Genomic DNA, 69,745 nt, shown 5'->3' on the forward strand with positions numbered 1-69,745 from the left:
AAAGTTTAATGCATATAAAGAGGATATATAATGTATTAGTACAGATGGATTCTGAAACAGAATTAGTTAAAGATTGTATGATAAAGTGGGCTCAAAATATTGAAGAACCAATAATGTTGGATACATGGGAAAGAATTTGGGTAAGAAATGTGAAATTTACACAAGCCCAAAACCTGAGAGAAATTTTTTACAAGATGTTCTATAGATGGCGTTTAGATCCTAAAAAGTTGGCTTCTATGTATTCGAATTTACAACCCAAATGTTGGAGATGTGGCTCTCTCGATGCTACATATTTCCATATATGGTGGACTTGCCAAAAGGTTAAGGCATTCTGGATAAAAATATGGTGGATTATGCAAAATATTTTTTTAAAACGGATAAAGTTTACTCCTCAGTTATTTTTGTTAGGTATAATTACTGACTGTACAGCGGTAGAGATTAACTTGATTTTGCACTTAATAACGGCAGCAAGACTCTCGGTGGCGCAATACTGGAAGAAGGAAGACTTGCCTACTATTCAAGAATGGACATTGAAAGTCACAAATTTAGCCGAGATGGCTAAAATATCGGCATATCTTAAAGACCACTCAAATGAGAGCTATAAACGAGACTGGAAAAAATGGATTGATTATATACAAAATAAATACGGGACTAAGAAATTCCAGATAGCCTATGCTTAAGATCAGAAATGATTTAAATTGTTTAAAGTTAGTTTAGCAAGGAGGAGCTAAGTTCAATGTAAAGATGTTATTAATTTCTCATTCCTTTCCCCCCCCCTCAATATATCTTAGACTGTGTTTGTTAAAAATCTATACCGTGTACGGGTTCTGGGAAGCCGGGGGGGTGGGGTAGGTTGTGGGGGGGAGGGGGTCAGGTGGGGGGGAGGGATATATATCAGGTTAGATGAGATGTGTTAGATTTCAATGTAATTTGACACCACATGTATACTGTTCCTTTTTTTTCTCTTTCTTTATTTTATATTCTTACTACTATTACTATTATTACTTTTTCTTTAAAAATAGGATTGGGTAAGCATATTGACATGTAACGGAAATACACCAAGGAGAGGAGGAGTGGGGAAGAAGAAAGATGGGCAGAGAGGGATGGGAGAGAGGGTGGGGGGGGGAGATGAGAAGGAGGGGGGGAGTGGATTGTGGAGAGAGGAGTGGTAGAGGGGGAGGGGAAGTAGAGTAGAGGGGGATGATGGAAGGAAGATAGAAAGTTGGAGGGTGGTAAAAGAAAGAGGTGTATGGAGAGCAGAAGAGCTATAATGGGTTTCTATTTTGGGGGGGGCATTGTTGACAAGAGGAACTGATGTAATTATTATTTAATACTATATGATATGGGCTATGTATAGTATACATGTGAGTGTGTGTTATGAAAAGAAAACATTTCAAAGCCAAAATTTGGACACTTGCTAACCGGCTCATATTTATGACGGTTGCAGTGTCCCGGGGGTCATGTGATCCCCTTTCAAATTTCTATCTCTAAACGAGACAGTCGCTAAGTGAGTTCTGCTCCATTTGACGTCCACCGTTTCATCAAACCTTTCTTGCCACGGTTGTTAAGTGGATCACTGCAGTTGTTAAGTTAGTAACCTGGTTGTGGAGCGAATCTGGCATCCTGCTTGGCAGAAGGTCGCAAAAGTGGATCTCATTTTTATCATGTGACCACGGGGGGGGGTGTTGTAAGGGCCGTAAGTGTAAAAAATGGTCATATGTCTTTTTTTTCCAGTGCTGTTGTAACTTTGAATGGTCACTAAATGAACTTTTGTAAGTCGATGACCTGTATATGAAAATGGGAGTAGGAATGAAGCGTTCAAAGTGAACAAAACTTTGATGGAATAAGGAGGGGGGTCAGACTAGAAGACCTCTGAGGTCCCTTCCGACCCTAGCATTCATGCAAGGAACTGCCTAGAAAGAATGGGAAACTTCTCCAGGCTCCTGTCTGCCCCCCCCTCAGGCTCAGCAACTGGGGGTGGGGCGGGGGCGGAGGGGAGAGGTCTTCTGGAGCCGGGGGGGGGCGGGGGGGCGGGGGGGCGTATAGTCGGACCCTGGCTGGGGGACCCGGGAGTTGAGCTGCAAGCTGCTGAAGCTACTAGGAACCAAGCCCATCATCCCCAGCGCTGCCTTTCGGCTGGACATCCAGAGGACTCACCAGGGCCCGCTGGACGTGGGGCTCCTGCCCCAGGCGGCCGTAGTGCACGCCGTTGCTCCAGGCCGGGTCGGCGCCGAGGTGGGGCAGCTGTGGGGGGAAGCCCGGCAGCCCCGCCGCCTCCTCGAAGCCCTCCTGGGCAGCGGCGGGGAAGGGCTCCTCCGGCACCTGCCGCTGGTACGGGTGGAAGGGGGTCCGCAGGGCGCCCTTGGGGAAGCGGCCGCGGGGGTCGCCCTCCTCGTAGGCCGAGCGCCGGAATTGCTCGGCCGTCTCCCGGGAAAGGGGCTGCCCCGCTGGAAAGCGGGCGAAGAGCTGCTCGGGGCACGGGGGAGAAGCGCCGGAGCTGGGCGAGGATCCAGGGGGGTTTCGGTCCCGCCGGCCGTGTCCGTCGGGAGGCTGACGGTGGAAGGCTGGATGCTCCTGTGGGGAGGAAGAGCCACGGTGGGGTGTGAGGGACCCCCGGAGAAGGAGGAGAAGGGAGAATGGAGTAGGACAGAAGAAAGAATAGAATAAAATAGAATAGAATAGAATAGAATGGAATGGAATAGAATAGAATAGGGAATAGGGAACAGAAAAGAATAGAACAGAATTAGAGTAGAGTAGAATAAAATAATAAAATTTAGAATGGAATGGAATAGAATAGAATCTCGAAGGGATCTTTGAGGTCTTCTAGTCCAGCCCCCTGCTCAAGCAGGAGACCTTATGCCCTTTCAGCCTCTTCAGACTCTGCCAATCTCTTCTTAAAAACATATTCTTTAAAAGAATGGAGCCCAAAGGACACGCCCTCTATCCTTTGGTGGGACCCAGGTCAGTATTTGGGACATGCAGGCAGGCAGGGGGCCCTCGGAGACCCACCCCGGCTCAGCAGGAGCCCACTTCAGTCGCTCCCCAGATGGCCAGTCCTCTTGAGAAGAGGGGAGGGGGCTTTTACCTGTTGACCAAGACCCAATCCATCCGTCCCCACCCCTGCTGGCTCCCCTGCCTGCCAGCCCCCCTTCTGCCATGGGACTGCAGCAGAGGTGGCATTCAGCAGGTTCTGGACAGTTCTGGAGAACCAGCAGAGGGAATTTTGAGTAGTTTGGAGAACCGGCAAATACCACCTCTGGCTCTGCCCCCCTCTATTCTCTGCCTCCGAGTCCCAGCTGATCGGGAGGGAATGGGGATTTTACGGTGTCCTTCCCCTGCCACGCCCACAATGCCATGCCCACCATGCCACGCCCACCATGCCACGCCCACCATGCCACGCCCACAGAACTGGTACTAAAATAATTGAATCCCACCCCTGGTGCAGAACAGGAGGGCAGAAGATCCCCCCCCCCACCTCCTTGGAGGAAGCTGCCTAATTTCCCAGTTGGTGGGTGGGAAGCTGGGGCCAACTTTGCAGGGTCCCATCTGGGACCACCAACACCCCTGGTTCCCAGAGGAGGGGGAAACCTCTCCCGCCCCCTCCCCAACTTCAGCAGCCCTCCCCTCTCCAGCTCAGGTGAAGAAGGGGAGAGCTCAGCTTGGGATTGGGGGGGGGGGCTGCAAGGTTCCCCCGCCGTCCCTCCACCCCTGGGCTGTCTGGAAAGGTGGCCAAGCAGTGATGCTCACCTGCCGGGCGGGGGCCCCTGACTCTTCACAGGCCTGCATTCGGTCACCACATGGGCTGGTCTCCAGGGGATCCAGAGAAGGAAACTTGATCCTAGCTTGATCCTGGAGCAAGGAAACCATGGCGAAACTCAGCTGGGGATCTGTGGCAGGACAAAATAAACAGGTTGGGATGGAGGGAGGAAATCAGATTTTTGGGGGGGGCAGGGTTCCAGAGCAAGGCCCTTCCAGGCAAAAGGCCTCTGGCTTTGACCACTAGGCTCAGCTCAGCTGGCTGGAGGACCCCAACTATGAGCCACGGTGGCACACAGGTTAGAGTGCAGTACTGCAGGCTGCCTGCAATTTGGCAGTTCAAATCCCACCAGGCCCAGTGTCGACTCAGCCTTCCATTTATTTACTTAATTGTATTTATTTCATCAAGCATGTATTAGATAACATATATAAGTATAAACATGATTATGAATACATAGATCAGTGTTTCTCAACCTTGGCAACTTGAAGATGTCCGGACTTCAACTCCCAGAATTCCCCAGCCAGCATTCGCTGGCTGGGGAATTCTGGGAGTTGAAGTCCGGACATCTTCAAGTTGACAAGGTTGAGAAACACTGTCCTAACCACTGCTGGGGAATTCTGGGAGTTGAAGTCCGGACGTCTTCAAGTTGACAAGGTTGAGAAACACTGTCCTAACCACTGCTGGGGAATTCTGGGAGTTGAAGTCCGGACATCTTCAAGTTGCCAAGGTTGAGAAACACTGACATAGATGGATACAAATAAAAAGGGACATTAGGGACGCTTATGCACGCCCCCTTACAGACCTCTTAAGAATGGGGTGAGATCAAAAGTAGGCAGACTTCTAAGGTTAAAGGTTTGGGGGTTTGGGGAAGAAAGCACTGAGTCAGGGAGAGCATTCCAGGCGTTGACCACTCTCTGATGCTGAAGTCCTATTTTCTGCAACCGAGTTTGGAGCGGTTTCCCTTGAGTTTGTATCTATTGTGTAGCTTTTGTGTTGTTGTGGTCAAAGCTGAAGTAGTCATTGACAGGTAGGACGTTGCAGCAGATAATTTTGTGTGCTACGACTGAAGACGGGCATAGTTCCAGGATGTCCAAGGCCAAAATCTCAAGGGGCCTCAGGGATTCTGTCATGAGACGCTTCTGGTGAAATACCTCTGGATTCGCTCCATTAATGACTGATATGCAGTGAGGCTCCCAGAGGATGATGAGCTGTGTTCCAGAACTGCTCTGGCAAATCTTTTCTATGCTCTGGTTAGCAGCAGAATATTTTCATTTTTCATTTTTCATTTTCCTTTATTTGTATGCCGCCCTTTTCCCTGGGGGGACTCAGGGCGGCTCACAATTCAAAAAGGGAGGGGGGGAAAGACAAACAGTATTCCAATATGGAAACAATACAACATATTAAAAGAGAGCACAACAGTCACACAATTCGGGTGAATATCACCAGAGAAGAAGCTACTCAAGATTAGGTTGACAACTCTTTGTGCCTTTTGGGAAACGCTGTTTCAGGGAGCTCCGGGGGGGGGGGGGGGCTTAGATCGTTAGAGAGGAAGAGGACTCCGGGGTCCTGGACAGAGGGGGGGGGTCTTCTATGAGGCCGTGTCCACCCAGCTTGTATTTTGTGTTCTGATTATTATTATTATTATTTGCCAATGTGTAGGACAGAGTAATTTGTTGGTTGAGCCTTCCGAGGTGGGTCAAATGAGGACTCAGATTGTTCGGGGGGGGGGGGGCAGAGGCTGACTCTGTAAACCACTTAGAAGAGGAAGAGCCGAGGTGGCGCAGTGGGTAGAGTGCAGTACTGCAGGCCACTTCAGCTGACTGCTATCTGCAGTTCGGCAGTTCAAATCTCACCAGCTCAAGGTTGACCCAGCCTTCCATCCTTCCGAGGTGGGTAAAATGAGGACCTGGATTGTTGTTGGGGGCAATATGCTGACTCTGTAAACCGCTTAGAGAGGGCTGAAAGCCCTATGAAGCGGTATATAAGTCTAACTGCTATTGCTATCTATCTATCTATCTATCTATCTATCTATCTATCTATCTATCTATCTATCTATCTATCTATCGATCATCTATCTATCTATCTGTCTGTCTGGGTGAAATGAGGACCCGGATTGTTGTTGGGGGCGATATGCTGACTCTGTAAACCGCTTAGAGAGGGCTGAAAGCCCTATGAAGCGGTATATAAGTCTAACTGCTATTGCTATTAGAGGGGGCTGGAAAGCAGGGGGTATAAGTCTCAGGGCTATTGCTCTCCCTCCATCCTCTCTCTCTGGCAAAGCCGCAGCCCAGCAGGGCCCCTCCTTGAGGGGAGATGAGGGAGGACTACGAACGCGAACTATACATAAATAAAATAAAAGAGAAGCCCCCTCCCCCAATTCGCCAACCCTCGTGGGGAGGGCTGAGTGCCACGGAGGGCAGGGGGCAGGAAAGGGGTCCGGAAATGATAGGCAGCGATGGGGGTGTCGCAGGGAGGCGGTCAGAAGGCAACCACTGAGAGACTCTGGGTTCTAATCCTGCCCTAGACACGGCGTGCTGGCTGGGGAATTCTGGGAGTTGAAGTTCATGTTTGAGAAACTTATACGAGGCAGGGAAAAAAAACATAAAAGGAATCCCCAATGGAAGCCCCCCACCCCAAGGGGGCATTCCAGCCTTCCGGACTCCCCCGCCTTCCCCCTTAACACCTGCAGAAATGGGGGGCCCGGGAAGAGAAGCGCGGGGACGGGTGCTTGGTTGTGGGGGGGGCGTGTTCCGAGGGGACAGCGTGACCCCCCCCCCCCTGCAAGTGTCCGAGGAGAAACAGTCCTGGGGCTCGCTGTTGCTTCCTTGTTACCCCGAGGGAAATTGGGGCAAATGCCCCCCCCCACCGCTTTTGTAATTCAAAAGGGGGGAGGACCGAACCCCGCGCGAAGCCCCCGAAAGTGAGTCGGGGGGGGGCGCATTCCATGCAGGCGGGGGCTGTGCGCAGCTGCTTGGCGGGGCTGGCGGCGGTGCGCACACGCTTCCACTTGTCAGGGGGCGGCGGCGGCGAGAGTCTCGCCCCTGGATCCAGCTCCTGCCGACAAGGCTGGCGGGGATGACAGGCGGCTCCGCACCCCCCACCCCCGTTTTCTCAAGGCAGGCAGGTGCAAGGGAGCCGAGCTCACCTGGTGGACCAGCTGGGTGGAATAAAAAAAGGGGAGGGGGTTAATCCAGCCCCAGGAACATAAACCGGGCAAAGGTGTTCGGCGAGGGCTGATCGGGCGACACCTGTCTGCGAAACGGGGGGGGGATCAAAGGGACCGGGCGCTCAGTTGCTTTCTAAGCGAAGTCGGATTTCCCCTCTACCTGCCGGGGAAGGAGAGAACACGCGAGCGCATCACCCCTTTGCTCTCCCGGAGGAGACCCCCGCCGCCAACGGTCTCCCCCTCTGGCCATCGGAGGAACGGGAAGGGGCCGGGGGGTGCGGGGGAGCCGGAGTGGGCGAGCCCCAAGCCCTAGAGAGGCGGGGGGGGGAGGCTCCGTGACCTCGGCTAAAAGTCGCCGGGAGTCGCTCGACAATCAGATGCGGCGGCGTAATTATTTCCTCAATAACTGTACATTAAAACAACTGAGCGGGTCTCGTGCCGAAGTCACCCCCTTCCACCCCAGGAAGGGATCCTGGCCCCCGGGGACTGAGGGCAGCCGGGATCGGATCTGGGATGGGGGAGGGCAGGAGGACCGAGACCCCCGGCGCTGCTGGGGAAGGGGGGCTGGAGCAGAGTCGCCCCTCGGCTTCCCGGAGCTTCGATGCGGCTCCCTGCGCTGAGCCGGGCCTGGCCCCTTGCCAGCCTGGAAGTCTTTCCCCGCTCCCCGGGGAGCTAGACGCTCCGTTTCCCCCGCAGCCCCTGGGAGACGGCGCCCGGCTGGGTTAGGTGAGCCTCGGCTGAACCCGACGGTTTAGAGGGGACCCCCCCTTTTCCTTCCCAGCCCCGAAGAGAGCTGGGTTCCCGGGCGTTGTGCTCCCCAGGGGCCCCTTAAGTGCCGGGCCGATCTGCCGCCTCCCTTCCCCGCAAACGATGCGCGACCATCTCGGCCCCGGCAGGCGAGGCCCGCCGCCCTTCTCCCGGGCTCAGCGTGGCTTGACGGGCGGGGACCGGCCTTGCTGGCGCCGGGCCTCGACCGCAAGAACCCGCCGCCCGTGTTGCTCGCTCGCCCGGCCTTCGGGGCTGCAGGAGCGCTCCGTTCTCGCTGCCGAGCGCCCTGGGCTGCTATCCCTGGCAAGGGCGGCCGGTGCCATGCAGCCTCCGGAGCCGTCCGGCCTCCCTACACCGCCGCCCGGAGAACGGCGGGACCCCGCTTGGCGCACGCTGGGTCAAGCTATTCCCCAAAGCCCCCCCCCCCCCCGAAGGCCAGAGAAGGGTGGAAAGTGGCCAAGGAGAGATTCAACCTGGAAACAAGGAGGAATTTCCTGACAGTGAGAACAATCCACCCATGGAGCAGAAGTTGCCTTCGGAGGTTGTGGGAGCTTCGTGGACAGAAATGGTGGAGGGTCCCCTGCTTGGTGGGGTGGGGGGTTGGACTAGATGACCTGCAAGGTCCCTTCCCACTCTGTTATTCCGTAGTTGCTTCCTGTAGGGCAGTGTTTCTCAACCTTGGCAACTTGATGTCCGGACTTCAACTCCCAGAATTCCCCAGCCAGCAAATGCTGGCTGGGGAACTCTGGGAGTTGAAGTCCGGACATCTTCAAGTTGACAAGGTTGAGAAACACTGTCCTAACCACTGCTGGGGAATTCTGGGAGTTGAAGTCCGGACATCTTCAAGTTGCCAAGGTTGAGAAACACTGCTGTAGGGGAATCCTGAACCCTGGTAGCGAATAGTAACTTTCACACAAACAAAAGTGGAAGCCCAAGGAATAAGACGGATGCTGGTCAAGCATAGCCAGTTGTGTGAATGTGGCCGATGGGCCTTTTGCTGACCTGACAGAGCTCGCTTCGGGGAGCCCTGGAGCAAGTGAGGGGGGCATTAAAATGGGACCCCCCATGTGCATATTAGTGGCACTCCCATGCTCCCACACCCTACAAATGTGGAGCAAGCCATTTGCACACAGGTAGTCCTTGACTTACAATAGTTCATTTAGTGACCATTCAAAGTTACAACGGCACGGGAAAAAAAGGAACTTTACCACCATTTTTCGCACTTGTGACCGTTGCATCATCCCCAGGGTCAGGTGATCCAAATCCAGGCGCTTGGCAACTGACTTGTATTTATGACGGCGATCCCCTTTTGAGACCTTCTGGCAAGCCCAACCAAGGGGGAAGCGGGATTCAGGTTAGTAAGTTAAGAACTGCAGTGGTTCCCTTGACAGGCGTGGCAAGAAAAGGCGTAAAATGGGGAAAAATTCACGCAACAAATTTCTCACTTAAGCAACATAAATGTTGCATTCAATTGTGGTCGTACCTTGAGGACTACCTATGTATGCAAAAGTGCAATAACAGTTATCCGTGGGGGGGGGAATGCCTGGTCTAATTTCTCCTGCCTTGGGGTGTGGCCATTCTTTATCCACCCCCAAGTCCAACCCCCTGCTCAGACATATACCATTCCAGACAAATGGGTTTCCACCCTCTTCTTAAAAACTTCCAGTGTGGGAGCATTCACAACTTCTGGAGGGAAACTGGCCATTATTTATCCTTAAGCCCAGCCCCCCCCCTCCAAGACTTGGAAGGGACCCTAGAGGTCTTCTAGTCCAACTCCCTGCTCGAGCAGCAGATCTTATTCCTGGGTGTCCAATCACCTCCACCGGTTGGGGTGAGGAGGATTTCTGTCCAGGTGGCTTTGGCTAAAATGAGCAGGCAGGCAGGGGGTGCCCCCACCCCACCCACAAGGGCCTGGTCTTCTGACTCACCCCTGTGACACCCCTGCGTTGCTTCCCTGGAACAGAATCTGGCCTCCCAACTCTTCCTGGGGAGATGCCCCAAGCCAAGGAGGGACTTGAAAGCGAGGTTCAGTCCCGCAGGGGTGGGGTGGGGGCCCTGGAGGTGGCCTGGCCCACAACGTCTTCTGCAGAAGAGGAGATGGGTTGATAAGGAAGCCGCCAGCTGTTGGGGCTGCTGCCCAGAATGGCAGAGCCAGGAGAGGGCCACGCCTGGGCCCTATCTGGGCCCCAGATCTGCACACCTCAGGGAAAACCTCTGCCCAGCTGTTACACTGCAGCATCCTTTCTGGCTCCCCCGAGGTCTCCACTAGACGGCTGCTCTGAGCCCCACTTCCTCCCAGGCTCTGGGAGCCCCACAGAGGGGCCTGGACCACCAGGCCAGGCTTGGAGGAAAACCAGCAAAACTCACTCCATCTTCCCCACTAAGGCCGAACATCTGGTGGGTCCAGCTGCAGACGGCCAGGCCAGTTCTGAACAGGAGTTTTTTTGTGGGATATGGGCAGGGGGGAGGCAGGCAGGGAGCATCATACAGAATAACAGAGTGGGAAGGGACCTTGGAGGTCTTCTAGTCCAACCCTCTGCTCAAGCAGGAGACTCTCTATCAGGGATGTCCCTCCTTGGACCTTGAAGACGAGAGGATTTCAACTCCTAGAAGCTGTGCTGGCTGAGGGATTCTGGGATTTGAAGTCCACAAGTCTTAAAGCTCCCACGGTCACCCTTACCCTGCCCCATTCTGGAGAAATGGCTGTCCCGTTTCTTCTTGAAAACCTCCAGTGATGGAGCCCCCACAACCTCTGGTTGACAAGCCCCCCCACTGATTAATTATGGTTAATTCCGCATTTAAATAGCCCCCAAATACCAGAGAATCAGGACAAAATAAACCCAGCTTTTTAGTCGCAACCGCTCAGAAGACCCCTGGCTCCCCCTCCATTCCAGCTGCATCTTCTGCCTCTCTGGTGTCCCCCCCCCCCATGAACCAGAAGCCCCCTGAGATCAGTGGGGCTGAAGGAGGGTCTTTGCAAAGCCACCATGACGGGGGATCTCCCCAACCCTGTAACCCCTGGGGGTAACCTTAAGAAATTTCTAATTGTGGGGAGGGGGGAGCAAGGGGAGACCCTGCCATGCTGGCCTAGGCAGCCTCCACACCCTCTGTCGCAGTGGGCCTCTCTGCCCCAGAAGCGGAAGAGAACTGAAGGTTTATGCAACTTCTCCCCCATCCAGGCCCCGGTTGTCCCACTGGGGCTTCTCCAAAAGGCAACTGGACTTCTGTTTCTCACCCCAGGACTGAAGGAGCTTCTTGGATGAGAGGTTTCCCAGTATTGGAGGGGCTGCCCCAGGGAAGAGGAGGGGTCAGCCTGTTCCCCAGAGCCCCCCGAGGGACGGATGGGAACTGACCAAGGAGAGAAGCAATCTGGAATTGAGGAGGAATTTTCTGGCATTGTGAGAACAATTAACCAGGGGAACAGCCGGCCACCAGAAGTTGTGGAAGATGCTCCATCGCTGGAGGCTTTCAAGAAGAGTCATTTTTGTGAAATGGTAGAAGGTCTCCTGCTGGAGCAGAGGGTTGGGCTAGAAGACCTCCAAGGTCCCTCCCACCTCTGTCCTGATCGATTGATTGAGAAATGTTTTCAAAGGGGGGGAAAACCCAGAAGCTCCAGCTGCCTTTTGGGACAAGAGAAGAGAAGACCTAGTGGGGGGGGTCTCTCCTTGCCCTATTGGGTTGGGGGTGGTTGGGTCTTACTTGTGTCCGGGGGGGGGCTCCTGAGTGTGGCCGAGGGGGGAGGTGAGTGGGCAGCCCTGGTCTGCAGGGGGCCACTTTCCATGCAAAGCGAGAGAGACCCGGGAGGGAAGAACGGGGGTTCGGTTCCTACTCACCACTTCATTTCTAGGGTTGCTGTGAAGCTGAGCCCCCCGTACACCCAGCGCCTTCAGCGTCCCATTAAACAGGGCAAGGGGAGACCCCCGCCAGGCCTGATCCAGGGGTCTCCAGCCCGGACGCCCCCTGCCCTGCAGCCACTGTGGGTGTCATGCCGGCCCCTGTTTCCCTGCTCTGCCATATAGCTGCTGGGCTGATGCCATGTTCCTCCTTTTACGAGGAAGGCGTGCAGGTGACCCGCCCAGGTGGTTTCTGTTGCTGGCTTCTCCCAGGCTGGGCGTGGGGCCCTTGCAGCCTCCTCTGGGGAGCCCCACCCGTGGCCACTCCCTCCCGCCCACTGGGATTCGCCCACGAGGAGCTTTCTAATTACCTTCATTTGATCTGTGGGGCGGATTTGGGAACTTTATGGGCCAGGAGCTGAGTAGGTAGAAAACCTGGACGGCTGATTCAGGGAGCAGCAGGCAGGGGGGGGGGACGTGGGGGGGGGCTGCTAGGAAGGCTGAGCTTTGCAGCCCCAGGTCCAGTTAGGGAGGGCTCGAGCGTAGGAAGGACGGGGGAGCCCCTGAGCATGTGCAGAATGTTCCTCTACCTCTCCCTGCTGCAACTGGGTACCCCAAGCCCCCACCGAGCAGGAAACTTTGAGTTGGGCCCCCAGCTGGGTTGGAGTGAAAACAGGGCTACCTCTGAAGGAGAATCTTCGCAGCTCAGGGTTGACACGAGGGGCCCTTGGTGCTCTCTGAGTTTGGTGGGTTTCTGGCAAACCTTTCAATGCCAAACTTGGTAACTTCACCAATGCTAGAAGGGAGGGGCATTTGTGAAAAGGAGGAGGAGGAGGAGGAGGAGGAGGAGGAGGAGGATGGTTGGGTAATCTCTGATTTTGGTGATTTTCTTGCAGATGTTTCATTACCCCACTAGGTAATATCATCAGTGTTAGAAGGAAGGGGGATTTGCAAAGAGGAGGAGGAATTGGGGAACTTGGTTGCTTTCTTGCAGGCGTTTCATGACCCAACTAGGGAACATTATCAGTGGTAGTCCAAGGAGAAAGGACCCCACACTTAAGGGTGTCCCAATCGCCCCATAGGCCCCCCTGTCCTCTTTGGGGGGAGGCTAAGCGGAAAGCCTCTGTTGATTCATTGTCTCACAGGGAAAGACGAGCCCCCCTCTTTTGTCTACTGCTGAATTAAACCCCTCGGAGATCTGCAGTGGGGAGGGGAAGGCTAACCTCCCCCCTCCCCGCATGTCACCAGGCACGGCCATGGGCAGAAAGGCTGCTGAGCCTGGCAGGAGTATCAGGGGTGGGGGGCTGCTTCAGAGGAAGCCCCTCACTCTTCTCTTGAGGCCACAAAGCCTTTGGTCCTCCATCTGTCTCTCTGACTGGCACCCACCATGGGCAGCCGTTCCCTGGGGCTCCAATTCTACTTCCCCTCTCTGTCTCACAGAACCAACCCCCCACCCAGGCGCCCCCTGATTCCTGGCCATGCTAGGGGGGAGCCCAGAGTCCGGGGGTCGGGAGGGCCACAGCAGCATCCTGCTCCAAAGCCCTCCAAGACTCACCTGCTCTCAGGTCCCCCTCATATGGGGAGCCCCCCCCCTTCCAGCCCTTGCAGCCCGTGACACGGAGGACTTGCACCCTCCCCCTGGAACTGGGGCACGTGTCCACACCCGCATCTGGGGAAACGAGAGAGGGGGGCAGAGCAGCAGACCATGAGGGGGAGAGGGGAGAAGGAGAGATCTCAGCCAGCCAGGAACAAAGAGTGACCCGGTGGGTCCCTGGGTGGAGCTGGGGCAGGGGGGTGAAGACCAGAGGGGGCTACTACTTGGTGCCAGCCCTGAGGTGCCAGCCAAGCATTTAGGAAGAGACTTCCAAAGCTAATTCTTGCCCTTCTAATCCAAATTACCTTGGTGTCCTCAGTACACTAGGATGGGTGACAAGAGAGACCCCAAGAGAGACCCCCCTCCTTGGAGGCCATTGGGCCCCCCCTCCTACAGGCTGGGGGGAGGGGGCGCTTAGGAAGAAGCCGCTGCATCTCTTGTGATTGTCTGGACTTTGCCACATTGTGAGTTTTTGCCCCCCTATTGACACTTTTCTGCACACTGTTTTCTTAGCAGCCCCCCCCCCCCCCGCATGCAAACTGGCTCCTTCCACCGGAATTCGCGCACCGATGCCCAATTCTAGCCCCAACCTTCCATCTCTCTGGCTGGGATAAAACTGGCCTCTTTCTAACTTTGCGTAGTCAAAGGGATGGTTTTTTTTTTCCAGGAAGGGAAGGATGGCTGAGAGAATTGGCACCGAAGAACGGATGCTTTTGAACCGGGGCGCTGGAGGGTCCCTGGGACCGCAAGGAGATCCAGCCAGTTGATCCTAAAGGGGAGGAACCCTGACCGTCCTTTGGAAGGGCAGATCCTGAAGTGGAATTGCTTTGGCCACCAACTGAGCGGGGGGGGGGGGAGGGGGCTCCTTGGAGAAGACTCCGAGGTTGGGAAAGAGGGAAGGCAAAATAAGAAGGGGGTGGCAGAGGATGAGAATAGGAATGGAATGGGAATGGGAATGGAAGAGAGGAGGAAGAAGAAGAGGAGAGGATAGAATATGAATAGAACAGAAAAGAATGGACGAGGAAAGGACCTTTGAGGTCTTCTAGCCCAACCCCTGCTCAAGCAGGAAACCCTATACCCTTTCAGACAAATGGTTCTCCAGTCTCTTCTTCAAACCCTCCAGTGTTGGAGCACCCACAATGTCTGGTGTCAAGCTGTTCCGCTGGTTAATTGTTCCCACTGTCAGGGAGGGTCTCCTTAGTTCTAGGTCGCAGTTCTCCCCTTGATCAGCTCCCGTCCATGCTTGGATGGTGTCGGGGCATCGGGGCTTTGGGCAACCTCCAAGAGGCCGAGGAGCACCAGGGAGCCTGGCATGCGGGGCTCCGCGGGGTCACAAGGGGATGGACACGGTCCCCCGGCTGCCCCTGTCTCTGCCTGCCTGCCTCAAGGCGTCCAGGGCAGCCAGAGAGGAGAGCCGGCCTGGGAGGACGTGTCCTTGCATCCCCCAAAGCGTCTGAAACCCTGTCCGGGAGGGGCCCCTCCCGTCTCCCCTTGCGTACCTGGTTCCGCAGGTGAAAGGAGACAACGCTCGCAAAGTCTCGCTCCGGCACGCACCATTAGCAAGGAACAAGACCCGAGCGCAGGGAGGGCTGGCAGCGGCTGAGGGGGCGAAGAAAGCCCCGGGAGGGGGGTCCCTCCCAGCAGGGTCACTGCCAGCGTGTGCTTGTCGTGCGAACGGTTCAGTTGCATAAAACAGGCACCGGTGATGCTGTTTAGTGGTGCGTGGCGCCCCCTCCCCGCCCCAGCTCCAGCTCCAGCCTTCCGTCTCCCTCTGGGGCATCCGACACGGAAGCCCCTTTGCAGCAGGGAAGGGAGCTCGGCCCACGGGAGCTGAAGCCAGCGCAGGTCTGGTCCCCAGAGGCCGGGGGTCCCTTCTGGTGCAAGGGGCCTTGTGGGGAGGGGGGGGGTCTCTTGCCCAGCGCTCAGTTGCCTCTGGACTGAATGGAGCCTCTCGGGGGGTTTGGAGCAGGGTAGAAAGAGGCGCTGCAGAATCCGAGCCACCGAGTGGGAGGGGACCTTGGGGGGGGGTCTTCTTGCCCAATCTTCTGCTTGAGCAGGAGACCCTCCGCCAGGGGTGTCCAACCTTGGAACTTGAAGACTTGTGGACGTTAATTCCCAGAATTCCCCAGCCAACGGGGGATTCTGGAAGGTTAAAAACCCACAAGACTTAAAAGTTCTCAAATTTGGGCATCCTCCCCTTCCCCATTCCAGACAGGCGGCTGTCCAGCCTCTTCTTAAAAACCTCCAGTGATGGAGGAGAACCCAGAACATCTGGTGGCCAGTTGTGGTTGGTGGTCCTCACTGTCTGGAAGTTTCTCCTTAATTCTGCTTCTCTCTTCAACCAGTTTCCATCCGTTGGGTCTTGTCCTGCCTTCGGGGGGCCTTGGAGAATAGGTTGGCCCCCTCTTCTGTGGGGCAGCCCCCCAGATATTGGGAATCTGTCTGTCATGATCCTCCTCACTGACCTTCTCAGAGCCGGTTCTGGTCTCCCTGGGTCCTGCTTGAACTGGACACCCTTGTCCAGGAGATGCTGGAGTGGGATTGCCCCAGAGACGATGCTGGGGAGGGACCCTCCTGTTACGCCTGCAAGGAAGCCCCTGCTCCTCCCCCCTCCTTTCTGGCCCCAGTTTCTCCAGGGGAGGAATGGGAGGAGAGAAGGACCCCAAATTCCAGGGATGGCCGGAGCCCGGAAGCCTGGCTGGACAGGTGAGGAAGGTGAGGCAGGCTGGAGGAAAAGTCGGGCTTCAAAGCCCGCACAGTTTTATTTCCTTCTCTTTTTAAGGGTGGAAACACTTCCGCTGCTGCCACCGTCATAACCCTGTGCCATCAACCGGGGACTGGCAGAGGAACATACACACCCCATGGGCACTCCAGGGCTGCAGGTGAGTTGACCCGCAGAGTCATGCCAAGGTTTGGCAGGGATGAAGCCCCTTTTGGAAGGCTGCTTGGAAGCACCAGAAACGGTGAAGGGCCTCTTCCATTCTTGCCAATCAGCCTTTGGGGCAGAATCTCGTGCGGATGGGACCTTCCTTGTAGGGGGGGGGGGGAACGGGGGGGGGGCTGTTCTCTGTGTGCAGCATCCTGAGCTCTGGTCCTGGCATCTCCTGGGGCAGCCGAGCTCTGCCAGCCTAAGTGAACTTCCTTGATTCTCCCAGGCGGAGAACGGAGCCCTTGTGCCCTGGAAGGAAAGGCTGGCAGTTTTCCTGGGAGAACAGGTTCCTCCTTTCAACTCCTGCCTGCCCCTCACGCAGGGCATGAGAGTGTTGCCAGGGCTTGCCTCAGCAGGCCTGAGGAACTGGCACTGATTGGCACCAGGAGGGCAGGAAGCCGAACCTCCACAGAGCAAAGTCAACAGGGGATGGTGGTGATGGGATTCACAAAGCCCCCTTGTTGGGTTCCCTGAGCCTTTCCTCTACGAGGGGCATTCGTGGGTCTTTTCTCTTGGCACACCCTCCCAGGCCTTGGCACTGCTGGCTCTGCAGATCCTACAATTAAGCAGGCTGGGTGCCCCTGCTGAGAAAAGACCCCCGCAAGAGAACCGGGCAGGGCAAGGCAGAGGGCACGGCCGCCCTCCAGCCCCCTCTTGGCACTGGCAGAGCAAGGCCTGCCCCAGAGCCCAGTGGGGAGGGGGGAGTCCAAGGGGGGGGGCAGATGGTTGGGGGCCAGAGGCTGACTCTGTAAAAGGGCTTGGGGAGGGGCTGGGAAGCCCCCGTGAAGCGGTAGATGAGCCTGAGGGCCACTATGGTTATAGCTGTTCTGCAGGAGGGGAAAATTCCCACCCCTTCAGCCCTTTCCCTTCATCCCCAACCAAGATCCCTTTGGGGAAGTTGAGGCACGGGGGCAAAAGGGCTGCCATCCTCAGAAAGGCCAAGGAAGGCTGGGGGGGGGAGCTGGGGAAATTGGGCTCTCTTTTGGGGCATCGTAAGGTGAGATTTCCCAAAGGGAGGCTGGGCAAGACAAGGATAGCAAGGGAAGCAAGCTGGTTTCTGTCTGCGCCACGGATTGTGTGGGCACAGGAGTCCTACGGCATCTCTTTCCCCAAGGAAGGAATCGCCGGCCTCAGCAGGGCCCCCTCCTTGCCACAGACTCCCCTCCTTCCTAACACTGATGACGTTACCTAGTTGGGTCATGGAATGTCTGCAATAAAATAAGCAAGCTGAGAGCACCAAGGATGCCACAGTCCTTCTTGTCATCTTCCTCCTCCTCCTCCTCCTCTTCCTCCTCCATCCTCTTCCTTTTCCCCTTCCCCCTCCTCCTCCTCTTCTTCCTCCTCCATCTCCTTCCTTCTCCCCCTCCCCCCTCCTGCTGTGAGAAAGCAGCAGGAACTGTGGAGCTCCGGAGGGAAGCCTATCGCATCTCCTGCCCATTGACTTATGCCTGTCTGGAGGAGGAGCTGAATTTGCACCAGGGCCCCCAAGTGCTGCATGGACCGAGCCCCGGGGCCCCTCCCCCTGGCAGGCCCTGCGCCCAGGCAAGGCAAGCTCTCCCCCAATGCCCAGCAGGTACCACCAGACACACCTGTGCTCTGCCTCCCCCACCTGTGAAGGGCCAAAGCAAAGCTCTCCCGTGGGGGGCCCTGACCTGGGCCTCCACCTCCACTCCACAAAGCCTTCCGGAGAACAGGACCGGACCCCTTCCTCTCTCTGCCTGGACGGGTCACCAGAGCCAGGAAGCATCTCCCTTGAGAAGCCTGGACCTGGGGGGGGGGGAGGTGCCTATTCCCCCCCCTTCCAGGAAATCCCAGTTTGCCTAAAGATGGGGCTTGCCACCCCATTCAATTCCACGGCTTTTCGTGCCCTGCCGCCCTCCAGATGTAGGGGGGACCTCCGCACCCATCTTCCCCAGCCCACCAAGCCCTTTGAGAGCTCAGCGGCTGGAGGATGGGTCAGAGGAAGTCCTCAGCTTACAACCACACATTTAGTGACCATTCAAAATCCCAACAATACTGAAAAAGTGACCGAGGACCACTTTTCACACTTAACGACCATTAAAACAACCCCAAATGTTTCAACAAATGTTGGAAATGATCAACGTTTGCACACACTTGGCAACTGACTCATATTTATGACAGTCGCAGCGTCCCGTGGGTCCCCAAAGGTCGTAAAACGGGGCGAAACTCACTGGACAACTGCCCTGCTCAGTAACATGAATTTGGGGTGCAATTCGAGGACTTCCTGGAAGAAGCCAGGGGGGAGATCCGAGGCCGTTAAGGAAGGTCTGGAGCTGCGGTTCCTCCCCCGTCGGCTTCTCCCCTTTGAGAGTCTTTGGCAATTATTTTTGGCGCTTTGCCAGCGACCCTCGACGGGGGGATTCTTTTACACCTCCGGCTGTCTTAATTTCACAAATTGTGACCCGCTTTCAACTTTTCCCCTCGAGGCAGCCTCTTGTCTGACGTTGACTCTGCCCAATTCCAAAGAATAGAATAACAGATCTGGAAGGGACCTCGGAAGGTCCTCTAGTCCAACCCGCAGCTGGAGCAGGAGAACCTAGACCACCAGTGTCCGAGCTTGGGAACTTCAAGCCTTGTGGACTTCAACTCCCAGAATTCCCCAGCCACAAGTCTTGAACTTCCAAAGGTTGGGCACTCTTGCCCCATTTCAGGGGTCCCCGAACCCTAGCAAGCGACCTGGCCAGGCAAACAAGGGAAGCCCCCTCTGTGGGATGCAGGCAGCATGCAAAACCACCCCACCCTCGTCCGTGGAAAAAAACCTTCTCCCTGGAACCATCCCTGGAGCCCAAAAAGCTGGGGGGGGGGCGGGTGGCACTGCCCTCTACCATTCCAGACAAAAGGCCCTCCACTCTCTTCTTAGAACAGTTACAGTGTTGGAGCAGCCACAACATCTGGAAGCAGAAGAAGAGAATAAAGCCACTTCCCCCCCCCCTTCATTGGCTGATCAGAGTGGACCTGGGAGAGGAAGCGGGGGTGGGGGTGGGGGACGAGGGGGGGGGGCTTTTTCTCCAGGAAGACCAGATCCAAGCACACATGCAGCCCTCCCTTCCAGCTGCCCCCCCACCCGGGAATCCTGCACGGGTGGGCTTCCCCACTTGGGGCTTTTCTCTGGTGCCTGGCCCCACGGCTGCTTCCCCTCCCCCCTCCGGTGGAGGATTAAAGAGGTGTGGCCTTGCTCGGGGGATGGGGGGGGGGCTTGCAGGTTTGACCAGATTGAACAGATTAACAGAGTTGCAAGGGTCCCTGTAGGTCATCTAGTCCGACCCTCCGCCCAAGCAGGAGACTCTACACCATTTCTGACAGCTTCACAAATCCTTCAGCTTCTGCTTCCTTCTCTATCAACGTTTCAGCCCAAGTTTCAGCCCAGTTCCTCTGCTTGGCATTCGGTTCCGACAAGAGCAGGGCAGGGCCCAGAGTGGGGAGGTCTGCCCCCTCCCCACTCTAAGCAAAGCAGCCCAGCAAAGGGGGATGCTGCACACACACACACAAACACAAACACACACACACCCCTTTGGGGGCTCCCCCAGCTCAGCCCGTGGGTAGATCCTGGCGCACGCGGCGCAGCGCAGCGGGGAAACAGAGAAATCGCGGCGCTCAGTCAAATGCGGGCGCGCTCCTTGCGCTGCTGGGGTCATTGCAGCCACGAGCGCGACAAGCCGGCTCAAAGGAGGGGTCTCCGGCCGCGCCCTGTCCGGAAGGACCGGGCTGGGGACGAAGCCGACTCCCGGGGCTGGAGGGGGCACCTGGCGCGCTGCAACAGAAGAGATGCCCCCCGCATCTTGGCGCTCGCTTGTGCCAGCCGGGCGGAGCTGAGACGGCCTTCTCGGGGGGGGGGGCAAAGGCGAGGGAGGGGGGAATGAAGGGTGGGGGGGCTGCAGCGGCACTCGGGCACAGATCTTGGCGCCCCCGCCAGAGCCCCCGCCTTCGCCCGCTGCCTGCAGGACGTTTGCCCGCGCTGCCGGCGGAAACAGGGACTCCTCGCTGCGCTTCCCGGTTCACGCCCGCCGCCCTCTGCCTGCCTGCCTGCCTGCCTGCCTGCCGGTTGCGGGCTCCCGACCGGCTGCGCAGAGCCCTCGGGACGGTCCCTCCCGGGAGAGCGGCGTTGCAGCTACCACCGCTGGCAGTCTGCGCGGCTCAAGGCTCGCCGCTCCCTCCGGGAGTTCCTGCGCTGCGCCCGGTCCGAGTCCAGCTCGGCGCCCTCCCGCCCGGTGCTCCCGAGGGTCGCCTCCTCCAGCCCTGCGTGCCTCGGCGCCCTTTCTCTCCTACCTGCCGTTGCCGCGGGAGGGCGGGGGTCCCGGTGCGGCGAGTCAGGCGCGGAGGGGCCGCGCGGGGCCGGGCAGCGGACGGAGGCTGGGCGCACAGTGCGGGCGCTGGCCGGGCGCTGCCTGCGCTTCCCATTCCGGGAGGCGGGAAGGCACCTGGCGGGGCAGGGCAGCCCTAATTAGCAGCTACGCCGCTACGCCGCGCCTCGGGCCATCCCGCGCCTAGGCGGGCCGCGAGAGGGAAGGCAGCGCGCAGCGGCAGCGGTGACTAAGCGGCCGGTCGGGGGTCGCCGGCAACCCCCGAGCCTTGGGGACAGCGGAGCTCCGACGGGCGCCCAGATGGCGCGGAGCGTTCGGTGAGGATTGGAACCGGTGAGAGCCAAAAAGGGTCAAGGTAGTCAGGCCTTTGATGGTTCCTTTTGGCAGTTTGGGCAGGTAGTCCTCGACTTATGGCCACAACCGAGACCCGAATTTCTGTTGCTATTCAAGGCAGTTCTGCCTGGCAGTTCTCCAAGTCATTTCTGCCCGTTTTATAATCTTTCTTGCCACTGTTGTTAAGCGAATCACTGCGAGTTGATAAGTCAATAGCCCCGTTATTATGCGAGTCTGCCTTCCCCACTGACTTGGCTTGTTAAAAGGTGGCAAAAGGGGATCACGGGACCCCGGGACCCTGCGACCACCGGGCTTGCCAAGGTGGCTCCCCAGGTCTGCCAGCTGCGGCTCCCACCTCTCTGCATCCAGTTTCACCTCGTCTCTCGAGCCTCTTTGAGTTTGAAAAGGACCTCCAGAAAACCCCCAGAGTTGGAAAGTGGAGAAGATGAAAGGCACCCTGGGAAGAAGGGAAGCTCTGGGAGGTGATTTGTGTTGCCCGAAAGCACTGAGTGGATCTCTTTTTCTGCCTGTAAGTTCATAATTGCTAGTTCAGGAGAGCAGCCTGAACTAACCCTCCAGGATCCCAGCCTTTTCCCACTGCCGATGCTTCCAGGGCCTGAAATTTAACCTTTTAGACAAGCATGGTTCTAGTCCTCGGGGTTCATCACAACCGATAATTTAAGACGTTAAGAGAGACATTTCGCAATTAGAAGGCCCTTGCGGGGGCTGATGTCTAGGCAGGAAGGTGATGCAAAAATCATTTGAAAATGAAGGGCCCCTGGACAGGAGGAGAGAGAGGAAATCGTGTCAAACCAGGGCTTTCTCCAATTTCTTCGGCCGGTGGAACCAGAAGCACTTCCAGGTTTTAGGCTGGAGCAAACCCAGCTTGAACCAGGCGGGTATGTGGGGGTCCTCCCCGGCCAGCCGCACTAGCTGCATCTTTGCATTAGAAATGAATCCCCCCCCCCACTTATCCTTGTAGGGCAGTGTTTCTCAACCTTGACAACTTGAAGTCCTGTGGACTTCAACTCCCAGAACCCCCCAGCCAGCTATGCTGGCTGGGGGATTCTGGGAGTTGAAGTCCACAGGACTTCAAGTTGTCAAAGTTGAGAAACACTGTTGTAGGGAATAAGGAAAATATTAGAATGTTCAGAAATGAACAGATTAACATTAGCAATGAAGGAGAAAGAGCAAACTGAATATTATATGATTTGGGAAGTATTTTACCGATGGTTGGAGGGAGAAAAGGAGTTTGCAAATGGAGAAAGCTAAAAAATAAGTAGATAATACACTTCGATAAAGATATAAAATAGTTAGTATGTGTATGTTAAGAATAATGATGTTTAATGTTGCTATATTATTACTAGAAGATATTAAGAAGGAAAACGGAGAGTTCTGTAATGTTTAAATGCTCAATACATTATAATAATAAACGTAGGGAAATAATGTTAGTATGAATGTGAAAGACGTGGCAAAAGAGGAACGATGTTTCGCAGAGATGTTTGTACCCAGACGGCATGCGGCAGAAGGAAAGATGGAAGGTTTATTCTTGTAACGAAAAAATAATAAAACTCTTTAAATAATGTTTTTTTTTAAAAAGTTTCATTTTTGTTGTGCCCTATGAACTTGTGAAGTCCCTTGATTCCAGCTGCCTGTTGGTGCACAACAGGTACAAGGATTAAAAAATGGATTTTTTTGGGGGGGGGCCTTGGAGGTGGTCTTACATGGATATGGCTGGTGCCTGGGCAGGAGTGGGTGGGTGGGCTGACCAGTGAGGTTTCAGGCCTCCTTGGGCAGGAAATGTGGAATGAGGGCTTGAGTGGGCTGAGTAGTTGGGGGGGTCAGCTGGGGGGGGCTTGGTGAGCTGTGCTGATAGCCAGTTTGCTTCCAGATGTGATGGGGGGGAGAGGGCTAGAGACCCTGCATGGAGGGTCATTTGAAGGACCACCTGGGGTCTGGCATTGTATCCCATTGCAAACCACCCTCTCTCCTGCATTGGGTCAAGAGAATGGATCAGATAATAGAAATCCCCACCCACCGCCCAGCAGACAGGGACCCTCTCTTTATCAGACCCTCCCCAACCCCAAATGGGCCGATCCGACTGAGAAAGAAATTGGGGAGGGAGGAGTATTTTGCCAGCATTAACTACGGGGAAATCCCCTTCTTCGCCCTCCTTCCATGGGGAAGGAGATGGAGAAGCAGAGGCAGCCGCTCAAACAGGCTGGAGGACAGTTTCCGTCCGTGGGCTGTCAGGCTCCCGAGTGAGAAGGAACATCCTAACTACGTAGCGCAAGGGACTTGCAGGGCCGGCGCAATGTGTAACATGCTCGCACTGGTGCAATGAGACTGGGTGTTTATCAAAGTGATTTACGGGGTCAGGGATTTTCTGCCTCCACTGTGAGTTGTGTTGTGTTGGAGGAGGAGGCGGGTGCACTGAGGGAGCTCAACCAATCTCATTCTACAGATGTGCACTGACATATAAAGAATTATGGTTTTTCAAAGAAAGCTGCAACTTGAGATGTTCCGGCCCGTTTTCCAGCTGAGACACCAGGATGGGCGGTGATTTCACATACCCCCAAAGCCCCCTTCCCCATTGCTCTAGAGCGGTGTTTCTCAACCTTGGCAACTTGAAGATGTCCGGACTTCAACTCCCAGAATTCCCCAGCCAGCATTCGCTGGCTGGGGAATTCTGGGAGTTGAAGTCCGGACATCTTCAAGTTGCCAAGGTTGAGAAACACCACTCTAGAGTATTCAAGGAGGTCAAAATGGGAGGGTGGCCCTTCCTTCTCTCCCCCTCACCGCCCGATCAGCCCCGTGAGGGCAGGAGCACCAATCAGGACCCGGAGGACGCTTGATCCGCCCCCCCCAGCCAGCCTCATCCACCGTGCCCCCTGGGACCAACGCCAGGTGAATCCCCTTCCTTCCTCGTAGCCCCGAGAGCCCACTCTGAACAACCCCCAGAACAGGATCAGCCCTGCCCTCCGCTTATGGGACTGCGGCAGAGTGGGTTGCTCCCAGTTTGGCCCATTTCGGCTGAACCGGGAGTGGTATTTTGGCCTGGGTCGCAGAACCGGCAGCAACGCAGGCTGGCCACGCCCCTGAACCAGTTCTCCAGTTGCTGCTGCTGTTGCCAGCATGTTGTTTAGTAGTGTGTGCGCAGTTCACTGTAAATTGTTCTGCGCAAGCACAAAGTGACCCGGTAGTAAAACCTCTGGACTCTGGACAGCCGAAACAGGGACTCCAAAGTGAAGCAAGTCCGTTTTCTGTCTCTCTGCATTGCTTTGAAGTTAACATTTCCTGCTTGAGCAAGGGTTTGTCTAGAAGACCTCCACGGTCCCTTCCAACTCTGTCATTCTGTTAATCCAGACTGGGCCCACATCCGGCTCTTTGGCTGCCCCTCCGCGGACAGTGAATATGCTCGTACAGATAGACAACTTACACCCATTCATTTAATAACCACTCAAAGTTACAACAGGACTGAAGAATGTGACTTATGGCCGTTTTCCACAGTTTCCATGTAATCAGATTTCAGGCGCTTGACAACTGAGTCGCGTTTTATGATGGTTACAGTGTCCTGGTGTGACATGATCCCCTTTTGCGACGTTCCGACAAACAGAGTCAAGGCAGATTCACTTAACAACCAGCTGACTAACTTAAACCACTGCAGTGATTTGCTTAATCAGATTCACCACAACTGTGGCAAGGAAGGTGGTAAAAACACTCGCTCAAAAATCTCACAATGATGGAAATGTTGGGCTCAATTGTGAAGGCAACTGCTATCCTGGGTTTTTTCTTTCGTATGTCCTGGTGTTTGTGGCTACACACCTTCACGGCCCCATTGGCTTGTGTCCTGCACAACAGGCCTCGTTCGGCAAGTTGAGGCTGCAATTCCGTCCTGAGCGGCACTGAAAAACGTTGGCAGCCAATGCTTATTTTTCCCCCTTTCCCCCCTTCCTACCCCTCCCTTACCCCCCTTTCTTCTCCTTTTTAGTTGCATTTGCATTTTATATTATGACAGTTTTAGAAACAAAATCTTCATAAAGAAAGGCAGCTCTTTAAAGGAGACCCCCCTCCCCACTGAAGATTTCTGGGGAGGAATTGTGGGCAAAAGGGATCCTAGGCGCCCCCTTCTTCCCCTGCTCATCACAGCCCCCTCCCCCCGGAGGGCAGGTGATTCCACCCCAAAGAGACCCCCTTCCCTGGTCTCCTTTTGCCATTTCTGCCCTGCTCTTCTGCTCAACAGAGAAGGTGGATCCCCCCACCAGGCAGGGAGGGGACGTCATCCTCGCCCATAACAAAGGGGTGAAATTCCCATTAAAGTCAGGGCTGCATCTATCTCCTGGTCCCTCCCTTCTGCCCCGAATATTACCCTCCGAGGCTCTTCAGAGAAATAACCAGATCCAGCCTCACTTAGAAAGCTTGCATTTTTATTTCTTTTTCTGCCAACGTGTGTCTTTCTTCCCGGCACTTAATTCCACCACAACGGCCTTTGTGTCTGTGCCAACAAGCTGGTATTCTCGGTTTTCTTCCTATTAATCTCTACCAGGCCTCCTCCTTCCGGGTACCCGGCCCTCTTGATGTGGAGACAGGACAGATAAATCAAGGAACAGGAGGAAGAGGCAGACAACCGGGGGCCCGAGGGCGGCTCTGGGGCTCCGGGTGCCAATCCTGCCAGCAGCACTTGGCCTCTCTGTGGGGGGCACAGCTCAGAGTAACAGAAGGGGCCTTGGAAGTCTTCTAGTCCAGTGGTTCCCAAACTTGGCAACTTTAAGACTTGTGGACTTCAACTCCCAGAATTCTCCAGCCAGCTCTGCAGAGCTGGCTGGAGAATTCTGGGAGTTGAAGTCCACAAGTCTTAAAGTTGCCAAGTTTGGGAATCACTGTTCTAGTCCATCCGCCTGCTCAGGCGGGAGATGCTATCCCAGTGATGGCAAATCTTTTCGGCACCGAGTGCCCTAACTGGAGCCTGTGCGTGCCGGAGCACTGGAAACCAGAAGACCACCTGGCCTTTTGGTCCCGGCATGCGCACTGCCCAGCTGGTCTTCGGATTTCCAGCCCTCTGGCCCCTGCCGGAAAGCAGAAGAGCAGCTGGCCACATGTGCCCCCTCTGATACGCATCCTATACCATAGGTTCCCCTTCCCCTCCCCATCCCATTCCTGACAAATGGCTCTCCAGTTTCTTCTTAAAAGCCTCCAGTGATGGAGTGGCAAGCCCTCCCAATGGTTAACTGCCAGGAAATTCCTCCTCAGTTCTTAAGTTGCTTCTCTCCTTGATTAGTTTCCACCCATTGCTTCTTGTCCTGCCTTCAGGTGCCTTGGAGAAAAGCTTGACTCCCTCTTCTTTGGGGCAACCCTTGAGATATTGGAAGGCTGCTATCCTGTCCTTCTTTTTAATAAATTAGACATTCCTGCAACCGTTCTCTATATGTTTTGGCCTCCAGTCCCCTAAATTCATCTTTGTTGCTCTTCTCTGCACTCAGCATCTTTTTTACAGCATGGCAGCCAAAGCTGGGTGCAGAATATTCCAGGCCTTCCCAAGGCCTTGTAAAGTGGTACCAACACTTCACCTGATCTTGATTCCATCCCTGTCTGTTGATGCAGCCTAAGATTGGCAGCTGCCCCACACGGCTGGCTCCCATTTAAGGGATTGTCCGCTAGGAATCCTCAATCCGGCCTTCAGCTCCTGCTGCACCCACAGATCCCCAGCCCCCCAGAGGGGGAGGACAGTCCTTGCCCAGGTGGGAATTCTGACATTTGGGGAGGGCTGATTGAGGTGGGGGGGAATTGAGATCAAAGGCTTCCAAGGTCCCGTCCCCCCAAGGAAAGTGTCTAGATGGGTAGGAGGACCCTCCTGGCCCCCTACCTTGTGCAGGGGAGTGGGAACTGGTGTGAACTCTCCTTTGTGAGTTCACTTCACTGGTGCAAAGATTGTGGGAGGGGGAGTTTCTCTGTGCCATCCGGTCCCTGCCATCTCTGAGTGACCAACAGGCAGGTTTTCTGCCTTTTGCTAGAGGCTGCCAAACTGGCATCTGCCCATAAGAGGGCTGGACTAGATGCTCTCTTAGGCCACTTCCAACTCGAGAACTCTATCAACTGTAAAGGCAGCAGCACCACTCAGTCTTGTGGCAGAGAGTTCCACGTTCTGCAGCCCAATGGCTCCATTTCAGGAAGGGCCTTGTGGAGCCGGTAAAGGTTGCCTGATGATGAGGCAGGAGGCCAGAGGTGAGTTGCTACGGGCATTACGGCCGGTTCAGCACGCAAGATTTTTTGCCATGCTGGCTTGTGGAGCCAGACCAGGATGCTCGCCTGCTCTGAAGTGGGGGGAGCCGTGGCCCCTCGCCAGACCCCGCAAAGAGCCGAACTCTGGATGCTGCATTCCCACAAGTTGGGAGCCAATGCCCGGGTTTGCTTATGTGTTTTTTCTAAAAGGTGAGTGGGAGGTGTGTGGAACCTCCAGCTGCCAAGGAAGTCTACCTCCCCTGTGTGATGAACATATGGAGCCTGCAGAGAGGGGCTTTTCTTTCACGGGGGTGCTGGATGAGGCCATCTCCTCCTCCTCCTCAGGCCCCTACACAGCTTTCCTGCGGGGTGTTTTCCGTGGGAGGCTCTGCCAGAGGAATCAGCTGAACTGCCAGCCCCGAAGAAAGCCAGGCGGCTGACCCCTCCCCCTCCCTCCGTCCTGAGAAACTCTGAGCTTCTTAATGAATCCAAATTAATCCTTCAGATGCTTTGCCTGCGGGAGGGGAGAAGGAGGGAGGAGGCACCAGGGAGACAATGAGGACCGGAAGCATGAAGGGCAAGGCACTCCGGAGTCACCAGGGTCCTTTCAGCCTCACCCTGTGCAGGGCCCAGAGGGGATTCCTTCCTTCCTTCCTTCCCCTCTTTGTTCTTTTCTCTCCCTTCTCTTTCTTCCTTTCTCTTCCTTCCTTCCATCCATCCATCTCCTTTTTGTCCCTTTCCCTCCCTTCCTTCTCATCCCTCCCTCCCTCTTTCCTTCCCCCTACCATTCTTCCTTCCTTTCTCCTTCCTTCCTTCCTTCCACTATTCTTTCTTCTTCCCCTTCCTTCTCATTCCTCCTCCCTCTTTCCTTCCTTCCACCATTCTTCCATTCTTTCTTTCCTCCTTCCTTACTTCCACTATTCTTCCTTCTTCCCTCCTTCCCTTTCTTCCTTCCATCCATCCATCCATTTCCTATTTGTCCCATTCCCTTCCTTCCTTCTCACCCCTCCCTCCTTCCTCCCTCCTTCCTCCCACCATTCTTCCTTCTTCCTCTATTCTTCCTTCTTCCTCTATTCTTCCTTCCTCCATTCTTCCTTCCCTCCTTCTTTCCTTCCTTCTATTCTTCTTTCCTTCCTTCCTTCATCTCTTCCTTCCTTCCTCTATTCTTCCTTCCTTCCTCTATTCTTCCTTCCTTCCTCTATTCTTTCTCCCTCTCTCCCTCTATTCTTCCTTCCTTCCTCTATCCTCTCTTCCTTCCTCTATCCTCCCTCCCTCCCTTCCTTCCTTCCTCCCTCCCTTCTGGATGCATGGGAGTTGCAAGCAGCCCCCGTGCTCCCCTCTACAGATCCGAGCCGTCCTAGAGCAAAGCCCTCAAAGGACCCCATGGGGTTGGGGGGGGGGGCTGGTGCGGCTGCCTGGCTGGCAATTTGTTATTTTCTCAGTAAACACGTCCCTGTCTTTGTAATTATTGTGATTAAATGCCTGCCGGGAGGAGCCCCGCCCCGCTGCCCGGCCCTGCCAAGCCCAGCCCAGCCCTGCCCTTCCCCGCCTGCTTTTCTGGTGCAACAGGTGAATCTCTCCACCGCAAAGGGCCGCCCCGCCCCACTCCCCCTCCCGCAGCCCAGCGGGGCTCTGCGCGGCCTGGGAGCGCCCGCCGGCCCCGCTGCTGCCCCTCCCGCAGCCGCTGCCCCCCACGCTCTCCCCCCCCCCGAGGGAGGGTCTCAACCCCCTCTCCCCCCCCCCTCAGGCCGTGGCTGCCCCAAAGGGGCTTTTCCTCCAAAAGGCGACGGGACTTCCTCGGTTTTTCCTTGAAGACGCTTCGCTTCTCGCCCAGGAAGCTTCTTCGGTTCTCCAGAAAGCGAAACGTTTTCAAGGAAAACACCAAGAAAGCCCAGGGGGAAAAGGCACCGTTGGGGGGTGCAGAGCGGAGGGACCCCAGTCCTCGCCCAGCTTCCTCCCCAGCCGTGCTGGCCTTTCTCAAGTGCTGCTGCAGGGGAGCCCTGGATTTCCACGCCGCCGAGGGGAGGGGGTTGCAGAATGGGGGGGGGGGGTCCGACCGAGTGGAGGAGGTCAAGAGTGGGTGGGGGTAACGCCACGAGTGGGACGACCCCTCTGACAGACAGACAGCATTTTTTCACAAGCAAATCTACAATGGGATCTAGTCATTAAGACATAGGCCAGAAACTAGGAGACTGGGAGTTCTAGTCCTTCCTTAGGGATGAAAGGCTTCTCCATGATCTGGCACCGATCACCAGGAGATGATGGTGAATTCTAGTTCCACCTTAATCCCGAAAGGCCACTGGGTGACTTTGGGCCACTCACTAGGAGGTGGCCACGAAACCCAGCTAGGTGTCTTTGGGCCAGCCCCCCGCCAGCCCAACTCCCGGTGTTGCTATGGGGAAAATAAGAGGGGGGGGAGGAGTATTAGGTAAGTTCACCACCCTGATTTATTTATAAAGCTATAAATAAGAAGGGAGGGATATAAATATCAAGGAGAGGAGAAAGTCACTTGGGGGGGTTTAGCAGCTTCACTGTCTGTTGGGGAGGGAAGAGAATAAAGTTTTCTAACTGCAAAGTTTCGCAACCTCTTCGCTGGCAGCTGTGCCCAGCTGTGGATGCGAATGGGGTCCTTGCCTGCAGGCGTCAAACTGCTCATAATTGGATAAAGAAAGAAAGAAACCTGTTGGTTTGTAATTTCAAAAGAGACGGAGGGAAAAGGTTTCTGGGATCCTGAATAAAAGAACTGGGATAGTTGAATATGGCAGCAGAAAGCCAAGAGGGATCCGAGGCCTTTTAAAGCTCCCTCACATGGGAATGTAGTGGAGGAAATTTGGTAAGTCAGGGGAGCTCACTTCATTCAAGGAAATAGAGCGGGGGGGTGGGGGGTGGGGGGGTGTTTCCAAACCTTGCCAGCTTTAAAACGTGTGGACTTCAACTCCCCAAATCCCCCAACCAGCAGAGGCGGGAGTGGAAATCTACAGGTCTTAAAGCTGCCAAGTTTGGAGACCCCTGGAATAAAGGATTGAGATCAATTGGTGGGGAGGAGGGGAGGGGGGCTTGGTTTATTTCCTCCTAAAGCACAAACATTGTATTTGAGGGGTCTTTGTTAGGGTGGGTGATCATTACTGGTTTGTTTGTTTTTTTAAATCTTGCTTTCTCTCTCCTAGTCTATCATCTATCCATCCATCATCTATCATCTCTTTCTCTATCTCTATCTATCTATCTATCTATCTATCTATCTATCTATCTATCTATCTATCTATCTATCTATCTATCTATCTATCTATCTATCTATAATCTATAACTATTTAGCATCTATCAGCTCTTTCTATATATCTATTTCTATCTCTAATCTATCTATCTATCTATCTATCTATCTATCTATCTATCTATCTATCTATCTATCTATCTATCTATCTACCTACCTACCTACCTACCTACCTACCTACCTATCTATCATCTATATCCATCCATCCATCCATCCATCCATCCATCCATCCATCCATCCATCCATCCATCCATATATCATTATCTATTTAATTTATAACGCACCCAACTTGTTATCCAAAGTAACTCTGCCACTCTTGGCTAATATTAAGTAATAGTTTAATTGCTCTAATGTGTTGTTACCATCTGATGCCACCTGTGCAATACAGACCAATTTAATAACTTAATTAGAGCAGAGGACCATGAATAAAGGAAGTGGAAGCTCCAGGTGTGAGAAGTGGGGCCAGCCAATGGGGGGGGGGAGCTGCTCCCCGGGAGAGGAATGATTGATGGGGGCCTGTCTTCTGCGGGGGGGGGGGGGGGAGCCTCAGCCTCAGAAGTTGAGACACAAGTCAAGTGTGCTCTGGGGGGACACGTGGCCACTGGGGCTGCGGCCGAGGGAAACCTTCTGGAATCCTCTGTGCAAGTCTCATCAGGAAGGGCCCTGCAGCCCAGGGCTGTTGGGGGGGGGCTGGGGGGGGCCTGCAACTCCTCCTCCTTGGCCTGGCAGAGGCTGCTTCAAAGGGGCTCCTGCCCCCTCCGTCTCCCCTCAGCAGGAGGAGCCTCTCCTTCCCTGAAGTGGGACAGGTAGTCCTTGACTTAAGACCACAAGGGACCGCAAGGCTTGGAGAGCTGCCAGGCCGATATCTTCCGAACGTTGTACAAGAAAATGTTTGTGACCCCCTGCTCTAGTCTGCCCCCCCCCCCCCAATCAAAGCAAAGTCAGCAAGACTCCCTTGGGCCTCCGTTGGGGAGCGGGGGAGCAGCAGGGATTTGGGGGTGCAAAATAGCAATTCTCTTCCCTGAATAGGGAGCCATCTCCCCCCAACCCCAGCACCTCTCCTTGGCCCACTCTCTTTCCCCAAACTCTGTCCAGGGGTGTGTGTGTTGGAATGTTTATTTAATTTGTATGCCGCCCCACTCCAGGGGGGCGGCTAACAACCAAAGGGGGGGGGAAGGGGATACAAATAGGACAAAAGACAAACAGAGTAAAAACAACAACAGTCACAACATTTCAAGTGGGGCTGGAAATTCATCAGCCCCAGGCCTGCCGGAACAACCAGGTCTTTGTGGCTTTGCGGAAAGCCTGGAGGGTGGTGAGGGTCCGGATCTCTACGGGGAGATAGTTCCAGAGGGCCGGAGCAGCCACAGAGAAGGCCCTCCCCCGGGGATTTGCCAGTCGGCATTGGCCGGCGGATGGAATCCGGAGGAGGCCTAATCTGTGGGATCTAATCGGTCTATTGGAGGTGATTGGCAGCAGGCGGTCTCTCAAGTACCCAGGTCCGATACCACGTAGGGCTTTAAAAGTAACGACTAGCACCTTGAAGCGTATCCGGAGCCCAATAGGCAGCCAGTGCAGCTCGCGGAGGATAGGTGTAACGTGGGTGTACCGAGGTGCACCCACAATTGCTCGCGCGGCTGCATTCTGGACCAGCTGAAGTCTCCGAATACTCTTCAAGGGCAGCCCCATGTAGAGCATGTTACAGTAGTCCAGTCTTGAGGTCACGAGGGCGTGAGAGACTATTTGAAGGGCCTCCCTGTCCAGGTAGGGTCGCAATTGGTGCACCAGGTGAACCTGGGCAAATGCCCCCCTGGTCACAGCCGACAAATGGTGTTCTAAAGTCAGCTGCGGATCCAGGAGGACTCCCAAATTGCGAACCCTTTCTGGGGGGGCGTATAATTTCACCCCCCCCCCCAGCCTGAGAGATGGAGTACATGGCCAATCTTTGGGAAAGAACATCAATAGCCACTCAGTCTTGTCGGGATTGAGTGCAAGCTTGTTCGCTCCCATCCAGACCCTGACAGCCTCCAGGCACTGGCACATCACTTCTACTGCTTCACTGAGTTGGCACAGGGCAGACAGATACAACTGAGTATCGTCCGCATATTGATGGTATTTTATCCCGTGCCGTCATATGATCTCACCCAGCGGCTTCATGTAGATATTAAATAGGAGGGGGGACAGGACCGAGCCCTGCGGCACCCCATAATTGAGGGGCCTGGGGGTCGATCTCTGCCCTCCGACCAACACCGACCTGTCCGAGAGGTAGGAGGAGAACCACCGAAGAACGGTGCCTCCCACTCATACCTCCCGCAACCGCCGCAGAAGGATACCATGGTCGATGGTATCGAAGGCCGCTGAGAGGTCAAGGAGCACCAGGATAGAGGAATGGCCCCCATCCCTGGCTCTCCAGAGGTCATCGATCAGCGCGACCAAAGCAGTTTCCGTGCTGTAGCCAGGCCTGAATCCCGACTGAAAGGGATCCAGATAATCGGTTTCTTCCAAGGACCGCCGGAGTTGAGAGGCCACCTCCCTCCTACTGAGCCGGGGGAAGGAAAAGGCCCTTTTGTGACCACCACCACCCCCGGGCTACAGCAGTCCTTGACTTATAACTGTTCGTTTAGTGACCAAAGCTACAACCGAAAAGAGGGACTTTCAAATTCCCACAAAGTGGCATCTGCTCAGGAAGGAGTGGCTGGAAACCGGTATATTTGACCAGGCCGGGCAAGCTGTGCCAGTCTCCTTGTGTCTGGAGGGAGCCCAGGGGCCGGCCCTGGCCTGAGACTCTGCAGCCCAGCTGAGAGGGAAACGCCAGGCCGGGGTCTGGGCATGCAGCTGCATCCAGATGTCGGAGGCCTGGCCTGGAGGGGGGAACTTTGAGAATGACTGTGGCTGGCACAGGGATGCCCTGCAGAAGCTGCTCCACAAGCGGGCACATTGGCAGCCCCCCAAGCTTTGCACCAGGCCACCTCCAGGGTTGCTGACCGTGTGCTGTTTAGGCAGGAAATAAATTCTCGCTCGCTGGCACACGGCAGGCCGGGCATCCTTCAGCGTAAGGGAGGCTGGTGCCCAAAGGTGCTCAGAGTCTCAATGCCCATCTTCAAGGGCTGGGCCAGCCTGAGCTACGTCGTGCCCCCAGAGGCGAGGCAACGGGATGCCCAAGAAACCAGCTCAGGGCCGGGCAAGCTGTGACCCTCTTCCTCCCGTCAGCATTGGGTGGCGTTGGCGTGTGCCCAGGCTGGAAACTGGTCCAGGTTGAACATGGGTATCCCCCAGGTGTTGATGGCCAGCATGATGGTGAGGACGCCTAGGATGTTCAGCATGAACCCGGCTTTGACCTGGGGGGGGGGGGACAAGAAAGAGCAACTTCGGAATGGAGCAGGAGAAGGGGTGTAGTAGAGCCTCCGTATCCAAGGACAGTCTACCCCAGGCTGTTTTGGGAAGGAAAGGAGGCAGCTGCTCCAGCCCAGGAGCTGGGCAGGAAAAGTTCTCTCCCCTGTGGAAGCTTTGCAATCGGGGGGGGGGGGTTCAGAGAGAAGCTGCCGGTCGCTGGAGGCTCCGCATTGTTTCAGCCGCGGGGAAGGAAGCGACTGGGCCCCTTTCTGGCTCTCCTGCGCTGCTGAGGGTGGAGGGTGGGCTCTGCTTCTGCAGGGCCAGGAAAGGAGCCCCGTTTCAGCCCCCTCCCGCCCTCCCTCCCACCTGAGGGGCGGCGCTCACCATGTCGATGACGCGGAGGTTGCCGTAGGAGAAGACGATGGCGTTGGGCGGGGTGGCCACCGGCAGCATGAAGGCCAGGGAGGCCGCGAGGGTGCAGGGCAGCATCACGTAGAGTGGGTTCAGCTCAATGGCCTGGGCCTGCAGGGGAGGGAGGGAGGGGGGCAGAGGGGGTCTCAGTGGGTTCCTCCTTCTCTTTCCTTTTGCTCCTCTTCCCTCTCCTCCCTTTTCTCCTTCCTTCCTTCCTTTCTCCTTTCTCAAATATTCCATCCTTCGAGGTGGCACAGTGGTTAAATGCAGCACTGCAGGCCACTTCAGCTGACTGCTAGTTGCAGTTCAGCGGTTCAAATCTCACCGGCTCAGGGTTGACTCAGCCTTCTGTCCTTCTGAGGTGGGTGAAATGAGGACCCGGATTGTTGTTGGGGGCGATATGCTGACTCTGTAAGCTGCTTAGAGAGGGCTGGAAGCCCTATGAAGTGGTATATAAGTCTAACTGCTATTGCTATTGCTATCCCTACATTCTCCAAGTCTTCCTCCCTTCCTCCTATTTCCCTCCCTCCTCCCTTCCCTTTTCCTCTCCCCTCCTTTCCCCCCTCCCTCCCTGGTGAACCCTTTAGGGCAGCCGGGGAGGCTCTGGCCGAGCTGTGTGTGCGTGTGTGTGCGTGCTCCCCCCTCTCACCATGGAGGCCAGGATGGGCAGGAAGAGGGTGGTGGTGGCGACGTTGCTGGTGCATTCGGTGAAGACGGCTACGAGCAGGCAGAGGATGAAGGTGATGGCCGGGTGCGGGATGCTCTGCAGCGGCGTCAGCTTGTCCCCCAGCCAGCCGGAGAGGCCCGAGACCTGCGAGGCCGCCGGAGGAGAGGAAGAAAGTGAAGGGGGGGCGGAGGGGGCCCCGGGGCCAGCCCCCCCCCCCGGACTTTCCCACGCGCCCAGAGCCCGACTCCTGGCCACGGCGCGGATGTGGCGGGCCTCGCGCGCCCCCTGGTGGCGGCAAAGGGCTTTTCTCCGTCCGAGCCGGCGCCGCTTGCGGTTTCCAACAGGCGGCTCGCGGGCGCCCGCTTCTGCCTCCGGGGACGATCGGGAGGAAAGAAACGCCCACCCACCCACCCACCCACTCCGCCCGCTGCGCTTCCCAGCGCTGACCTCGCTGCCTTTGGCCAAGGCGAAGCCCCCTCCCAGGAGGATGACGATGTTCCAGGGCATGTGCCGGTTGACGGTGGTCCAGTCCAGGAGGGCGGGGGGCGCGCGGATCTGCCCAGGGCTGCCTGCAAGAGAAGCGGGGAGGGGAGGAAGCAACTCCGCTCCGGGAAGCTCCGGGGAGAAAAGGCCAATCCGTCCTGGCGGAGTCCATTCGCTCCCCCCACTCACAAACCACTTTCCCCTTGATCTTCACACCTCTGGTGATGCTGCGTTAATTTGGGGGGGGGGGCGTCTTCCTCTCAAGACCGAACCAGTCGCCCCACTTCGCCTCCCCTCCCAAAGTCCTCAGGGGCAGAAGTGGCCCAATGTCTTCCTGCGTTTTTTGGGAGGGAATATGGGGGGTGGTGGTGTCTCCAAAGCTGGCAGCTTTGCAACTGGTGGGCTTCAATATCCAGAATTCCTTTGGCAGCTGGCTGGGGAATTCTGGGAGTTGGAGTCCACAAGTGTTAAAGTGGTCAGCTTTGGGGACCCCCAGAATAAATCAGAGAGTCTCCTTCCTGGGATCCTCCTGAATCCAAACTCCAAATTCTCTCCTTGAAGTTTTCTCCTCTCTCTGCCTCCCCCCCCCCATTTATTTTGGGTTAGTACAAGTTTTAGATGGGGAGCTGGGGGGGGGGAGACCAGCAATTCCCCCTCCCGACTGCCAGAAAGAATCGCAAATGTTGAAGGAGGCAGAAGTTGCTCCCCCAGGTCCCTTCCGATCTCGGGGGTCCTAAGTGAGGGGGGTAGCCCAGTGTAGGAGCTCCAGGCCGCTTGAGCCTTCCCCGGGGGCCTGCCAGGAGGGCTCCCCCAGCTGCTCCCTCTGCCAGCCTGGCACCCTCTGCTTACCTTCCTGCTGGGCCTTACGACAGCTGGGCAGTTCGGAGGGGATGACGAACATCAGCAGTGAGATGAAGATGACCACGGTGGCATCCGTGATGTAGCTGTAAGATGGAGTCCAGTGTCACTCAGCCCCCCCACCACCACGGCTGAGACGGGTGGGAGGGAGGGGATGGGAGGGGGGGTCTTTGGCTGCCTCAAACGCAGCCCTGGGGAATAGGGGGAGGGGCGAGGGGAGGACATTATCCAGAGCTCCGAGACCTCCACCCGAGCCGGGCCCCCTCCTCACCTCTTCCCCTTCTGGCTGAAGAGGGCGTTGGCCCAGCCGGGCATGAAGCCAGGCTCCCGGGTGAACCAAAGGACCACCAGGACGATGAAGAGGGCGAGGACGGCCCCCTCGGAGAACTTCATGCGGCCCAAGGCCCGGTACTCGCTCCGGATGATGCTGTAGGCCTTGTCCAACTTCTGCTTCTCCGCCTCACTGCTGCCGCAGCCGAAGTTCTTTTTGAAGCTGGGAAGTTTGGAGGGAAAGGATGTGGGGCAGCCAGCAGAGGGGATTCCCCCCCCCCCGTGTCTTGTCCTGGAAGGGTCACTTGGCCGGAGGTCTCTGTGGACAGGCTGCCCCTCCCTCCCTCCCTCCCTCCCTCCACTCAGGGCCTCTGGAGGCTGACCGAGTCCCTCTATCTAGTGGCTTCCCTATCCTGGAGACCAGGCACAGCCCCCAACCCAATTAAGGGGGCAGGAGGGAACCCAGTGGCCTCTTCCATGAGCCCCCTCCCCACCGGTTCCCCCCCCCCCCAGGGCCAAAGGAGGCCCAGAGACTCACTCCACGCCCAGGAACATCACCAGCAGCCACAGCCAGGAGAGGACCAGAAGCACCAGCATGGCTGGGAAGGCGAAGGTGAACCAGGAGGCAAAATTCACCACGTTGTCATTGCGGCAGAAGAGCCTGGCGAGGAGAGACCCTCCCTGTCATTGTGCCCTCTGGAAGACCCCCCCCCCCAGCCCCTGCCTCCAGAAACTGCCCACCACAGTCTTTCCCAGCCTCAGGTGGCCAACTGGGGGCAGGAGTTCTGGCCCCTCCCCGTCTGAAAGTGGCCAAGGCTAAGGAGGGTTCTGGTCTGCAGGTGGCACAATGGCAGCGCCAGGAAATGGGCATCCCCAGCCGACCATCTTCCTTAGGGGGAGAAACTAAGGGAAGCCACCTGGAACTGAGGAGGGATTTCCTGACAATGAGAAGAATTGACCGGTGGAATGGCTTCCCTCCAGAAGTGGCGAAGGCAGGAAGCTTTTAAGAAGAGCCATTTCTCCAGAAAAGTCTAGGCTCTCCTGCCTGAGCAGGGGGTTGGACTAGAAGACCTCCAAGGTCCCTTCCAGCCCCAGGATTCTATGATTCAGGAAGGGAAGGAAGGGGATGGGAAGGAGAAGGAGGGAGGCTAGGAAGGAAGGAAGGAAGGAAGGAAGGAAGGAAGGAAGAATGGTGGAAGGAAGGAGGGAGGGAGGAATGAGAAGAAAGGAAGGGAAGGGGACAAAGAGGAGATGGATGGATTGAAGGAAGGAAGGAAAGATGGAGGGAGGGGGATGAGAAGAAAGGAAGGGAAGGGGACAAAGGAGATTGATGGATTGAAGGAAGGAAGGAAAGATAGAGGGAAGGGGATGAGAAGAAAGGAAGGGAACAGAGGAGATGGATAGATTGAAGGAAGGAAGGAAGGAAAGATGGAGGGAGGGAGAGATGAGAAGAAAGGAAAGGAACAAAGGAGATGGATGGATTGAAGGAAGGAAGGAAAGATGGAGGGAGGGGGATGAGAAGAAAGGAAGGGAACAAAGAGGAGATGGATGGATTGAAGGAAGGAAAGATGGAGGGAGGGAGGGATGAGAAGAAAGGAAGGGAAGGGGACAAAGAGGAGATGGATGGATTGAAGGAAGGAAGGAAAGATGGAGGGAGGGAGGGATGAGAAGAAAGGAAGGGAAGGGGACAAAGAGGAGATGGATGGATTGAAGGAAGGAAGGAAAGATGGAGGGAGGGAGGGATGAGAAGAAAGGAAAGGAACAAAGAGGAGATGGATGGATTGAAGGAAGGAAGGAAAGATGGAGGGAGGGGGATGAGAAGAAAGGAAGGGGACAAAGAGGAGATGGATGGATTGAAGGAAGGAAAGATGGAGGGAGGGAGGGATGAGAAGAAAGGAAGGGAAGGGGACAAAGAGGAGATGGATGGATTGAAGGAAGGAAGGAAAGATGGAGGGAGGGAGGGAGGGATGAGAAGAAAGGAAGGGGACAAAGAGGAGATGGATGGATTGAAGGAAGGAAAGATGGAGGGAGGGAGGGATGAGAAGAAAGGAAGGAAAAGCAATGGATGGAAACTGATCAAGATGAGATCCAACTCCGAATGGAGGAATTTCCTGACAGAACAATTAACCCCTGGAGTAGTTTTCCTCCAGATGTTGCAGCTGCTCCATCACGTCTCAAAAATAGACTGGCCAGCCATTTGACCGGTACGGCATAAGAGAAGGTCTGCTTGCGCAGGGGGCTGGACTAGAAGACCTCTGTGGCCCCTTCCAGCCCTAGGGTTCTACTTCTATTTCAGCAGCTGGTGCAAGGCAAGGAAAGCTTCGGAATATAGAATAAGAGAGCTGGAAGGGGACCCTGGAGGTCTTCTAGTCCAACCCCCTGCTGAAGCACTCAAGAGGAAAAGGGCCCACCCTCCGTGCCCCTCGCAGTCACCCCTTTGGGGAGGAGGGGTCTCTTCTGCAGAAGCAAAGGATCCCCCACCCCTTCATGAGGGGCTTCTGCTAGCCGCTGGGAACCTGGGAAGGAGCGATGGGGAAAGCAGCAGGGAGACCCTTCTGAACCCCCCACCCCGAAAGGCTCTGGGGAAGGAAGCGGGCAATGGGGCCGTGCCAGGAGATGCTTGGCAGCGTAGGAGCCCCCTACTCACTCGTCCATCTGCCCCTTCATCACCAGGTTGGGGGTGGTGCCCGTCAGGGTGGCGATGCCGCCGATGCTGGCGGAGTAGCAGACGGCCAGGCTCATGCCCTTGCTGAGGGTCTGGTGTTTCTTCAGCAGCTGCTGCCGGTCTTCCTCGGGCAGCTTCTGCTCGGCCTCCTCGGGCAGCTTCTCCTTCACCACCACCTGCACGTGGGCGTTGCCTGGGGGCCCGTGAGAGGGGGAAGGGTCCATCAGCAAGCTGGGAGGGAGGGCAGCGGGCCAGAGACCACCCCCTCTCCTGGCTCCTGGCCTCTGCTGCTTTGCCCAGGACAAGGGGCGGACCCAGAGCCACACCAGAGGAGGGGGTTGGCAGTGCCCTGTGGCGGAGAGGCTGAGTGGGCACCTGGCCCAGCTCTGAAAAAAGGCCTCTGGAAGCCTCCTGGTGGCCCGGCAGCTTCAGGTGAGGAGTGGTTGATGCCAAGGGAGTCTGGGCAGTTCAGGGTGGAACTGTGGGGTCCTTGGTTCCCTCTGAGCTTGGTGGTTTTCTTGCAGGCGTTTCATCACCCAACTAGGGAACATCATCAGTGGCAGTGTGATAACTAAATGGCTGAAAACAAAGCACCAGGCTCTGAGAACCCCAAGGACCACAGTCGTCCTCCTCTTCCTCCTCCACGCAACCTGCCTCTCTTCTAGCACTGATGCTGTTCCCTAGTTGGGTCATGAAATGTCTGCAAGAAAACCACCATGCTCAGAGAGAGCCCCCCGGGGCCCCACAGGGTCATGGATGCCCTCGGCCTTCCTGAAGGGCAGCAAAGGCCGAGGCAGCCAGTCTTATGGAAACCATGCCCTGCCTGCCCTCACAGCCAGGGAGATATGCCAAGGGTTGGCACTCGACGCATCACCCAGTGGGCCTGCCCCACCATCGTCTGAGGTGCCACGCCAGCAGGGGGCGATCTGGAGACAGCTTTCCCTGCAGAGCAGAGAGTACCCAAGGCTGCCCTTGGTGGGTGCCTGCTTAATTCAGTGCCATTAACCGAGAGGCCAGCGTTCCTCTGCCTCATCCAAGACTTCAACTCCCAGAATCCCCCAGCCAGCGTGGAAGTCTTCCAAAGCAGGTGCCAAATATCTTAAGACTGCAATAAATGGTGAAGGTGAAGCTTCCCCTCGCACATGCGTACTAGTCGTTCCCGACTCTAGGGGGCGATGGTGCTCATCTCCCTTTCAAAGCCGAAGAGCCAGCGCTGTCCGAAGACGTCTCCGTGGTCATGTGGCCGGCATGACTCAACGCCGAAGGCGCACTGAACGCTGTTCCCTTCCCACCAAAGTGGTTCCTATTTTTCTACTTGCATTTTCTACATGCTTTCGAACTGCTCGGTTGGCAGAAGCTGGGACAAGTCACGGGACCTCACTCCATTACGCAGCGCTAGGGATTCGAACCACTGAATTGGTGGCTAAGACACTGAGCTTGTCGATCAGAAATAATACAGTGCCATACTCTTTATTGGCCAAGGGTGATTGGACACACAGAGGTTCCGTTCCACGGCTCCGAAGGGCTTCCAAAGCAGAAGTGAGATTTCGGGGGCATCTGAGCATTGCCCCCCCCCCTTATTATTTTCACAGCTCTCAAGGGGAGGGGGGGGCTGATCCACATGTTCTTCTTGCAGTGGCTTCAGACAGCACAGATTGCTGTAATCGCTCCATGTCCCATTTTAGTTAAGCTGTTTGACAGGATCCCCCCACCCTCCAATTCATAGCAGGGAAATCTCCCCCCACCCCTTCTCTCATTTCTTTCTCTCCCGCACAGTCTGGGTGGGATGCCTGCTCAGAGCAAATGGGAGGTGCTATTTCCCCTGATTAGAGAGTCCTCAACGTACAACCATTTGAAGTTACAACAGACTCTCCAACAGCTATTTACGACCCAGTTTTGAAGCTTCAGTGTTGCCCCCCCCCCACCGCACATGGTCACGTGACCACATGTTGGGCGCTCAGCAACTGACTTGCATTTACAGCTGTTTGCAGCACCCCTGGGCCACATGACTGCCACAAACGGATATTTGCATTGGGTTCGCTTAACGACCTCCAGTTATGTGACGAGCCACTTTGCCACTGTAATCGCCAAGCTCAACGATGGTCATAATTTAAGGTCCATCTGTAGCTATTCATTTAGTGAGCATTGAAAGTTCCATTGATGCTGAAAACAGTCATCTATGACGACCAGTCCTCACACTTATGACCATATTCAGCATCTCCGCCGCCACAATTAAAATTTGGGCCCTTGGCACCCGGCATGTATCCGGGACTCATATGACTGGCATTTGCAACCTTCCCGGCAAGCAAAGTCAAGGGAGGAAGCCAAATTCACTTAACGACCACATGATTCACTTAACAACCACCTTGTTTTGCAGTGGAAATTCTGCTCCTAGTGGCGGGTCGTAAATCAAGGACTACCTGTAATGACTCAGGGATTGGAGGAGGAAGCCCCAGCCAAACCGAGATCATCCCGCCTTGGTCCAGCCTTCTGCTGGGAGCAAGTGGGGGGGACGCCTACCTTGCTGTGGGGGCCCCTCCTGCATCTCGAAGGCCCGGTTGAGGGTCCCGTTCTGGGTGACCCCCTGCTCCGCAGTACTCTGATCCAGCTCCGACTTCTGCAGCTGCTGCAGGACGGCCTGGGCGATGGGCACCATCATGGCTGTGGTGGCCGTGTTGCTGATCCACATGGAGAGGAAGGCGGTCACGCCCATGAAGCCCATCATCAGCCTGCAGGGGGAGGAGGGGGAGGAGGTGAGCCTGGCTGGGCCGGAGCCCCAGAGCCCCTCCAGGAGCTGTGCTGCTTCCGAGGGTCAAGAGCCCAGGGCCCCAGGGGGGCTTCCTAGCTCCAGGCCAAGGGCCAGGCAGGGCTTGTGGCAGCGGGGAGAATGTCCAGATAAAGCAGCCGTAAAGTGAGATTTGGACATTAGGTGTGAAACCTACTGGGTCAGGCTGGACAGCCTCTTAGAACCCCTTTACTTCTATATTAAAAGTCACATAGACAAAAGTTGGAACTTGCAATAGAATAACAGGGACAATTGGAAGTTGCTTAAAGGAAGTGTCCCCATTCACTAACCACAGGATGTTCTCGCCAACGTCCCTATGTCAAAACTGTGTGTTAAAAGTCCAAACCACAAAGTTCAATTAAAGTTCGTTAACAACACGTAAGCCATACCTGAAACAAAAGGAGAAGTAAGACCCTTGTCTCCTTATAAGGCTTTCTCCTCCAGGTAACCACTAAGAAATGTGTTAAGTATTTCTGTGTTGCAAGGCTTTTGAGAATGTATAAGAACGCCTGCTTCGATAATGAAGGTTGTTCAGAACTTGCAATGCTAAGCCATGGGCTCCCTTTCTCAACCTGGCTGCCAAATAAACTTTTCCTGTATCCTGAGAAGTCTAACGCCTGTCATTTTCTGCGACACATGTATACAAAGAGCGGCTGCAGGAACTGGGCCTGTCAAGACCAGGGAAAAGAAGAACCAGGGGAGACAAGAGAGCAATAGGCTAATATTTGAGGGGCTTCCCCAAAGAAGAGGGGTCGAGCTATTCTAAAAAGGCTCCTGAAGGCAGGACAAGAATCTGCCTAGAGACTGAATGGATGGAAACTGGATGGAAGGAGAGAATCAACCTGGAAGTGAGGACGATCAACCGGTGGAATGGACTGTGGGGGGTCCATCACTGGAGGTTTTTCAGAAGAGGTTGGGCAGCCATTTCTCCAGAACAGAAGATGTTGGGGTGTCCAACCTTGGAACTTTAAGACGTTGGACTTCAACCCTCAGAATTCTGGGAGTTAAAGTCCACAAGTCTTAAAGTTCTCACGTTGGACACCCCTGGTAGAGGATCCCCACCTTGACTAGACTAGACCTCCAATAGCAATAGCCATAGCAGTTAGACTTATATACCGCTTCATAGGGCTTTCAGCCCTCCCTAAGCGGTTTACAGAGTCAGCATATTGCCCCCAACAACAATCCGGCTCCTCATTTCACCCACCTCGGAAGGATGGAAGGCTGAGTCAACCTTGAGCCGGTGAGATTAGAACCGCTGAACTGCAGATAACAGTCAGCTGAAGTGGCCTGCAGTACTGCACCCTAACCACTGCGCCACCTTGGCTCCTTCCTTCCTTCCTTCCTTCCTTCCTTAGCAATAGCAATAGCAATAGCAATAGCAGTTAGACTTATATAGCGCTTCCTAGGGCTTTCAACCCTCTCTAAGCGGTTTACAGAGTCAGCATATCGCCCCCAACAACAATCCGGGTCCTCATTTTACCCACCTTGGAAGGATGGAAGGCTGAGTCAACCCTGAGCCGGTGAGATTAGAACCGCTGAACTGCAGATAACAGTCAGCTGAAGTGGCCTGCAGTACTGCACCCTCACCACTGCGCCACCTCGGCTCCTTCCTTCCTTCCTTCCTTCCTTCCTTCCTTCCTTCCTTACTTACTTACTTACTTACTTACTTACTTAGCAATAGCAATAGCAATAGCAATAGCAATAGCAATAGCAGTTAGACTTATATACCGCTTCATAGGGCTTTCCACCCTCTCTAAGCGGTTTACAGAGTCAGCATATTGCCCCCAACAACAATCCGGGTCCTCATTTCACCCACCTCGGAAGGATGGAAGGCTGAGTCAACCCTGAGCCGGTGAGATTAGAACTGCTGAACTGCAGATAACAGTCAGCTGAAGTGGCCTGCAGTACTGCACCCTAACCACTGCGCCACCTCGGCTCCTTCCTTCCTTCCTTCCTTCCTTACTTACTTACTTACTTACTTACTTACTTACTTACTTACTTAGCAATAGCAATAGCAATAGCAATAGCAATAGCAGTTAGACTTATATACCGCTTCATAGGGCTTTCCACCCTCTCTAAGCGGTTTACAGAATCAGCATATCGCCCCCAACAACAATCCGGGTCCTCATTTCACCCACCTCGGAAGGATGGAAGGCTGAGTCAACCCTGAGCCGGTGAGATTAGAACCGCTGAACTGCAGAACTGCAGTCAGCTGAAGTGGCCTGCAGTACTAACCACTGCGCCACCTCGGCTCCAAGGTCCCTTCCAGCTCTGTTCTGATTGAATGTCCCCGTGGCCGTGATGCAGACGGCCCCAAGGAAACGCGATGGCTGCGCAGGGCTTCTCTAGCACGACTCTGAGGTCCTCCAGGCAGGAAGGAGGGATGCCCTGCCGGTCTACTGACAAGAGCCCTCCCCCCCCCACAAGCACCTTCCTCTGAGGGCTTCCTCAAGGGGCACAAGGGGAGGGGGAGGTCGCAGGCCCGGGCCCCTGTCCCGAAGTACTCACAAGGCAGGCCGGACCCCGACGATGAGAAGGACCAGCAGGGCGATGCGCCGGTGGAGGTTCCAGTGCTCAACGGCGATGGCCACCAGGAGGCCCCCGATGAAGAGCATGTTGGTGTCCTTCAGGTATTCCATGCACACCTGCAGGGAAGCAAAATAACAGGATGGCTGAGTTGGAAGGGACCTTGGAGGTCTTCTAGTCCAACCCTCTGCTCAAGCAGGAAATCTTTTATCTTTCCCAACCTGGGAACTTTTAAGACGATTCCTCAGAATTCTGGGAATTGAAGTCCACAAATCTTAAAATTCCCAAGGTTAGGCACGCTTATCCTATACTATGTTGAATGTTGAATGTTGATTTTATTTATATGCCACCCTTTTGCCCCGAAGGGGACTCAGGGCGGCTCACAACTCAACCAGGGAAGGGGGATACAAACAGAAAATTAAAACGACACACAAAAAAATGCATAATTTAAAACACACAACAGTCATACCAACAGTCATACTAGCCCTGAGAAATGGCTGTCCAGTCTATTCTTCAAAACATCCAGTGTTGCAGCTCCCACAACCCCTGGTGGCAAGTCCTTCCAGTGATTAATTGTTCTCGCTGTCAGGAAATTCCTCCTGTATTCCAGGCTGCTCCTCTCCTGGATTAGTTTCCATCCATTGTTCCTCGCCCTGCCTTCAGGTGGAGCCCCAGTTCTTTGGGGCAGCCCCTCAAATATTGGCACTATCATGCCAAGGGAGGCCAGCATCATCAGCTGTGGTGGTGGCCCCTTCCCTCTTCCCTGCCCACCTTGGCCCCCCTCGGCCCTCCCGATCCCCAGCTCCCCTGCCTGGCGTACCGTGGTGGAGTCCATGATGCCCATGAGGGGGAAGAAGAGGACGGGGAAGAGAGCGGTGACCGCCAGCGGCAGGGCCTCCGTGCACCAGAAGATGGCCATCACGATGATGGTGTAGCCACATTGTGCTTCCTGCGGAAAGAAGAGAACCTGGTCAAGGAGAGGATCCGGGCACCGAGGGCACCAAGTGGGCAGGGCACCCGCTCTCCGCCGGCACTTCTCTTTCAATAAAACCTGCCAGAGGGAAAAGGCACCACCGGGGTTAATCGAACACCAAAGGAGACATCAAGTGAACAAGGAGCAATAAGGAAATCGGATTTAAGCGCCGTAGGAGTCTAACCACTGCAGGAATGAAACCACCTTCTGCCTTTTCACAAAGGTTCTGAATCAACTCCCTCTTTATCCAGACCAGTGTTTCTCAACCTTGGCCACTTGAAGATGTCCGGACTTCAACTCCCAGAATTCCCCAGCCAGCATTCGCTGGCTGGGGAACTCTGGGAGTTGAAGTCCGGACATCTTCAAGTTGACAAGGTTGAGAAACACTGTCCTAACCACTGCTGGGGAATTCTGGGAGTTGAAGTCCGGACATCTTCACGTGGCCAAGGTTGAGAAACACTGATCTAGACTTTCCTAGGCCAGAGTTCCCCAGGGAGCAGGTTGAAGGCCACCCATTTAAAAACCTACAGGCATTACTTTCACATATGGTGGACTTGTAAAAAGGTAAAAGCATTTTGGATAAGAATATGGTGGATTATGCAAAATGTTCTTCAAAAAAAGGATAAAGTTTACCCCTCAGTTATTTTTGTTAGGTATAATTACTGATTGTACAGTTGTAGAGATTAACCTGATTTTGCATAATAACCGCAGCTAGACTCTTGGTGGCGCAATACTGGAAGAAGGAAGATTTGCCTACAATTCAAGAATGGATATTGAAAGTAACAAACCTAGCAGAGATGGCTAAAATATCAGCATATCTCAAGGACCGTTCAAACGAGAGATATAAATTGGACTGGAAGAGATGGATTGATTATATTCAAAATAAATACGGGACTAAGAAATTTCACATAGGTTATGATTAAAGAAATTAGGAATGATATAAATTGTTTAGCCTAGCAAGGAGGAGTTAAAGCTCAAGTGAAATATGTTATTAACTTTTTTAAAAAGTTTATTTTAGAATGTTTTTGTTAAAGATTTATACCCTGTATTGGTTCTGGGAAGTTGGGGGGGGGAGGTTGGGGGTGGATGGGGGGAGGGAAGTAAATATTTGTAAAAGTTTTTTTTTTCAAAATTCTCAATTAAAAAAAAAAACATACAGGCTGGGGATTCTGGGGGTGGAAGTCCTCCCTCTCAAAGGCCGAGAAACACCGACTGAAGAGGCACCCAGCCCCAAACGGAAGTTCTTCAGATGTTTGGCGGCTCCAACTCCCAGCCTTCCAGGCAGGCCCGGGGCTGAGAAACCAGGAAGGGCATCTGCAGGGTTGCATAACCTGGGCACCCCCAGATGAGGGCGTCAACTCCAGGAGCCTCCCAGAGAGCGAGACCATTGCGAGAACCTGGAGAGTTGAAATGGGAACGCCTGTGGATTCCCAGGCTTGTGCAACTCTGCTCTGGATCTTCACCTGGGCACTGTTGTTGCCAGAAGACCAACAGCTTCCGTCATCTCAGAAAGCTAAGCAGGATTGAACCGGGCCAGGTCACGGATGGGAGGGCGCCAGGAAAGCCCACATTTGGCAAGGAAGTTAAATCACCCGAGAGACATTTGCAGAAGGAGGAGGTGCCCACCAGGAGGCCTTCTCCCTGAAGCCGAGCTCATCCCCCAGGAGAGCCCCTTGCCCTCCCTAGGCCCATTGGCCAGCCTTGGGCAGCAACACACAGCCTTGTGTGCCCCTCTGGGCAATGCTGAGTGCTCAGAAAAGCCCCTTGGACCAGGCACTGGGTCCATTTTGGGCCACATCAATACAAAAAAGATGCGGAGACTCTGGAAAGAGTGCAGAGAAGAGCAACAAGGAGGATTAGGGGACTGGAGGCTCAAACATATGAAGAACGGTTGCAGGAACTGGGTATGTCTAAGTTTAATAGAAAGAAGGACCAGGGGAGACATGATAGCAGTCTTCCAATATCTCAGAGGTTGCCCCAAAGAAGAGGGAGTCAAGCTATTCTCCAAGGCACCTGAGGGCAGAACAAGAAGCAATGGGTGGAAACTAATCAAGGAGAGAAGCAACTTAGAACTGAGGAGGAATTTCCTGACAGTGAGAACAATTAACCACTGGAACAGCTTGCCCCCAGAAATTATGGAGGTTTTTATGAAGGGATTAGACAGTCAATTGTCTGAAATGGTATAGGGTCTCCTCTTGAGTAGCGGGTTGGACTAGAAGACCTCCAAGTTCCCTTCCAACTGTTATTCTGTTAAGGCTAAAGTATCTGAAGAACGGTTGCAGGAACTGGGAATGTCTCATTTAATGAAAAGGAGGACCAGGGGAGACATGATAGCATTGTTCCAATATTTGAGGGGCTGCCCCAAAGAAGAGGGAGTCAAGCTATTCTCCAAGGCACCTGAGGGCAGGACAAGAAGCAATGGGTGGAAACTAATAAAAGGGAGAAGCAATCTGGAACTGAGGAGAAACTTCCCGACAATAAGAACACAGGTCTGCAAAAAATAAATAAATAATAATCCGAGAGCTGTTTTGGTTATTCCACGTAGTTTTTATGTTTTTTGGTGCGCTGAATCTGAAAATGACCTCCATTTTGTCATAGGACATCACGTTTCCTGACAATTTAGGTAACTATGTTAAATAAGGAAATAGACTTGTAAAATTAAAGTTTTATTACAATATTTTCATGAAAATACTTTTTGGAACTCAAATGAGCTCACCTAGAAACACTAAACTCGATTCTTCTTCCTTCTGAGGCTCCTCTTGGTGCATTTACGCTTGTGAGTAGCATCTGGAATGTCTCTCTGAAGCATCCCACAGTAGTCTGCCATCATTGTAATGCTCCATTTTCTCTGGTATCTCCTTTCCATCTCTTTAATGTCTTGGTGGAATTGTTCACCTTGTTCCTCACTCACAGTCTCTACTGTGTCCCATAGACACAGAAAACAAGAGTATTTGGAATACCCAGCTTGTTGCCCGAGCAGCATGCACAAGACCTTCAAGCCTCCACACACTTGCCAACCGTGGTCTTCATATTTAAGTTTACGAAGAACCGATTCCAAGTTCTCATAGGTTTCCTTCAAGTGTACGGAATGACCTACAGGTATGGAAGTGTAAAAACCATTGTGGAGTAAAACTGCTTTGAGCCTTTTTTTTGAAGAATCTATAAAAGGATGCCATTGCTCTGAATCATTTTGGATTTTAAACTGACCCATCAGACCTTCGACATCGATGCAATAAACCAACTTGTCTTCCTGGGCAAAGTAAGGAACTAACTCCTTTTCACGATGTCTGAACCATGGAGATGACACTCCTGGCAACAATAAATTCCTGCTTTTGAGCCTTGATCCGAGTAACTCAGGGGCATCTTTGGGAAGATTCAAGTCTCTTACCAAATCATTCATCTCCTCCTGAGAAAACAATTTTGGTCTTGTATCATCTTCAAAGTCAGAACTTGATTCGTCATCTGGTTCATGTATGACTTCACCTTCATCGGAGCTAGGTATCTCTTCCAAGGTAGCAGGGGGCTTGGGTACTGGGATATCTGTGCCATGGGGGATGGGACGAATTGCTGAGTGAAGATTGGGGTATGAAATGGAATGCTTCAATTTGGAATTAAACTCTTTCACAGCACATGAACAAAAGTAACAGTCATCACTATGGTTCTTTTGCTCTCGCCATACCATAGGAATCCCATAACAGAAAGATTTTTTTCTTACCCTTGAACCAGTTTCGGAGGTCCTCAACACACCGTTTGCACACTTTATGAGGCGCCCAAACTTTAGCTTGATCTCCAATTTTTAGTCCAAAGTATGCAAAGTATACTTTTTTCACAAAGTCTGTAATATTCTGCTGTTGCTTCAACACTGTATATTCACCACAGATGAAACAGAAACCGTCTGGCGAATTAATACACTTTCGAAGAGCCATAACATAACGGTTGAAGAATGACGAGCTAACATGAATTGCGATGAAAAAGTGTGAACAGCCTAGAACCAAGAACCTGATGATGATTCGTGCACAAGTTTGGCATGCAGGAGAGAGCAGCTCTGTGTCTGTACACGAGACGTCACAGTGCTGGCCAGGCCCCCTGCACTGACCGGAGATGCTGCTATCTGCCCTGTGTCCCCCTCCCACTGGATTCTTCAGGAAAGATTAACCCCTTCTACCATTAGAAGCACAGACTTAAAAGTTGCTTAGTTTATGTATATATTGCTGACCATCAGATTTACAGTGCTTTTTTTTTTTTACATAACTCGGACAAACCCTTTAAGGTTTTTTTTTTTTGGCATTTTATATCTTAAATGCACTTATGTGAATTAATTAATAGTAGTTTGGATTTTAAATTTGGTTAAAAACCCATATAAAAAAATACCAAAAATTAAAAAAAAATGATAAATTTGAAGACAATTTTGCATGCTGTGGCAAATCATGATGTCTAGGAGTTTTTTCAATATTTTATTTGTTCTCAGCACACCAAAATACATGGAAATTAGATGAAAATAATCAAACAGCTTTTTAGTCGCAGACCTATGGAATGATTAACCCAGTGTTTCTCAACCTTGGCAACTTGAAGATGTCCGGACTTCAACTCCCAGAATTCCCCAGCCAGTGAATGCTGGCTGGGGAATTCTGGGAGTTGAAGTCCGGACATCTTCAAGTTGCCAAGGTTGAGAAACACTGGATTAACCAGTGGAACTGCTTGCCTCCAGAAGTTGTAAGTAGCTCCATCACTGGAGGTTTTTAAGAAGAGATTGGACAGGTTTTTTTGTCTGAAATGGTCTTGGGTCTCCTGCTTGAGCAGGGGGGCTGGACTAGAAGACCTCCAAGGTCCCTTCCCATTCTGTTCTGAGTTTCACAGAGCTGATGGCTACAATAGAAGAAGCAGTCCCCAGGGGATGGTTGAAGAGGTCAAGAGGGCAACCGATATCAAAAAGCGCCTCGGCTGCCATCTTGACATTTTGACCCACACCTGTAGGTGCCCCCAAGCAGCCCCCCAGGATGGGCGACGTCTGGAGAGAGAAAATCGCTCGAGACCAATGAGACAGCCCTGGTCTCCCTCCCCTGGTCTTCTCTTTCTGGGAGTCCTCTCCTCCTCCTGACTCTAAGGCCGCACCTGTGGGTGCCTCAGTTTCCAAAGCACCTGCTTCTTCGGCTGCAAAGAACCCGTGCCCAGATCTTGGGCGTGTTTGCTCTGGCAGAGCACCTGGGCAGCTTCCACCTTGGTAACTTGGGCAACCCAGGGCTGTAATTAGGCAGGTAACCGCAGCTCTGCCCCCGTGACTGCCTCGGAAGGGCCTGTCCCAGCGGGAGGGAGGGGAGACGAAGCCGCCTCGTTCCTGCCCAGACTTCCTCCTTCCTCATCCTGAAACGGAGCCTGGAAAGGTGTCCCAAGATTCAGGTGTTGGTTTTCCTGCAACTGCTTTGCATCTTCCCACCTCATCATCCATGGGGACAGGAGCTGGGACAGGCTGTTCGAAGGACCGCCTGCCCCCTATGAAAGCCTCTCAGGCCACCAGGAGGGGGAGGGAGGGCGAGTCCCGGGCCCTCCTGATTACGGGCTGCCACCTGGGAGAGCCCAAAAAGGGTCTCTTCAGTGGTGGCCCCTTCTCTATGCTTGGGAAGAGGGTTGGGTTAGAACAGGGGCCTCCAACGTTGAAGGCTTGTGGACTTCAACTCCCAGAGTTCAGAGCTTTGCTGGCGGAGGAATTCTGGGAGTTGAAGTCCACAAGCCTTAAAGTTGCCAAGGTTGGAGATCCCTGGGCTAGAAGACCTTCAAGATCCCTTCCAACTCGATTATTCTGTTCTGTTATTGGAACATCATCCGTTCCCTTGAGATGGGGCTGTGCCCCTCTCCCCCTCCTGCTTTCCCGAAAGGCCCCAAAACCTTTTGGGTTAGGGTTCGGGTGATAGGTTTTTATTCTATGATGGATTTTTAAAATGTTTGTTAAGCTGCCTGGAGTCTCCAGTGCAGAAGCATCGTTTGTGCTCCCCGGATGCTTTCAGGGTATTTGTCAATATCTGCAGGGATCAGTAGGGGTTGTTTATAAAAGGCTTCCAGTCCCAGGACAAAACTTCCTGTCCAGACAGGCCAAAGTTAGCATCAGACAAGAGGCCCCACAATCCGCTAGGTCAGGGACACCATTAGGACATTCTGTGGGCTTCAAGTCCCAGGATTCCTGAGATCAGGGAGGAGGAGGAAAAGGAAGGAAGGAAGGAAGGAAGGAAGAAGGAGGGAGAGAAAGAAAGAAAGAGAAAGAGGGAGAGAGGGAGAGAGGGAGAGAGAAAGAAAGAAAGGAAGGAAGAAAGAAAGAAAGAAAGGAAAGAAGGAAGGAAGGAAGGAAGAAAGAAAGATGTGCTCTACATGGGGCAGCCCTTGAAGAGCATTCGGAGACTTCAGCTTGTCCAGAATGCAGCCGCGCCAGCGATTGTGGGTGCACCTCGGTACACCCACGTTACACCTATCCTCCGCGAGCTGCACTGGCTACCGATCGGTCTCCGGATACGCTTCAAGGTGCTAGTCGTCACTTATAAAGCCCTTCATGGTATTGGACCTGGGTACTCGAGAGACCACCTGCTGCCAATTACCTCCCTATGACCAACCAGATCCCACAGATTAGGCCTCCTCCGAATCCCATCCGCCGGCCAGTGCCAACTGGCAAATCCCCGGGGGAGGGCCTTCTCTGTGGCTGCTCCGACCCTCTGGAACGAACTCCCCGTGGAGATTCGAACCCTCACCATCCTCCAGGCCTTCCGCAAAGCCCTTAAAACCTGGCTGTTCCGACAGGCCTGGGGCTAAAGAGTTTTTTGCCCCCGTCTTGAATGGTATGGTTGTTGTGTGTTTTTTAAATTGTGTATTGTTATGTATCGTTTATTTTTTATTTTTTGTCTGTACCCCCCCCCCCTTCCCTGATTTGATTTGTTAGCCGCCCTGAGTCCCCTTCGGGGAGGAAAAGGGCGGCATATAAATATAATAAATGAAAATGAAATGAATGAAAGAGAAAGAAGGATCCTGAACTTTGCCCCCCCTGGCACTCCTCCCCCTCCCCCTCCTGCTGCCTGGGGTTCCTCCTGGAGCTGACAGGGCAAACCCCCCTCCCCCCCCCAGTTTAAAGATTGACAGCTGCCCAGCAGGGCTGGAGGCAACCTAATCTCCCCCAGGACTTTGCTTCCTGGGAGCCCCCCCCCCCCAATGACCCAGGACTGGAAGTCCTGGTTTCCGTTCTGAGACTAGAACCGGCTTCTCCTGCCTTGGGGTCAGTGGGGGGGGGGAGAGAGGAGTCCGGAGAAGCTGGGCAGAAACTGGGCCAAGGGGTGTGTGTGTGTGTGTGTGTGTGTGTGTGTGTGTGTGTGTGTGTGCTAAAGGGGTTGTGAGCTTGGAGTCATTGTGTGGACCCCGAGAGCCCCAATTCCAGCCCCCTTTGGGTTCCGCCATCTGGCTTCCATCATTGCAGGTAATCCTCAACTTATAACCATCCACTTAGCGACTGTCCAAAGTTACAAGCACCCTGAAAAAAAGGTGGCTTAACGGCTGTTTTTCAGGCTGAGGTCTGTGGCCGCCTCCTCCTGGCCACGAGATCAGAATCCAGAGGCAACTGGCCTGGACTTACGACGGCTGCAGTGGCCCCCAGAGTCGCGTGTGATCCCCTTTTACGACCTTCTGGCATGCGAAGTCAACGGGAAGCCCGATTCACTTAGCAACCGTGTGGCTGGCTTAACCCCCGCGAGGATCCGCTTAACGACAGCGGCAAGGAAGGGCAAAACTCACTTAGCAACTGCCTCGCTTAGCAACAGAAATGCTGAGCTCAACTGTGTCCATAAGTCAAGGACTGTCTGTGGCTAAGGAGAGCCTTGTGGGCCGCGTGCAGAAATAAAGGCTTCCGTGCTTTGAAGTCAACAAGCACACCTGGCTCTTTGCAAGGGACGCCCGGCGGCGGCTTCATCTGTGCCGGCCGATCCACAGGATCTTCATGGATGTCCCGGTTTATGCAAGAGGCATGTTTACACGGAAAGCCAGGCTGGAGGTTTCTTGGCTCCTGATCTGCAGTTAATTATTTCTGGACTGAGGAGGCAACCAGTGCAAAATGCAGAAGAACAGAATAGAGAACGACAGAGCCGGAAGGAAGGGCCCCTTGGAGGACTTCTAGTCCATCCCCTGGCTCAGGCAGGAGGCCCTTCTCCCCCCCCTCCTCCTCCGAATAACAAAAGAAGAGAGCTGGAAGGGCCCTTGGAGGATTTGCCTGAAATGCTAGTATACTGTTGAGCAGGGGGCTGGACTAGAAGACCTCCAAGGCCCCTTCCAGCTCTATTCTGTTCTACGTTCTAAAGTTCTTCTACTCCAACCCCTTGCTCAGATATGAGACCCTAGACCGTTTCAGACAAAACAGCCGTGCAATCTCTTCTTAAGAGTCTCCAGGGATGGAGCACCCACAACCTCTGGTGGCAAGCTGTTCCACTGGTTAATTGTCCTCACTGTCAGAAGATTCCTCCTTTTTCTGGCCGTCCCAGGGCAGAGAGAGTGAACCGATTCTCCAGAGGAACCGTAAGACGAGGACCGATGGAGGGAAAAGAAGAAGAAGGACCCAGCTTGAAGGAAGGTGGAATCTCCTGACGGTGGAGACAATGAAGCTGTGGGCCGGCAGCCTCCCTCCTGAAGTCCTGGGATGGTCTAGATGGTCCGAAGGTGCCTGCCCTGGGCAGAGGGCTGGACTAGAGGACCTCCAAGGTCTCTTCCAGCCAGTCATTCCGTAACTCTGGTTCATCCTGGCCATCTGCCTTCCTGGACTTCCTTCTCTTGCCTAGAATGGCCCAGTGGTTTCCTGGTGGTGTCTCATCCCAGAGGTAAACAACCCTGTCGGGTGGGAACAGCCCAGGGGTCATGGAGGGAAGCTCCTCTCGCCTTCCTGGGAAGGGAATCTCTTCCCCTGGAGACGGAAGTCCTCCATTCAGCACCAGAGGCTCCGTGGGGGTCTTCAGCCACCTTCACCATCACGGGAATCAGGAGTCTTCAGAAAACGAATTCCTGAATGTATTTCAGATTCGATTGGCTCTGAAAGGAAGCCTCCCGGAGGATGCCCCCCTCCATGGTCCCAGGATCAAAGTTCGAATCCTTGGCGACTGCTTCACATTTATGACAGTCGTCTGATCCCCTTTTGCGACCTTCCAGCAAGCAAAGCCAGTGGGGAAGCCAGATTCACTTAACAACCGTGTGACTCGCTTAAGAACTGCAGTGGTTCACGTCACTTTGGCAAGAAAGGTCCAGAGGTGGGATTCTGAGCAGCCCTGGAGAGCCAGGAGCAGAAATTTTGAGTAGTTTGGAGAACCGGCAAATGCCAGCTCTGGCTGGCCCCGCCCCCAACTCTTCTCTGCCTCCCGAGTCCCAGCTGATCGGGAAGGAATGGGGGATTTTACAGTGCCCTTCCCCTGCCACGCCCACCAAGCCACGCCCACCACGCCCACCAAGCCACGCCCACAGAACCAGTATTAAAAAAAATTTGAATCCCGCCACTGGAAAGGTTATAAAATGGGACAAAACGACAGAATACCAGAATAAGGGAGTAAAGCAATAACAGAATAATAGAATAAATACAGAATAACCGAATAAGACAAATAACGGCATAACACGGGACAACAGAATAACGCAGAATAACACAGAAGTTGGAAGGGACCTTGGAGCTCTGCTAGTCCAGATGAAGGTGGACTAGAAGACAGAGTCCCGATTGTCCCAGAAGATCAGACACGAAGCTCTGGGGATAAATGACAAGGACACGGACTTTGCCTGGACACCAAGAAGAGTTTCCTAACAGGAAGGGCCGATCTCCAGTGGAAGTGGGTGCCAGAGTAGTGGTGGGCCTTCCTCGGCTGGAGATGTTTACACAGAGGTTGGAGGGCCACCAGCCAAGGATGCTGTTCCTCCACTGAGCAGGTGGTTGAATACTTTTCATTCTTGGCAACTTTAAAGAGGATGGACAGCAATGTGGAATTGAAGTCCGCCCGTATTACTAGATGTTCTGTACAGTCCATTCCCTTCCTAGATTTCTCTTCTAGATTTCTGGTATTTTAACCTGACTCTTGAGGTTGACCCGGGATCTGTTTCAATTTCAATTTCAATTTTAATGGATTTGTATGCCACCCAATCCCGAAGGACTCCCGGCAGCTTACATAAAAACAGTTTAAAAAAATATTAAAAGAGTTTAAAAGACAAGACAAAAAATGAATTAAAAAGGACACAACATGCACTCGATTTTAAGGGGGCTGAAGCCCGATCAAAGATTAGCAGCTCCACGCCTGTTTCATATTGCCGGCCTCTCTTAGCTCTTCCTCCTTCACAGGTTACCCCGGGAGGAGGGGGGGGCTGACGACATGAGAAAGAATCATGACATGCTGAATCAAAGGTGGAGAAAGCAAATCTGTTGGAAATAAACCTCCAACACTGGATGTTTTTAAGAAGAGATTGGACAACCATTTGCCTGAAATGCTGTAGGGTTTCCTGCCTAAGCAGGGGGTTAGACTAGAATAATAGCAATAGCAATAGCAGTGGACTTATATACCGCTTCATAGGCCTTTCAGGCCTCTCTAAGCGGTTTACAGAGAGTCAGCATATTGCCCCCAACAATCTGGGTCCTCATTTTACCCACCTCGGAAGGATGGAAGGCTGAGTCAACCCTGAGCCGGTGAGATTTGAACCGCTGACCTGCTGATCTAGCAGTAGCCTGCAGTGCTGCATTTAACCACTGCGCCACCAAGGTCCCTTCCAACTGACTTTCTCTTCTCTTCTCTTCCTTATTCTAGTCTATCCCTGGTTCTATTCTATTCTATTCTATTAAGAGTTAGCGGTAACAGGAAACCAGGACTCCTGGTCAAAACAAAAACAATCTTCCAAGATAACATATCTCCAGTTCAATAAAATACAAATATCATTTCTAAACCTTCCATAACCTGGAACCAACAGAGAACATTCTATGCAGGGATTAGATTACAATCCCCTCTAATTCTGCAGTAAGTCTCTACGCTCCAAATTCATCGCAGTTTTTAAACCTGTTGCCTATGTCTTTCCTTTGACTGGGCTTTTAATTTTTTATTTCATTTATACTTTCCTCCTTTGAGAAGATAGTCTGGCAAAAATAAGAGAAAAATAAAAGAATAAAAATGAAGACGTGGAAGAGGAAGAAAGGGAGAGAGATGAAGAGGAGGAGGAAGAGGAGGAAGAGAAAAACATCAGATTTAACTGAAAACCAGAAAAGCACCAAGTAACAGGGCTAATATATTTTCATATCTATGAATTAAAATCCACCTAGTGGGCCATTTCCCCCCAGCCTTGATCCTCAATTTATAATCGTAGTTCCCAAACTTGCTGACTGGGGATTATGGGAGTTGAAACCCCACCTGGTGGGAATCCTTCACACTCTCCTCCTCCTTGCCTTGCAAATCAATGGGAAGCCACGCCAGGTGAACCGGCCCTTCAGCCCCACTTCAAGCCAGAAGACCCCTCGGCCTCCCCAAACCTGGAAGCTGCTTTTAAACACTATTTACACCAGTGGTTCCCAAACTTGGCAACTTTAAGACTTGTGGACTTCAACTCCCAGAATTCTCCAGCCAGCAGAGCTGGCTGGAGAATTCTGGGAGTTGAAGTCCACAAGTCTTAAAGTTGCCAAGTTTGGGAACCACTGATTTACACCAAGGAGAAACACAGAGAGAAACGGGGCTTGCAAAGGAAGGAGCCTGCGTGTGGAGTAGGAGTCACCAGGGACAAACTATGAGTAGACCTGGATAGCTTTAAAGACAGGTCAACTCCTCACTCCACATCCCCCCCCCCTGTTGAAGGAAAGTGTGTGTCATTCTCCTCCAGCCGTCACAAAGTGAGGCTTAAAAGAGGAGCTTTAGGGAGATATGCAGAGTCTGGGCCACAGCTGGTTCTCCTGCAGATGCCCTTCCCTCTTGTCTGACTTTTTGGGGGGGGGGATGGAAACAAAGGGGGTGGGCTCCTGGTTACTCTCTGAGCTTGGTTATTTTCTTGCAGATGTTTCATTACCCAGCTAGGGAACATTATCGGTGCCTGAAGGTAAAGGGGGTTGCATTCAATTTACTATTCCTTACTAGCACTGATAATGTTACCTTGTTGGGTAATGAAATGTCTGCAAGAAAACAATCAAGCTCAGAGAGCACCAAGGACCCCTAATCCCTCCTCCTCCTCCTCGCACTGATGATGTTCCCTAGTTTGGGTCATGAAACGTCTGCAAGAAAACAGCTAAGAGAGCACCAAGGACCTCCCTCCTCCTCCTCTCCACAAACCCCCCTACCTTCTAGCACTGATGATGTTCCCTAGTTGGGTCATGAAACGCCTGCAAGGAAACCACCAAGTCCAGAGAAGAGCTGCTGCTAACGGAAGGGTCCTCCCTGCCCCCCATTGCTTTGCCAGCCGGGACTCCAGGAAGCCCACCTGGAGCCAGTGAGCGCAGGGCCTTTTGGGCAGCGGCCCCAACCCCGAGAGTCCCTTCGCCTTGCCGCCTGGCTCGGCTTCCCTCTTCATCCTTCTGCCAGTTTTTTTTCCCCCTGCAACATCACGGATTATCTTTTTTTTAAAAATTCCCTTCGGATTTAGTCTTCTGGTTTGGTCTCGCTGGTTGTAGACGGTTCCCACGACCTGCGCGGTTTGGGCCTGCGAGGCTGTTTATTGACCCCAAAGATAATTCTTCCTGCCTGCACGTTGGGAGCGGCCGGCCACATGCCGACTAGCTAAACCGGTGCATTGAAACGTCAACATTGGCACTCGGGGCTGTGGCCGCTTTGACGCGTGTTTGCTCTCCGTGTTTGACAAACGTCGCTATGGGTTGCTTGTCCTTGCGGGCACCGCGTTCCCTCTCTCTCTCTCGCGGGCACCGGCACCAGATGTTCAGACCGTTCCCGCCTGGACCGTGGTTTAAAGAATAGCAAACAATGACCTGAAAACCCGCCTTCGTCCCCCCAGCTTCTCATCCTGCTGAAGAGAGAAACCACTTTCCCACAGCCAGGTGTAAAAGCAGCTGGTCTCCTGAGCTCCGGACAGGGCGAATCGCGCTGTCCGAGGCTGAAGAGGCCAGCTGCTTTACATTTGGGCATTGGGCGGAAATATAAACGAATAACTAAACAAACAAACATAAAACCAGAAACCTCATTGATCCGCCTGTCTTTCCGCTTCTCTTCCACTGCACGCGGGAGATTCCCTACCCATGAAACAAACCCCCAAAGCCATTTGGCACTTTTCTGTTCCAAGAAAGCGTCGAGGCACCGCCGGAATGCCAGAAACCGTGAAGAGGGATGTTGTCTTTTGAAAGGAAGTTTTCACTCTGGGGAAGTTTTCCCTCTCGGGCAGGGAGAAAGCCGCCTACCTTGTAAGGGAGGACCAGAGGCAGAGGGAGGAAGACCAGGGGCGTCAGGAGGGCGATGAGATAGTTCCTGTATGCCAGAACCGCCCGCCACATGATGGAGAGGGTGGCCAGGCAGCCGAGGTGTCAAAGGAAAGGCAGGCGCTGGCCCGGGTTATATAAAGGCTCCGGTGCGCGCGGGGCTGACCTTGGCCCCTTGGCTGCCGCCGTCGCTGCTTCGCCTTCCATGACTAGGTGAGGCAGGAGCCAAGGCGGGGAGGGGTTAAAGGAGCCCTTGGTTTGGACTCTCTCGGCCCAGAAGGAAGTCGCTCCGCTGTCTGGCAGCTGCTGGGTTAATCCCGGTGCCTCCCCGGCCTGCGCCTCCCTCCCTCCCTCCTGCCTGGCGTTCAGGTGTGACTCAGCCAGAAGACAACACCTCTGGCTCCCCAGGTCGCGCTCGCCGGCACCCCCTTCTCGAACGGGCCTCCCCGTCCTGCTCCTCCGTCCCGCCATCCCCGGGAGAGGCTCCGTTCTTTAAACGCGCCCCGGGTCTATTGTCTTTACGCCCCGCTGGCCTGGCCTGCAGCCGTGGAGATGCAACCTGGAGGGATTTGTAACTCCGCTGATGTCTCCCGTCCGGAGTCCTGACGGAGGTTTCTCCCGCGGAAAAGCGTCAAGGCAGCGTTGATGGGGATTTTTTTGTATTTATTTTTGTGATCGATTAAAGATTAAAGATTAAAGAATTGGCCGCGGCCAACTCACCAAGGCCAAGTCCCCGCAGCGTAGGTTGCCCGGGGACAAAAGTTATCGAATTTCAAAGAAATGGGGACATAGAATCGTGAGAAAAAAGATACAAGGGAAGGAGGGACAAAGGGAAAGGTGAAGGACAAAAATTAATGTTTAAAGTTATGTCAGAAAGAAAAGTGTTGAACTGGCCTGCAGTGAATTGTTGGGTGGTGGGTTGGCCAAGGCGTTTCTGTCCCATTCTGTCCCCACAGAGAAGAGGGGGGGTCCCGAAGCCCCAGAAGGCAGGAGAAGAAACTGGATGGACACCAAGGAGGAATCCAATCTCATGAAGCAGAAATTCCCTGACAGGGAGACCAATTAACCAGTGGAACGACTGGCCTCTGGAAACTGTGGCTGCTCCATCACTGGAGGCTTTTAAGAAGGGACGGGACAGCCATTTGCCTGAAATGGTAGAGGGCTTCCTGCTTGAGCAGGGGGCTGGACTAGAAGACCTCCAAGGTCCCGTCCAAACTCTGTTATTCTGTTACTCTGTTAAATGCAGTGAGTTCTGCTCATGTGGCAGCACTCAGCAGATTCGTGGAAAAGGACACCCAAGAGGGCAGAGAAAGAGGGGGATGGCACCACTGGGACTTCTGGATGCCAGCAGAAGAAAGGCAGGGTGGCATCCAATGCCCAGGAGAACAGCCGAGAAAGGAAGAGCAAGCTGTCCTTGCCAGAAATGATAAAACTCTGAGTTCCTGCTCCTCCTTGTTCCTGGAAGTCAGAGTAAGGATCAGCTGCAACACACACACACACACACACACACACACACACACACACACACACACAAACACACACACACACACACAGACACACGGAAGTTCCTAGGCCTTTAATAGCAGCCTTGCTCTTGAAAGAGGTGGGAAGATGGGCCGCCTCTCCTGGGCCTTTGTGCCTCTGTGCCAGGGAGAGGTTGAGCCACCCGCATCTTCTGCACCAGGCCCTGCTGGCAGGAGAAGGCAGCTGTGACTGGGGGTGGTGGGTGGGGGGAGTGGAAATGGAGAGCAGATCCCACCCAGGGGAACCTGGCATCTGGGTCAGGCGTCACTGCGATTGGCTGCTTCTGCTGCTGCTCATTAGGAGAACGTGCAAAGCTCACACTTCCCTTAAGACATAAACAAGAAATCTTTCACTCCCTCCCCCTCCTCTCCTTGGCAGGAATTCAGGTTCCTGAGCAGCCAGGTGGAAAAAGGCTTCACCGGCCAGGAAGGACGGAGGCACCACCTCAGCAAACCCCGACGTGGCTGGAATTGGCAGGGAAGTGGTGGGCTTCCAGGGGAGACCCTGCTCCCCCTCCTACCTAGTCCAACAAAAAGGACCATGGGGGACATGATAGCAGCCTTCCAGTATTTGAGGGGCAATGGATGGAAACTGATCCAGGAGCCTCCTGGAATTCAGGAGAAGCTTCCTGACAATTTGCCTCCTGGCCTTGTGGGGGCTCCAGCATTTGAAATGGTTAAGAGGAGATTGGACAACCCTTTGACTGGGATGGAATAAAGTCTCCTACGTGATTGGGGAGGGGGGGTTGGACTAGAAGACCTCCCAGGTCCCATCCAGCCCTAGGATTCCTTCTTCTCCTTTCTCCCCGAGGCTGGAGGCCAGATGAGAAGCTGCCAGTGCAAGAATGGTTATACCAGAGCCAAGGTGGCGCAGTGGTTAAATGCAGCACTGCAGGCTACTTCAGCTGACTGCAGTTCTGCAGTTCGGCTGTTCAAATCTCACCGGCTCAGGGTTGACTCAGCCTTCCATCCTTCCGAGGTGGGTGAAATGAGGACCCGGATTGTTGTTGGGGGTGATATGCTGACTCTGTAAACCGCTTAGAGAGGGCTGAAAGCCCTATGAAGCGGTATATAAGTCTAACTGCTATTGCTATTCTTCTGAAGCAAGGAGGGGAAGGGTCCTAGGACCCCTCTGGGCCCAACCAGCTGTGCCTAAGCTCCCTGAGGATTGGGAGGGGGCAGCTGGAGAAGGCCTGGAGATGCTCTTGGTCAGCCCTTGTGGCCGGCTATTGTCTTCTCTGGTGAGGCCTCCAAAGGAAGGAGAGTCGCCATAAATTACCCCCAAAGTCCATATGCACATAAGGAAGCCTTTGTTTGGATTAAGGAGCAGAATGGCAGGACTCACCCAGGAAGCTTCCACTGGTTCAAAGGGCATGGTCCTCATGGTTTTGTCCAAGTCTGGATTTGCACACAGGTCCCCTCTCTGGTGAGGGCTGCTGCCCTGGCTGCTGATTTGCTTCCGGATCCAATTCAAGGTGTCCTACGTGGCTTGGGGGTCATCTGAAGGAGGCTCTTTTCCCAGTTGCATCCAGCTGACCCACCAGGGCAGGCAGGCAGGGGTTGTGATGGGTCCCCTCTCTTGTGGAGGCCCATCTGGTGGGACTGAGAAGAAGGGCCTTCTCTATGGTGGCTCCCTCCCTGTGGAACAGAGGTCCCCAAACTTGGCAACTTTAAGACTTGTGGAGTTCAACTCCCAGAATTCTCCAGCCAGCTGTGGAATTTCCTCCCTGCAGAGATCAATCTGGTCGCCCCCTTGGCACTCTTCCAAAAAGCCCCAAAGATGAGCTTCTGCCAGGGGGCCTGGGGACCCCAGGGGGATGCGGAGCCCACCCAGTGTCCGGTTTGATTGCTGTTGCCAGAGGGGGTAAGATGGGACTTATTGGGGTTTAAAGTCGGTTTTATTTCCATAAGCTCTTCAGAGTCCCCGTGAGCCAGTGGGGTGGCCCCATAGATTTCCCTAGCTAAATAAATCCCCACAAGGCCGCAGCCCCTTGCTCCAAACAGCTGGCCTGAAAGAACCAGATGGTTCAGATCGTCTTTTCTTTTTCAGGGGGAGGAACATCAATATAGCGACCTCAATATTATATATAATATTATATAACCTTTATAACTACTGTGTTGTTTCTTATGATTCTTGATGAATGTATTTTTTTTTAATGTACACTGAGAGCATCTGCACCAAAGACAAATTCCTTCTCTGTCCAATCACACTTGGCCAATAAAGAATTCAATCAATCAATCAATCAATCAATCTCCCCCCATCTCTCTTATCTATATCTGTCTGTCTATCTATCATCTCTCTCTCTCTCTCTCTCTCTCTATCTATCTATCTATCCGTGACCCGTCAAAACCGCGGTCCACAAAAGCGCGATCGACGAAAGCGCGCATTTGACGTCATCACAGCACGACGAAAAAAATTAAAAATTGAAATAAAAATTAAATTAAAGCAAGCCGATTCACATAAAGGTAAGGGTTAGGTTTAGGGTTAGGATTAGGGTTACGTTAAGGGTTAGGGTTAGGTTTAGAGCGTTAGGGTTACGTTTAGCGTTAGGTTAAGGGTTAGCATTAGGTTTAGCGTTACGTTAACGGTTAGGTTTAGGGTTAGATTTAGGGTTAGGTTAAGGGTTAGGTTTAGGGTTAGGTTTAGGGTTAGGTTTGGGGGGGTTAGGTTAAGGTTTTCGCTTTATTTTTACATTTTTCGATCACAGCGTGATGTTTTCGTCGCGCTGTGATGACGTCAAATGCGCGCTTTCGTCGACCGTGATTTTGTCGTCCGTGGTTTTGTGGTGGAACCCTATCTATCTATCTATCTATCTATCTATCTATCTATCTATCTATCTATCTATCTATCTATCTATCTATCTATCTATCATCTATCTATCTCCCCCCACTCTCTCCTATCTATATCTGTCTGTCTCTGTCTGTCTGTCTGTCTGTCTGTCTGTCTGTCTGTCTGTCTGTCTGTCTATCTATCTATCTATCTATCTATCTATCTATCTATCTATCTATCTCTTCTCTCTCTCTCTCTCTCTCTCTCTCTCTCTCCCTCCCTCCCTCCCTCCCTCTCTCTCTCTCTCTGTTAGATATTCACCCTATCTACAGTGGTTCCACCAAGGTCCTCTGTCTCTGGTGGGAACAGAGGTTTAACCCTATTGGTCGGAGGGTCTGACAGGGTCTCCCTATAAAAGGGCTGATGTCAGACTCAACCTTCGCTGGATTATTCTCACTTGTTGTATTCCATAAAGAGCTTTTGTTACCGTTAAGGCTGTCTGTGCCTCTCCATCACCCAATCTAACTCTATCTGTGAAAAGAATGGAAGGCAGCAGAGGAGAAAAAGGAATCAAAATGATTCCAGCTTCCCAGGGACTTTCCGTTCTCACAAACCATCCGTGTTTCCACCATAGGATGCAAGGCAACCCCCTTGGGCTGGCGTATCTAAAGTTCTTGTCTCATTCTGGCAGAGTGATGGAGGTGGAGATGCTACCAGAGGTCATCTAGTCCTGCCCTTTCTTTCTTGGGGCCCCTCCTCCTCCTCCCTTCAAAGGATGCAAATCTCACCACCCGCAATTTACTTTTATGCCCCCCCCCAACACTGAGGTTCCTGCTGGTTTAGAACTGAATTGAATAACTGAGTTGGAAGGGACCCTGGGAGGTCTTCTAGTCCAACCCCTGCTCAAGCAGGAGACCCTAGACTCTCCCAGACAAATGGCTGTCTAGTCTCTTCTTAAAAGCCTCCAGCACCCACAGTTTCAGGCGGGAAGCAGTTCCACTGGTTAATTGTCCTCACTGTCGGGAAGTTTCTCTTTAATCCCAGATTGCTTCTCTCCTTGATTAGTTTCCATCCGTTGCTTCTCCTCCTGCCTTCGGGGCCTTCGGAGGACAGGTTGAGCCCCCTCTTCTTTGGGGCAGCCCTTCAAATATCGGAACTCTGCTCTCGGGTCTCCCCTGGTCCTTCTTTTCACACAGTTTGCCCACTTGGGACGTCCCAAGGAGGTTTTGCCCGTGGGAGATTTGGGACCAGGAAGCCTTTGTGGGTTGTGTGAGTGCTGAAAGCTGAGGAGCAGCTGGGAAAACGCCAGGAAGGAGAGATTTGCGAGGGCCGCAAATGGAGGAAGCTGTTTGCTAGAAACCAGCATCGTCTGGCTAAAAACTGGTTGTGTCAGATGACATTTTCTGCTACATTTTTTTGGGGATGTGGTGACCAGATGAGAAGGGAGACTCTGCGGAGGCTGTGGGGAGGAGTAGCTAAAATGGGAGAAGGCGTAGCGGCTGTGCCCCCAGGGTGAGCGTGGAAGGCGTATCCGGGGGGGTGGGTGGGGGGGCTCGGGGCTTTGTCCCGGGTTCAAAGCTCTTCAGAGGTGAAGGACTCCCACTTGGAAGTCACTGAAAGCCTTGTCCAAATACAGATGATAGTCCTCGAGTTATGGCCACTCGCTTAGCGGCCATTCAAACTGAAAGCAGCCACGGGGAAAAGGGGCGTGGCCATTTTTCACACTTACAACAGCCTCCCCATGAGATCACGTGATCAAAATTGAGACCCTGGGCAACTGACTCGGATTTATGACAGTTGCACACGATCCCCTTCGTGGCCTTCTCACAAGCAGGGTCAACGGGGAAGCCATATTCACTTAACGACCAGGTGATTAACTTTAACAACTGCAGTGATGCACAACAACCGGGGCAAAAAAATGACATAAAATGGGGCAAAGCCTATTTAAAAGCTGCGGCATTGCTTAGCAACGGAGATTTTGAGCTCAATTCCGGTCACTACTCAAGGACTGCCTCTACCAGGTCCTGCCCTTAAGTGGGAGAGCCTGATGCTCCGGAGGCTCAGCTGCCAAGAGGAGGGCTGGGGGGGGGGCGAAGGCGGAGGGAGCCTGACGGTTCCTGCAACCCACTGACCTTGGAGTGAATCCCAGGCCCGGATCCAAGGTGGCGCAGTGGTTAAATGCAGCACTGCAGGCTACTGCTAGATCAGCAGTTCAGCGGTTCAAATCTCACCGGCTCAGGGTTGACTCAGCCTTCCATCCTTCCGAGGTGGGTAAAATGAGGACCCAGATTGTTGGGGGCAATATGCTGACTCTCTGTAAACCGCTTAGAGAGGCCTGAAAGGCCTATGAAGCGGTATATAAGTCTACTGCTATTGCTATTGCTATTGCTATCCAGTGAAGCCGCAGCGTGGCTTCTGCTCAGACCTGGAGATTTATTTGTGTCGGCCTACCAGCCACCGGACAAGCGGCCCTTGACTTACCACCACAATTAGGCCAGCGTTTCAGTTGCTGAGCAAGGGGGGTGTTGAGCTGCGCCTGATTTTAAGCACCTCTTTTTTGCCAGGGTTCTTAAGGAGATCGCTGCAGTCGTTAAGCGAGTGTGGTCATCAGGTTAAGGGGTTATGAACAGACTCACACAGCTGGGAGGGACCTTGGGGGGGGGTCTTCTGGCCAAGCAGGAGACCCTGTACCATTTCAGACGAGGCGCTGCCTAATAAAGGAGAATATTTATAGCTCAGGGTTGAAAGGGGGGCTCCTTAATCCCAGGTTGAATCTTTCCTTGGAGAGATTCCATCCGTTGCTGCTTCTCCTCTTGCTCGGGGGGGGGGGGGGCTTTGGAGAATAGGTGGGCAGCCCCCCCCCCAGCTCCCTCTTCTTTATGGCAGCCCCTTAAGGAGTTCCATTAAGCGAATCCGTCTTTCTCCATGGACTTTGCTGGTCAAAAGCTGGCTAGGAAAGTCGCAGGTGACCATTCTGTGACCCCACCCAAGAACACGGCGACTGTGGCCAATGCCAGTTGCCAAATGCCCAAATTTTGATCACTGTGACTGTGGGGACGCTGCGAAGGTCATAAGTGAGAGGACTGGTTGTAAGTCACCTTTTTCAATGCTATTGTACCGTCTAAAGGTCACTAACGAAATGGTTGCAAATCAAGGACTGTCTCTGTACGATGCCAGAAGGGTGTTGAAGAACTGGAAAGAGAGCTCTGAGGTTTCCTTGTTTCTCTGTCTCATATAATCGTTGTGGGGACATGCATAATTTGTCGTGTCCATGCCGTGTCTCTTGGAGGTGGAGAGCCTTTGAGAGCTGCATGCAAAATCTCATTTTAATGGATAACTGAGTTGGAAGGGACCCTGGGAGGTCTTCTAGTCCAACCCCTGCTCAAGCAGGAGACCCTAGACTATCCCAGACAAATGGCTGTCTAGTCTCTTCTTAAAAGCCTCCAGCACCCACAGTTGGATGCTGATTAATGTACAGTCAAAGCGGCAATAAAGTTATTCTGTTCTGTTCTATTGTGGTTGCATTACACTTCAGGTATGGCTCAAACCCGTGTGTGAGTGTGCCTTTGGTCCGGACAGGGAGCGTTGTTGTGTAAACTATGCACTCCTGGAGTAGGGAGCCAATTATAATTCTGCCTGAGGTTTTTCCCTAGCCAGATGCAGAATTCGACATTTATGTCTGTGAGATTCTCTCCGGTTCATTTAAGCCCTTTGATCAACCTTGTTCTCTCTAAACCTTAAGGGTGGGTGGGGGTCCAATGTTGACCCCTGGACTTCAGCTCCCAGAATTCCCCAGCTGGCACCACAGGTCTTAAAGGTTGATTCAGATTTCAGATTTAATTTATTTGTATGCCGCCCTTCTCCAGGAGGGACTCAGGGCGGCAAACAACTCAAAAGGGGAAAGGGGATACAAACACAATACATATAATACACAAGAGTCATACGGCCATACAAGTCGAGAGGGGAGGGGAACTCATCAACCCCAGGCCTGCTGGCACAGGCTTGCCCACTCCTGCTCTAAACTATTCTTTAGTATGTTTGTTTTTAGTATGTTTATTATACTTGTATGCCACCCTATTCCCAAGAATTCTTATTAGAGAATTGCCCCCCCCTGCAGCCCCCAGGTGCTCCAGGTGGGATCCCCTCCATTTCTGGGCATATTGGGCCATCCAAACCCACGTGAGCCCATTTAGCAATCGTCTGATTATCCAACCTTTTGATTAACTCTCGTGAGAAGCTGTTAATACGCAGCCTTTTATTGTCCATAAATAGATTAAGATGATTTATTGGGTTGACATGTTTCCCACCACACCTTGGCAATACCTGGCCAGGGGCCAAGCGCACCTAAGCAACCTGAAATGTGGAAATTGTGCAGCACAGAGAGAACACAGGAAGGTATAAAAAGAGAAAATGAAATGGGCACTAAAAGAGACAATAAAAGGAATTAAAAATTAGCAAAGCTCCAGGGGTGGGGCCAAAGGGAGGGCACACAGGGCAGGAGCAAAGGGGAAGGATCTTTGGGGGTGGGGGGGGGGGAGAAGAAGCAGGGGGAGGGGGTCACCTTCCTGCAGATTTCCCAAGGGGCAAATCCCACCTTTCCGGAGCTGCATCCAACCATCAGCTCGTTCTTGTGGATGATGTGACCTAATTTGCAAGGAAGGCACCAATCTCAAAGATAAATAAGGACTCCGCAGTCCTTCTCCTCTTCCTCCTCCTCCCTCCTCCCTTGTAGCACTGATGAAATTACCTAGTGGGGTCATGAAACATCTGCAAGAAAGCAGCCAAGCTCAGAGGGCGCCAAGGAAGATTCCCTCCACTCGGCTGGGTGGGTCATCTCCTCTCCCTCCCCCTGGAGAACTTTGCTTTCTCTGGCTGGCAGTGAGTCTCCGGGAGGGCTAGGCCCCAAGACGCCCCCTCCCCACCCCCTCCCCCGCTGACCCTCTTCCACCAAGGTGTCCCCTGGGCCTCCCTCCCTCCCTTCCCCCTCTAGGGTGGCCAGGCAGGGCTGTGTCTTCCCTCTCCTGTGCCCATGGGCCACTGCCAGGAGCGTCTTCTGCCATATGGTAACGAGGGTCCGGTCGGTGGTGTCCCCAGGACGAAGAGCTTTCGAGCAGGAAGTGATTCTTGGGAAAGTCTAGACCTTGCTCGGGGCCTCTTATCTCCCGCAGCTGAAGGGGATGCGGGAAGAAGGAAAGGCGGACTTTGCCAGAGAGGATCAAAAGTCCAGATGGGAGGAGAAGCCGGGAAGGAGACGATTCTGCCTCTGCGCTCCCATTCTCGGGGGGGGGCTATGGGGACCTCTGGCATCCTCGTCTGGGGGGGGGGCAAGGAAGACTGCCCTTCACCCCAGCCTTCCCAAAGGCTTCTAGGGACCCCCATGGTGGGCCGCTTTAATTGGGGTGGCTACAGGAAGGTTAGGGGGGCTCTCTGTATCTTTAAATGCCCTTTTCTCCCTGGCCTGCATAAACAGAGGCATGGAATCAAAAATGACATGAAGTGTTAGCACAGCTTTATAAGGGCTTAGTAAGGCCACGCCTGGAGTCCTGCACCCAGTTTTGGCCACCCAAAAGATGTGGAGGCTCTGGAAAAAGTGCAGAGAAGAGCAACAAAGAGGATTAAAGGCCTGGAGACTAAAACGTAACCAAGAATGGCCGCTGGCATTGAGTACATCAACTCTAGAGAAAAGCAGGACCGGAGGGGACATGGGAGAGCAGCATTCCGGTATTTGAGGGGCTGCCCCAAAGAAGAAGAAGGGGGTCAACCTCCTCCCCAAAGCAGCAGAAGCCAGGAGAAGGAAACCACAGGTGGAAACTCATCAAGGAGAGAAGCCATCTAGAACCAAGGAGAAATTTCCTGGCTGTGAAGACAATTAACCAGTGGAACAGTTTGCCACCAGAGGTTGTGACTGCTTCATCACCGGAGGTTTTTAAGAAGAGACTGGAGAACCATTGAAGTGACGCAGCGTCTCCTGCTTGAGCAAGGGGCTGGACTAGAAGACCTCCAAGGCCCCTTCCAACTCTGGCATTCTGTATCCAGGGTCCCTTCTGATCCCTGATCGTTCTGTAATTTCACACCACCAGGAAGCTGCATCCATTTCCTGTGGCATCAGCACCTGGCAGCAGAGTCCCAGGACGGGCAATGCGCCAACCGTCTCAAGGAAACCAGCCTTTGCCCAATCTTCCCCCTTTTCTTCAGAACTGATAAGGGCGAACAGTGTCAATTTAATTTTTACAAGCCGCAATTACCGCTGTAAACAGCCCCAGTTGGGTTCATTGGCCAAGGGAGGGGAGGGCGAGGGGGGAGGGCGAGTCCGGGCTCAGCTCAGGCCCAGTGCCACCCAGGGCTCCTTCGGGAGAAGCCCACTGCCAACTGGCTTGAGAGCTGGAAGGCCCAGCTGGCAAGTCAGCTTCCTGGGGATTCCCTCACCTCGCAGAAATGAGGAATTGTTTCATGTAGATTATCAGAAGCCAAAACCAGGATTCTCCCTGGAGACCTTCAGGCCGCCCATGGAGGGCCTGGGCGTTTTATGTTCATGAAGCTGCTTTTTGCATTAATTATGGCAGCCTCCGAGGGCAGCCAAGGTGGCGCAGTGGTTAAATGCAGCACTGCAGGCTACTTCAGCTGACTGCTATCTGCAGTTCGGCGGTTCAAATCTCACCGGCTCAGGGTTGACTCAGCCTTCCATCCTTCCGAGGTGGGTAAAATGAGGACCCGGATTGTTCTTGGGGGCAATATGCTGACTCTGTAAACCGCTTAGAGAGGGCTGAAAGCCCTATGAAGCGCTATATAAGTCTAACTGCTATTGCTATTGCAGCTCCACATGGGACGTTGTGCAGCAGCCTAGTCCAGAGTTAACTAGGCGAGGGCATGACTAGCCCTGCCATCATCCCTCTGCCCCACTTAAGGCCGCA

The 69,745-nt window shown here is 53.6% G+C and overlaps 1 protein-coding gene across 2 annotated transcripts; it reads right to left on the minus strand.

The window, feature by feature from the left end:
• Window positions 1-32,650: 32,650 nt before the first annotated feature.
• Window positions 32,651-59,188, minus strand: SLC13A2 (solute carrier family 13 member 2). 2 transcript variants are annotated; one of them, XM_032216282.1, is made up of 12 exons: window positions 59,101-59,188; window positions 45,008-45,136; window positions 44,170-44,306; window positions 41,397-41,605; window positions 38,859-39,069; window positions 36,750-36,872; window positions 36,213-36,434; window positions 35,933-36,027; window positions 35,048-35,169; window positions 34,583-34,744; window positions 33,907-34,044; window positions 32,651-33,527 (listed from the first exon to the last, which is right to left on the minus strand). In XM_032216282.1, exons 2-12 carry the CDS (start codon window positions 45,104-45,106, stop codon window positions 33,396-33,398), a joined length of 1,650 nt encoding a protein of 549 aa, XP_032072173.1. In that variant the 5' UTR covers window positions 45,107-45,136; window positions 59,101-59,188; the 3' UTR covers window positions 32,651-33,395. The 2 variants fall into 2 exon arrangements, with proteins under 2 accessions (XP_032072173.1, XP_032072171.1); XM_032216280.1 differs by having other exon boundaries at window positions 58,524-59,182.
• Between the last annotated feature and the right edge of the window lie 10,557 nt (window positions 59,189-69,745).

Source organism: Thamnophis elegans, chromosome 4, assembly GCF_009769535.1.
Source record: "Thamnophis elegans isolate rThaEle1 chromosome 4, rThaEle1.pri, whole genome shotgun sequence".
Taxonomy (NCBI): Eukaryota; Metazoa; Chordata; class Lepidosauria; order Squamata; family Colubridae; genus Thamnophis; species Thamnophis elegans.

Excerpts from the sequence above, each read along its gene's own strand:
- SLC13A2 (XM_032216280.1), bottom strand. The coding sequence starts at position 58,616 with ATGTGGCGGGCGGTTCTGGCATACAGGAACTATCTCATCGCCCTCCTG. Across the intron at positions 36,873-38,858 it reads ATGAAGGGGCAGATGGACGA|GCTCTTCTGCCGCAATGACA; the intron begins GTGAGTAGGGGG and ends TCTCCTCGCCAG. Across the intron at positions 36,435-36,749 it reads GTGATGTTCCTGGGCGTGGA|CTTCAAAAAGAACTTCGGCT; the intron begins GTGAGTCTCTGG and ends CAAACTTCCCAG.